Raw genomic sequence first — 64,025 nt, 5'->3', positions numbered from 1 at the left:
TACATACTTTACTGATACATTAATTATGCTATACCAGCCGAGGTTTTTACTTCTATATCATTTTATATCATCATCTTTTTTCTTAGAGCTTAGTTCACTTATTTATTCAGTCTTTCCACAATATAATTGCATGTCATATAATTTCATATTTATTTTCATTGGTGTTTATATATCTTTTCTGTAAAAATGGAGGCTTTCTAAATAGATCTTCATTAGTGTTGGAAGAACAAGGTTTTAAGTCTCGGTCTCAGCCAAAAGGTGTTTCCCGCATTACCAGGAGGGAAAGAAACACTTGCATTGTTGCATTAGATATTCTTACAGAGAAAGAGAACCATGTGTAATGGAAAATTGCGAACTTTGCCTCAGGGAGACCAGGTTGATTCACTGAGAAAGTTTGAATTGGTTTAGAAAGCATAGTTCTGAGTTTTCTAGAAGGACAAAAGTTAGAGTAGGGCATAAGAAGTAATGCCCATATCGAAAAATTAGAAATATCTCAAATTAACAACCTAATATCACAACTGAAAGAATTAGAGAAGCAAGAAGAACTCAACAACAAAGCTTATAGAAGACAAGAAATAACTAAAATCAGAGCTGAATAGAAAGAAATTGAGACAAGAAAAAAGGTTCAAAAGATCACTTAATCAAGGTTTTTTGAAAAAATTAATAAGATAGATAGGGCACTAGATAGACTAATAAAGAAGAAAAGAGAGAAGATTCAAATAAACAAAATTAGAAATGATGAAGGGAATGTTACCACTGACCTCAGAGAAATAAAAATAACAACCAGCAACTACTATGAGCATCTCTATACACACAAACTAGAAACCCTAGAAGAGATTAATAAATTCCTGGACACATATACTCTCTCAAGGCTGAACCAGGAAGAAATTCAGTCTCTGAGCAGACCAATTATGAGCTCCAAAAATTGAATCCGTAACAAATAGCCTATCAACTCCCCAAAAAAGCCCAGGACCTGATAGATTAACAAATTTTAACACATGTACAAAGAAGAGCCAGTACCAGTCCTACTGAAACTATTTCAAGAAATAGAGGAGGAGGGACTCTTCCCCAACTTATGCTATGAGGCCAGAAACATCCTGATACCAAAGCCTGGCAGTGACACAACAAAAAAAGAAAACTTAAGGCCAGTATCCTTGATGAACATCCATTCAATAATCCACAACAAAATACTTGCAAACTGAATCTAGCAACACATCAAAAGGCTAATTCACCATAGTGAAGTAAGCTTCTTCCCTGGAATGGAAGGTTGGTCCATCATGGGCAAATCAATAAAATGTGATTCATAACATAAATAAAACTAAAGATAAGAACCACGTGATTGTCTCAACAGATGCAGAAAAGGCTTTCAGTAAAATTCAACAAAGCTTCATGTTAAAAATTCTCAATTAAATGAGGTATCAAAGGAACATACCTCAAAATAATAAAGGCCACCTATGACAAACTCACAGCCAACATTATACTAAATGGGCAAAATCTGGAAGCATCCTCCTTGAAACCCACACAAGACAAGGATGCCCTCTCTCACTACTCCTATTCAACATAGTATTAGAAGTCCTTTCTGGAGCAAACAGACAAGAGAAAGAAATAAAGGGTATTTAAATAGAAAGAGAAGTCCAACTACCTCTGTTTGCAGACAACATAATTCTCTATCTAAACCCTATAGTTGTGACCCAAAACTCCTTAAGCTGATAAACAACTTCCACAAAGTTTCAGGACACAAAATCAATGTACAAAATTTGCTAGCATTCCTATTCACCAAGAAGAGCCAAACTACGAGCCAAATCAGAGAGGCAATTTTATTCACAATTTCCACAAAAAGAATAAAGTACATATGAATACAGCTAACCAGGGAGGTGAAAAATCTCTACAATGAACATTACAAAACACTGCTCAAAGAAGTCAGAGAAGACACAAATAAATGAAAAATCATTCCATGTTAATGGGAGAAAGAATTAATATCATTAAATGGTTGTACTGTCCAAAGCTATTCCTATTAAACTACCAATGACATGCTTCATGGAAGTAGAAAAAAGCTATTTAAAAATTCATATAGAACCAAGAAAGAACCTAAGTAGCCAAGGCAATCCTAAGCAAAAAGAACAAAGCTTGAGGCATCACATTACCCGACTTCAAACTATGCTACAGCACTATAATAACCAAAACAGCATGGTACTAGTACAAAAACAGACACATACACCAGTGGAACAGAATAGAGAGGTTAGAAGTAAGACCACATACCTACAACTATCTAATCTTTGACAAAGCTGGCAAAAACAAGCAATGGGGAAAAGATTCCCTATTCAATAAATGGTGCTGGGATAACTGGCTAGCCATATGCAGAAGATTGAAGGTGGACTTCTTCCTTATACCATACACAAAAATCAACTCAAGATGGATTAAATACTTAAATGTAAAACCCAAAAGTATAAAAGCTCTGGAAGACAACCTAGACAATACCATCCTGGACATAGAGGCAAAGATTTCATGATAAAGACACCAAAAACAACAAATAAAACTATTGACAAGTGGGATCTAATTAAACTTAAAAGCTTCTGCTCCGCAAAAGAAATTATCAATAGAGTGAACAAACAACCTGTAGAATGAGGAAAAAATATTTACAAACTATGTATCTGACAAAGATCTAATATTCAATATAAGGAACTTAAATTTACAAGAGAAAAACAAAAAAAAACCTATTAAAAAGTGGCCAAAGCCCTGACTTATGAATGGCACTTCTGGACCCAGCCAGGGACTGAGGGATCTCACTGCCCTAAAGGAAAGAACACAGGCCTGTCTGGCTTTGCCACCTGCTAATGGTAGAGACCAAAGGCCTTGAGTGAACATAGGCAGTCGTCAGAAAGTGCATGCAGCAGGACTTGAGCAAGACCCGTGCTGTGCTAGCTTCAGGTCTGATCCAGGACAGTCATAGTGGTGGTGGCCAGGGGTGCTTGTGTCTTTCTTATCCCAGCTTTAGGTGGCTTAGAACAGAGAGAAAGACTCTGTATCTTTGAGAGAAAATAATGGTAGGGAAAAAGAGTCTCTGGCTAGTAAACCAGAAAATTCTCCTGGATTTTGTTGAAGGCTGTCAAGGTGGTACTTCTCTGAGTCTGGAAGAGTTACAGCATTATTGGGTATAAGGTCCCCCATAAGGCAGATATGGCTTAGACCACAACACCCAACTCTTTTCAAATATGTGAAAAGCCTTCCCAAGAAAGACAGCTACAAATAAGCCCAGACAATGAAGACTACAATAAATACTCACCTTTTCTCTCTTTAAATTTTATTTCTTAAACCTCTCATATAGTGCTGCATGCCCAAGATTTTAATGTCCAGAGACTGAAGAACACCTACTAGCATCAACACCATCCAGGAAAACATGACTTCACCAAGTGAACTAAATAAGGCACTGGGGACAAATCCTGGAGAAAAAGAGATATGTGATGTTTCAGATGGAGAATTCAAAAGAGCTGTATTTAAAAAAAAAAAAACTGAAAGAAATTTAAGATAACAAAGTAAAGAAATTCCAAATTTTATCAGCTAAACTCAACAAAGAGATTGGAATAGTTACAGCAAATTAAGCAGAAATTCTGAGCTGAAAAATGCAATTGGCATGCTGAAGAATGCATTAGAGCCATGTAATAGCAGAATGGATCAAGCGAAGAAATAGTGAGCTTGAAGACAGGCTCTTTGAAAATACATATAAGAGACAAAAGAAAAAGAATAAAAACAACAAATCATGCCGACAGGATCTAGAAAATAGCCTCACAAAGACAGATCTAAGAGTTATTTGTTTTAAAGAAGATGTAGAGAAAGAGGCAGGGGAGGATCTAGAAAATAGCCTCAGAAAGACAGATCTAAGGGTTATTGGTTTTAAAGAAGATGTAGAGAAAGGGGCAGGGGTAGAAAAATTTATTCAAAGGGATAATAACAGAGAACTTTCCAAACCTAGAGAAAGATATCCATATCCAACTACAAAAATGTTATAGAACATTAAGCAGATTTAACCCAAAAAAGACTACTTCAAAGCATTCAACAACCGATCTTCCAATAATCAAACATAAAGAAAAGTTCTAAAGGAGGAAAGAGAAAAGAACAAATAACATACTGGGGAGCTCCAACACGTCTGGCAGCAGACTTTACAGTGGAAACTCTACTGGCCAGGAGAGAGAAGCAATAAATATTTAAAGTACTAAAGGAAAAATACTTTTACCTTAGAATAGAGTATACAGTGAAAATTTTCTTCAAATAAAAAGAATACTGACTTTTTCAGACAAACAAAAACTGAAGTACTTTATGAATACCATACCTGTCCTAAAGGAATGCTAAAGGGAGTACTTCAATCAGGAAGAAAAGGACATTAACGAGCAATAAATGATCACCTAAAAGTAAAAAAAAAATCCTCACTGCTAATAGGATACGAAACAAAACAGAATATTATAACACTATAGATGGGTGTTGTGTAAACTACTCTTATTCAAGGTAGGAATACTAAATAATATCCAATCAAAAGTAATAACTACGACAACATTTCAAGACATAGCACAATAAAATATAAATAGAAACAACAAAAAGTTAAAAAGTTAAGGGATGAGCACGACCCGTCCTGAGCCGGCAGATGTGGTGGAAGCTCCGGAGCTCGGGAGCTCACGGAAGGACTGGAACGTGGACGGAAAGGAGGCCGCCCCTACAGCCGGAAGTCTGGGAAGGGGACAAAGGCCTCCGGCGCCCCCCCAGCAACAGCAGGGCGGCGCCACATTGGTCCTGCGCCAGGCCTGGCCGCCGGTGACTGCGGGACTCTCTGGGAGGCCGGCGGTGCTCGGGTGTAGAGGGAGACAGCTGCCCGGGGGCACGGGCGAGCGCCTCTGGGGGTCCCGGATCGCAGACCCGCGGCCCCGGGGTGGCGGTAACGCATGGAGTCGTGCGGGCGTGGCTGGGCCGGGCTCTTGGGGCAGCCAGGCGCCGCTGCTGGCGTCTAGGCCACACCACCCTGAACGGGCCCTCTCGCCTCTGATCTGTTGAAGCTAAGCAGGGTCGAGCCTGGTTAGTACCTGGATGGGATTCCGCCGGGTAATAGCGGGTGCCGTAGGCTTTTGGCTCCCCGCTCCCTCCCTCTTTCCCCCTTTTGTCTCCGTGCTTCCCAGCTGCCCCCCGCCTCTGCTACCCCTTGACCACCCCCGCGCCCCAGCCGAAGCCCAGGACCTCGTCCTGAAGATCCGCCGCTGCAGCACCGCCAGGCAGCAGCATCCCACCTTTTCCGACTCGCCGCAGCCCCACCAGGAGCCCGGCTCCAACCCTGGCGCGACGGGACCGACCCCGAGGGCGAAGGCGCGGGTTCCCTGAGGTCCCGGGTGTCTTCACGCTCCCCGGACTCCCAGGCAATTCTATTCATTCTTCCAGCGACGCGGCAACCGTGCAAGCCGGGGGAAGGGGCGGGCAGGGACAGCGGGTCCCACAGACCCCAGCGAACACCTCCGCTCCAGAACCCGTGGGCTGCTTTCCCCAGGGGAAGGCCATTGTCTTCGCCAGCCACGAGGAAATCCGTCCCTGTGCACCCGCTTTCCCAATGCCACAGACTTCGTGTGAACTCCAGTCCTGAGGACAGGAGAGAGATCCAGGTCTCGCCCCGTGGACACGCTCGGTGCCACTGCTCCCAGCAGACAAACCAGCACACTCTACAAATCTCGGGGCCCACGGCACCAAGGAGACAGAAAGAAGCAAACAAAGGAAGGACCTTCTGAAACGCACCCCCAAAGCAACCAACCAATTCAAGAAAAAAAAAAACACACACGTCTCAGGGCTCCGTTGGTTTTCCTGGGTGGGGGTCCCTGACCCCCTGTTCTAGCCCGGCCCAAGCACCCTCCACCCCACCCCGGCCTGCTGAAAGGTGCCCTGTCTACCTGAGCAGAGCCTCCCTCTCCAAGGCTCTGTCGCTGTCGCTCTACAACTCCCTCACCCTCTCCTTTTCTCTACTTCCTCCTCCACTTCGCTCTTTACTGTGGGGCTCTCTCTTCCCCCTCTGTCTCGCCTCCCCCTTCTCTGTCTCTCTCTCTATCGCTGTCTCTCTGTCCCTCTGGTTCTATTTCTCCATCCCTCTCTCCCTTGCTCTCCTTCTGTAGCAGGAGGAGCTGCAGACAAAACCCCTCAGACACCGAGTTGTAGAAGGGAGGGCTTTATTCAGCTGGGAGCATCGGCAGACTCACGTCTCCAAAAACCTAGCTCTCTGAGTAAGCAATTCCTGTCCCACTTAAGGGCTTACAACTCTAAGGGGGTCCATGTGAGGGGGTCGTGATGGATTGAGGAAGCAGAGGGAAAGTGACTGGGGGCTGCATGCACAGGTAATTAGATCAGAACAAAACAGGACAGGGATTTTCACAGTGCTTTTCTATACAATGTCTGTAATCTATAGATAACATAATCGAGTAGGTCAGGGGTCGATCTTTAACTACCAGGCCCAGGGTGTGGCGCAGGGCTGTCTGCCTGTGGATTTCATTTCTGCCTTTTAGATTTTACTTCTCTCTTTGGAGGCAGAAATTGGGCATAAGACAATATGAGGGGTGGTCTCTCTTCAAGCTCTCTGTGTCTGTGTCTTTGTGTGTCCGTGTGTGTGTGCCCGGGTGTGGTGTGTGTGTCCGTGTGTGTGTGTCTGCGCGTGTGCACCCGTGTGTGTGTCAGGGTGGGTTTGCTCGTGGTAGTGGTGGGGTGTGTCTGGGTGTCCGTCAGCCCCTCTTTCCCGGGATGAGGCTGCCGGGGCTCTAGTGCTAGCACGGGGCAAAGCAGAGCCTTCCTGCCCCGTTGGCCACGGAGGGTCCTCGTCGGAACAAGCGACGATGGTGTGGGCGTTGTGAGAAAAAGGGCCCGCAGGGCTGGGCCGGCTGTTAGCCCCTGGGCAGCCCTGGCGGCTCTGGGTGTGTGGGGCAAGAGGGGGCCTTGCAGGAGGGGCGGCCAGGAATCCAAAATAATTTTTCGGCGGCAAGGCGGAGGACCGGAGGGTACCCCAGGACCCTGGGCCCTGGGCCCTGGGCCCTGACGCCTCGGAGCACACCCCGTCCTGAGCGGGCCCCAGGTGTTGGAAGCTCTGGAGCTCGAGAGCCTGGGGAAGGCCTGGAGTGTCAGCGAGAGGGTGGCCGCATGGAGAGTCCAGAGCCCTGGCAGGGGATGGAGGCCTCTGGCGCCGCGTCAGTCTCGCGCGTGGTCTGGCCACCAGCGACAGCGGACGCTCTGGGAGGTCGGCAGAAAGCGCAGCGCGGCGACTGGTGGTGCTTGGGCGTAGAGGGGGAGAGCAGCCCGGCCACGGGCAAGCGGCTCCGGGGTGCCTGATCCCAGCCTCGCGGCCCCGGGTTGCCAGCCAGGCGCCACTGCCATTGTCTACGGCCATACCACCCGGAAAATGAAAGAGACCCAAGCCGCGGCCCGTGGGCACGCTCAGCGCCACTGCTCCTGCCACAGTGACGGGTGCACTCTACAACTTTCAGGGCCCACAGCACCAAGAGGACAGGGAGGAGCCAACAAAGGAATGACGCTACGAAATGCACCCCCAAGGCCACCAACCAATCCAAGTAAAAACACGTATCAGGGCTCCGTTGATTTTCCCTCAGGGGCGACCCTGCCCCCCTCTTCCAGCCCGGCCCAGTCACCCTCCACACTACCCTGGCCAAAGGGGACCCTGTCTACCAGATAGAGCCTCCCTCTCCAAGGCTCTGTTGCTCTCCCTCTGTAGCTCCCTCACCCTTTCCCTTTCTCTACTTCCTTCTCCACCTTGCTCTCTCTCTCTCTCTCAATCTCCCCAGTTCCTCTCTGTCTCTCTCTCGATGGCTGTTTCTCTCTCTCCTTCCGTTTCTATCTCTCCATCCCTTGCTCTCCTTCAAGTTGTCTGTGTCTTTGTGTGTCTGTGTGTGTGCTTGTGTTCCCACGCGTGCGCCCCTGTGCGTCTGTGTGTTTGGGAGTAGGTTTGCCAGTGATTGTGGTGGGGAGTGTCTGGATGTCCATCAGTACCTTTGTCCCGGGATCAGGCTGCCAACTCTATTGCCAGCGCGTGGGTGTCACAGCTGCTGTGATAGTCTCACACACGCAGGTGTGTGGATCTTGTTCATTTTCACGTAGACAACGAGAGCAAAACCACAGAGAAAAGAAACATCCCGTACATCACAGCCTGACGATGCATTCTTGTTTCCTGCAAAATGGGGAGTCTCCAATATAGCCTGTTTGAAAACTGGAAAGCAGAGCACCGACATGATGCTGGTCTTCCACGCATTCCTGGAAGTTTCCGGGGCCCCACAGAGCTCGGGAAACAAACAGTCAACATGGTCACGCTTTCGGGGGGCAGAAACTTGAGCAACAGGCACCTTTGCAGAGGGCAAAGAACGTGGAATCCAGAATCACGCTTCAGTTGGCCTCAGTGTGACTCCCGTGTGGATGAGACTATCCGCCTCGAGCTCTGTGCAGGGCTCAATGTGGGGATATGTCATCTGTGAACCATGTGGATGAAAAGCAGACAACCACCTGAGTCTCAACTCATTGCTTTCTGGGGAATTCGCTCATTCCTTCGGAAATGGAATTGGTCTGAATTTCTCCGGGATGAAGTAACCCAGGCTGGCGATCCAGAGGGCCGCTGATCACCCCGCTGGCCAACGGGGCTGTGGGCCCAGCACTTAGCCCGCAATGGGAACCCAACATTTTCCCGGAGTGCTGGGTCCTGTTGGCTCTGGAGGCATAAGACCGTTTTTGTCTCTGCCTTCTGTTCTCTGCTTCTTGCTCCTTTTGTCCCTCGGTCCATCCTTCCCTCTGTTCTTCCCTCCCTCCCCCGGGTTTTTCCTCCCTTTCTCCCTCCCTCTTTCTCTCCCTTCCGGGGTCCCTCCTTCCACCCATCCTCTCCTAGCTCCATCCTTCCATCTCACTCTTTCTCCGTTCCTGTCCTCATCTCTGCCTGCCTTCCCTTTTGCCTGGAATGGGCAGCACCCCGGTTTGCACGGGGTCTCAGGTCTACATTTAGTTGCAAGGCCTTCCATGGTGCTGGCAAGGAGGTTGATGGGACACGGGTTGGCAAGTGATGGTGAGCGAAGAGGCAGAGGAGTGGAGCCGCAGAAAGGAGAACTGGCCTGGCTTCTGCCCCGGCCCAGTGTTTCGCGGACTGAGGTCTCCGCCAACCCGACTGAAGAACGCGGGGAAAAAGGGATGAGAGCTCCGCCTGGGCTAGTCAGAAAACCCAGGCTGCTGCCTGGAAACCCGCGTATGCGCAGTAGACAGCCCACCTCCCGGTACCTGGACCGGCCCTGGGATCCCCGGGATGCTCAGGAATTCTTTCTTGTCATTCTTGACAGCCCTCCTCTGTGTGGAGTCTCTCGCTGGACCTGGAACTCAGGGATCCTAGGCAGGTCAGCTGGAAGGGAAGACACGCCTCTCCATACCAAGCCTGAGGTTCACCGCGAAAGAGAGGCCGCCGCCCTGCCCCCACCCCGCCCCAACCCCGCTCCAACCTGCTCCTCCAGAAGAGCCCTGTGTTCTTCCTGGCTGAGGAGTAGTTCCAGCAAAGCGTGCTCTTCCACGTCCTTCAGCTCCCCTAGTGGCGCCGGATCTAGGAAAGATTGAGCCTTTTGCTGAAACTTTGGGGTTGACAGGAGCTCATCTAACAGGCTGGAGGTGAGTGCAGACGAGAGCCCCGGCTCCTGGAGCTGTTGGGAGGCGCCTGGATGGCTGGCATCTGTGCTTGACGCGGAGGCCTCCGGGGTCGCGAGCTCCGGAGGTGGAGGTGCCCCGTCTTCGGGTTCCCACGCCGCCCTGGCGACCTGGGGCTCCAGCCCCACCACGTACTCCGGTGGGACGTGGGTGGCGCAAGCACACCTTGCCCCTGTGACTCAGCTTGAGGGGGCCCAAGCTGTCCCACTGAGCACGCGCCCAGAAGGACGTCGCGCTGCGGGTTCTGGTCTTCCTGTCATTTGTTGGGGTGCGGAGACTACCAGGGAGTCTGAGGATGGGAAAGCCCCAGTTCCGGAGGAGCCAGGGCAGCGAACACAAAGCCCCGCATGCCCGGGCAGGTTGGGAGAGTCCTTCCGCCTGCGCAGCCTGGCTGGTTTGGAGCAGCGGGATGGCCCTTGCTGCCTGGCTCATGAAAGCCCCCTGTGGGAGAGCCCCAGGCGCGCAGGGCATGTGGGTTGCGGGAAGCACGGTTCCCCACGCCCCGGTGTGGGTGAACTTGATAGAGGAGGGAGGAGGGTGACACCCACCGGGGGTGCTAATTAGTAACCACTGTGGCTTCAAAGAACTCAAATGAAAGGAAGACTTGTACGTCTCTCACTTTAAGTCCAGAGCTAGAAATGATTAAGCTTAGTGAAGATGTAGAATTTTCATAGCTAGAGAGAAGTCAATGCTTGACTTCAAAACTTCTTTGAGGACCACTGCAGCTGGTGACTTTAAGTTACAGCCAGTGCTCATTGACCACTCTGAAAATCTCAGGACCCTTAAGAGTTATGCAAAATCTATTCTTTCTGTGCTCTAGAAATGGAACATCACTGTCTGGATGACAGCACATCTGTTAATAGCATGGTTTACTGAATATATTAATCACACTATTGACACCCACTGCTCAGAAAAAAAAAAAAAAGATTCCTTTAAAAAGACTGTTGCTTGGCCAGGCATAGTGGCTCACACCTGTAATCCCTGCACTTTGGGAGGCCGAGGATCACCTGAGGTCAGGAGTTCAAGACCAGCCTGGCCAAAATGATGAAACCCCATCTCTACTAAAAATACAAAAACATTAGCCAGGCATGGTGGTAGTACCTGTAATTTCAGCCACTCGGGAGGCTGAGGCAGAAGAATGGCTTGAACCCTGGGGGCGGAGGTTGCAGTGAGCCGAGACCGCACCACTGCACTCAAGCCTGGGCAACAAGAGCGAAACTACGTCAAACAAAAAAAAAAAAAAAAAAGAAGGAAAGAAAAAGAAAAAATAAAAGTAAAGAAAAAGAAAAAAGAAAAAAGATTGCTGCTTATTGACACTTCACCTAGCTATCCAGAAGCTTAGCTGGAGATGTACTTGGAAATTAATGTTATTTTCATGACTGCTAATACAATATTTACCTTCAGCCTGTGGATCAAGGAGTGGTTTTGACTTTCAAGTGTTTTTATTAATTAATAAATGCATTTTGTAAAGGTATAGCTGTCATAGATGGTGATTTCTTTGATGAATCTGGATAAACTGAATTGAAAACCTTTTGGAAAGGATTCACCATTAATCCTTTCATGATATTTGAACCTCCTCCCGTGAATCACAAATGTCCTTAATAGCAATCCTTAAGTGCCATTAAGGACATTTGTGATTGATGGGAGGAGGTTGAAATATTAACATTAACAGGAGTTTGGAAGAAGTTGATTCCAGCCCTCATGGATGACTTTGAGGGCTAAGGATGTCAGTGGAGGAAGTCCCTGCAGATGTGGTAGAAATTGCAAGACAGCTAGAATTAGAATTAGGGCCTTAAGGTGAGATGAAATTGCTGTAAACTCATGATGAAACTTGAACAAATAGGGAGTTGCTTCTTATGGACCAGCGAAGAAAATATTTTCTTGAGATGGAATATAATCCAGGTGGAGATGCTATACACATTGTTAAAATGACAACAAAGGATTTAGAATATTCCATAAACCTAGTTGATAAAGCAGCAGCAGGGTTTGAGAGGGTTTACTCCAATTTTGAAAGAAGTTCTACTGTTGATAAAACGGTGCCAAACAGCATCACATGCTACAGGGAAATCTTTTGTGAAAGGAACAAACTTCATTGTTTGAAGAAATTGACACAGGCATCCAACTTTCAGCAGCCCCCACACTGATTAGCCAGCAGTCATCAATATAGAGGCAAGACCCTCACCAGGAAAAAGATCATGACTTGGTAAGGCTCAGATATTCATTAGCATTTTTTAGCACTGACGTATTTTAACTTAAGGTTTGTACACAGTTTTTTAGACATGCTATTAATTACTAATTATTAATTATTAAATGCTCATTAGACTACAATATAGTTTTAAGCATAACTTTTATAAGCACTGGGAAACAAAATGTTTATGCAACTAACTTGATTGTAACATTTGCCTTATTGCAGTGGTCTGGAACCAAACCCACACTATCTCTGACATGTGCTTGTAGGTTTTTGGTTGTAACATTTGCCTTATTGTAGTGGTCTGGAACCAAACCCACACTATCTCTGAGGTGTGCTTGTAGGTTTTTGGTTGTAACATTTCCCTTGTTGCAGTTGTCTGGAACCAAACCCACAATATCTCTGAGTATGCTTGTAGGTTTTTGGTTGTTCTTTGTTTTGAGATGGGGTTTCGCTCTGTCGCCCAGGCCAGAGTGCAGTGGCATGATCACAGCTCACTGCAGCCTCCAACTGCTGGGTCAAGTAATTTTTCTACCACAGCCTGCTGAGTAGCTGGGACTACAGGCATGCAGCACTATGCCTGGCTATTTTTTTAAATACTTTTTTTGTGGAGACGGGATCTCACTATGTTGCCCAGCTCGTCTTGAACTCCGAGGCTCAAGCAATCCAGCCACTTCAGCCTCCCAAAGTGCAGCCATTACAGGCTTGAGACACTGTACCCAGCTTGTCTGCAGTTCTTAAAACAAAAACGGCCAGGTGCGGTGTCTGACGCCTATAATCCTAGCACTTTGGGAGGCCAAGGCAGGTGGATCACAATGTCAGGAGTTTGAGACCAGCCTGACCAAGATGGTGAACCCAGTCTCTACTAAAAATAGAAAAATTAGCCGGGCGCAGTGGCGGGCACCTGTAGTCCCAGCTACTCGGGAGGCTGAGGCAGGAGAATCGCTTGAACCCAGGAGGCGGAAGTTGAAGTAAGCCGAGATCGTGCCACTGCTCTCCCGCCTTGCGACAGAGCAAGACTCCATCAAAAAAAAAAAGTAATTTAAAAGATTAAAAGTTAAGATAGATTTTTACAAATGTATATGTCTACCATTACAGTATCATACAGAATGGTTTTACTGCCGTGAAGATTCTCTGTGCTCTGTGTATCCATCTCTTCCTTCCCCTTGGTCCATGGCAACCACTGATCTTTCTACTGTTGCCATAGTTTCACCGTTTCCAGAACGTCATATAATTGGAATCGAACAGTACGTAGACTTTTCGGATTGGCTTCTTCTTTTAGCAATATGCATTTAAGTTTCCTCCATGTATTTTTTTGTGGCTTGATAGTTCATCTCCTGTTAGCAGTGAATAATATCCCGTTGCCATTATGCTTTTGTCAAGACTCAGAACGCACAACGTGAAGAGTAAACGTGAATGTTCACTGTAAGCTTTGAGTGATAATGAAGGGTCAAGGTAGGTTCCTGGTTGTCACAGGTGTGCTCCTGTGAGGCAGGAAGCTGTAGTGGGGAGGCTGTGTGTGGGGAAAGGGACATAGGAGAAGTCTGTACTCTCTGCTCCATTTAGCTGTGAACCTGCACTTCTCTAAAAAATAAAATTAGTTAACATTAAAAGCAAAAAATTAGAAAAATTAAAACATTACAATGTGTCATATAGTTTTCAAATCACAAGACAGGAAAAGACATAATAAAAGAAACTATAGAAAACAACAAAGATAGGAACAAAACATCAGTGATAGAAGGCAGAAGACAGAAACGTGGAGCCAAACACATTAATTTATTTTAATCATTATTTATACTCATTTATACTAATTTATATTGATTTAACATATTAATTCTGACTAAATGGCATTAAGGGAGGTTTGAGGAATTTGCATGTCACATTCTGGATGAGAGGACTCAATAATATTAGCTCTTTAGTTTTCTGTAAAGCATTTAAAAATATGCTCAAATTCCAATAAAAATTCCAAGAAAAATATTTTTGAACAAGAACATGTGATTTTAAATCCATATATTGAACATACACACAATGAGAGCCAATATTATAAAATTTACTATATTTTAGATTATTGTCACTATTCAAAATTAAATTTGAAATGGCACAAAAATAAACACATTAATGAAAGGGAATTAAAAACACAGAAATTGAGTGTAATTTTATCTAGTAACAGGGTAACATTTTAAACCCACAAAACAGAGCGATTGTTCCAATTATGGTATTAAAATATTGGGTAATGATTTGAGAATATAAAATGAAAGAATTGAATCATTGTCCCACACCTTACATAAAAGTTAATTCCAGTATTAAATGTAAAAAAAGAGAGAGAAAAGAAAATTAGATGTGTGTGTGTTTTATGACCTTGAGAATGAATGTCTTCTAAAATCAAAATTTCAAACAGAAACCATATAAAAAGGAATAAACCTAATGTACCTAAAATGTAAATTCTTACATATTTCAACACCACGCAAATAGCACAAAACACACTGGGGACATTTTTACAACAATTATGTTACATGAAAGTTAAAATCCTTATGACATATACAATGTATAAAACAGTATTATTACCACTATTATTAATACCATTATGATTACCTGGTCTTCCCACGCACCAGTCCTCTTCTGGTTCCCTGTGGTGAAACAGAGCCCTCCCTCTCTGGCCACAGTGAGGGATCCAGCAGGAAAACTGCCTAAGCCCTCAGAGGGTGTGAGCCAAGCCAGGACATCACATTCCCTCCTGCAAAGGCTCAGATACCCACTCACAACAGAGATTTGGTCCCTCTCTGGAAAAGCTGTGTAAAAATTATTGCAGAAACTTGTTTCTTATGTTCCCAGACACATGGAGAAAGCTGGTCTGGAAGACTGATGTCCACATGCTAAGAGAAGCAATCACTCATAACATACACACTGCACACACCACACCATGTGCACACGCACACACCCCCCACACACAGACACCACACAAACAGCACACACACCATGTGCACACGTGAAGGGGTGGCCTGCCCCTCCACACTTGTGGGCGTTTCTCATCGGGTGGAACAAGACACTTGAGAAAAGAAAGAGACACAGAGACAAAGTATAGAGAAAGAAAAGTGGGCCCAGGGGAACGGCGCTCAGCATAAGGAGGACCCGCGCCGGCACCAGTCTCTGAGTTTCCTTAATATTTATTGATCATTATCGGGCATTTCTCTGAGAGGGGGATGTGGCAGGACAATAGGGTAATAGTGGAGAGAGGGTCAGCAGGAAAACATATGAACAAATGTCTCTGCATCATAAACAAGGTAAAGAAAAAAGTACTGTGTTTTTGATGTTCATATAAACATCTCAATGCCTTAAAGAGCAGTATTGTTGCCAGCATGTCCCACCTCCAGCCCTAAGGAGGTTTTCCCCTATCTCAGTAGATGGAATATACAATTGGGCTTTACACCCAGACATTCCATTGCCCAGGGAGGAGCAGGAGACAGATGCCTTCCTCTTATCTCAACTGTAAAGAGGCATTCCTCTTTTATTAATCCTCCCCAGAACAGACCATTTATCGGTGTCAGGCTGGGGGACAGTCAGGTCTTTCCCTTCCCACGAGGCCATATTTCAGACTATCACATGGGGAGAAACCTTGGACAATACCTGGCTTTCCTAGGCAGAGGTCCCTGTGGCCTTCCGCAGTGTTTTGTGTCTCTGGGTACTTGAGAGTAGGGAGTGGTGATGACTCTTAACAAGCATGCTGCCTTCAAGCATTCATGTAACAAAGCTCATCCTGCACAGCCCTTAATCCATTTAACCTTGACTCGACACAGCACATGTTTCTGTGAGCACAGGGTTAGGGGTAGGGTTACAGATTAACAGCCTCTCAAGGCAGAAGAATTTTTCTTAGTACAGAACAAAATGGAGTCTCTTATGTCTACTTCTTTCTACATAGACACAGTAACAGTCTGATTTCTTTCTTTTCCCCACACACACGCATACACATCCCACACACAGGCACACACACCCCAGACACCACACACACTGCACACACACCATGTGCACACGCACACACACACCCTGCACTGCACACACACCACACCCACTGCACAACCATGTGCACATGCACACACCAGACACCACGCACACTGCACACACACCCTGTGCACATGCACACCCCACTCACACCACACCCACTCCACACACACCATGTGCACATGCACACACCCCATACTGCACACACACCATGTGCACACATGCACACCAGACACCACACACACTGCACACACACCATGTGCGCACACACACACCACACACAGACACCACACACACTGCACATAAGCATCTGCACATGCACACACCCCAGACACCACACACACTGCACACACCACACCATGTGCACAGGCACACACCCCATACAGACACCACACACAATGCACATACACCACACAGACACCACACCCACTGCACACACCACACCCACTGCACACAGCACACCATGTGCACACACACACAACTCAGACACCATACACACTGCACATACACCATGAGCACATGAACACATATCACACAGACACCACACACTGCACACACACCATGTGCACAAACACACCACATATTGCACACACATGTGCACATGCACACACCACAGACACCACAAACTGCACACACACCATGGGCACACACACCACACACACACTGCACACACACCATGTGCACGCATACACACCCCACACAGACACCACACTGCACGCACACATCATGTGCACACGCACACACCCCACAGACCACACACCGCACACACCACGCCATGTGTACACACACCCCACACACAGACACCACACACTGCACACACCCCACCACACTGCAAATGCCACACCATGTGTACATGTGCACACCACATACACGCCACACACACCGTGTACACAAGCACACATGCCCCACACATACACTACAAGGCACCACACACACTGCACACAGCACACCATGCATGCACGCACACACACGCCCACACACCACACACACTGCACACACACCATGTACACACGCACACACACCACACACAGACATCACACACACTGCACACACACCATGTATACATGCACACACACCCACACCACACACACTGCACACACACCACGTGCACATGCACACACACCACAGACACCACACATTGCACACACACACCATGTGCACACGCACACACACCACAGACACCACACATTGCACACACACCATGTGCACACGCACACACCCACACACACACACCACACACACTGCACACAGACCAGGTGCACATACACACACCCCAGATACACCACACCATGTGCACACACACCCCAGACACCACACACACTGCACACACACCATGTGCACATGCACGCACATCCCACCACACACTGCACAATGTGCACACACGCATACCCCCCACACACTGCACAGACTACACCACACACACGAATCTACTACACACACAACATACACATACAGCACCACACACACCCCATACTCCCCACACACATCAAACACACACCCCACACATACTCCCCACACTGCACACGTATATATAGCACCACACACACAGAGCACACACATCACATACACACAACACACACACTGTGCACACACACACCACACATTCTACACTCATCACACATCAAACACTACAGTGCACACACACCCAGCACCATACATACACAATCACATACACCACACACTGCACACACACATATCACACGCACACCACACCACACATAGTATACACACACCACACACACATACACCACAAACACGGCACATATACACACCATGCACCACCCACAAACTACACACAGTATACACACATAACACCCACAATACACACCACACACATACATACCCCATGAACCTACTACACACACAGACCACATACACACACCATACATACACATCATACGCATACACCTGCGCACACCTCACAGCATACATACAATCCTCACTTTTAGAAATTAATTTGGCTTTTAAGGGGCCTGGATAGTAAAGTATTTTATTGGCGTTTGAATGAACCAAGAAAATGCATATAAATACACATGCGTAACTATAAGGGCAAAAGTAGTACTTTCGAAATCACAACATTAAACAATGTAAATTTTTAATTGTTTTTAAAAAATCAAGTCTTTCTCATCTTACTAGAAACTATTTACCAGAGTAAATAAGCTTCTTACTGAGGTCAAAAGACTTTCTGGAAAAACTTCTCCTTGATGAAATTACACTGAAAACATCACTTCCATCGTGAAGTATTTAAGATGTTCCTGGTCCTTTTCCTGTTATGTGGAATCATCAATTCAAATTTTAAAAGTGACTTTGAGATGTTTTTCATCTATTATTTTAAAAATGTTGAAGGCGTTTTTAATTCTGCCTTCAACAGAGATGGACACACTCTGATTATGATGTAAAACTGAACACGTTACTCTGACAGGCTTTCTTTTCTGCAGCTCAGCTACCATCATTATTAATAAGGATTGAATGCTTTTACTCCTTGCACAATCTGTATTCCCTGCTTTATAAAGAACAGAAATCTAATTCTCACTATGAAGGCAGATAAAAGTAATCCCTTCAACCTATAGATGAATCATTTACCAAAGCACTCAGACTTTAAATGGCATTTATCAAATGTGTCTACATTTCTACGCAGATTCATAGAAATAACATGTAGTTTAAATCATTGCACATTTTATGCTTTTAATGAGTTGTGATGGTCATTAGTATTTTTATCACATTTCCCCAAAGGTAGGCTAATTACTGTTATTATTTTCAGCTAGAAATATAAAATGTATTTTCTATTTTTGATGACTTTGAAACATAATCCTTGCAATATAATATCTGTGGAAAGCATGAAAGTAATATTCAAACAGTAGGCATTTTTTCCAGAATGAAAATTTCCTCTACAATGACATTCACCTTTTTTTCCCTGATGGGCAAATAAAAGTCAACATTTCTAACATTGCTGGATGTTATTTACATTAAACTTGCCTCAGCATCAGGTGTTGCAGAAACTGGACAAAAGGCCACAAGGTACACACTACACACACACACACACACACACACAAAACTTGTATTATTATACTTACCTAAGTGTCTAAAGAGGTGGATAAATATATTAGATTGCTCCAGAAGAAGGATTTTTATGGGGCCTATTGGAAAGTATGACTACAGTTTGAGTGAGATGTCTGTAAGAGATTCAATTTGGCCACTAATAGAGTATCCAATTTTAAAAATACCGACAGAAGGCTCATGAGATAGAAATTTTCACCTAGATCTATTGGAAATATGCTACTAGATTCTGTAATAAAAAGACTGGTGCGGTAATTCTAAAACACATCTGATATCTAAACCTTTGTTTGTTTTTTACCTGAAATCCTTATGAGGGTGATTGTGTATGTCAGTTTGAATCTTCCCATCAACAAGATAAATAAATACTTGAATAAATAGCCAGGCTGCCTGGATAAATTAGTTCACCTTTTCTATATTTTGAGGGCAGTGCTTCTCCTCCTTTGACAGACACAAGATTCACCCAGGGATCCCTTGCAATGAAAAACCATAGACCACACTTTGACTAGCTTGGATAAGGGGCCAGAGCATTGAAATGAGTGTGTAGGTGACTGTGCTAAGATTCTGCTGCTCATTGGGGCACTGGCTCACCATATAAACAAAGCTTAGGACCTCTAGTCCTTGCTGGAAAAGAAATACACATACATAGGATGTGACTGTGCATATGGAATATCTGTTGTGTTCTGGACATTGTGCTAGACAACAGAGATAAGAAGTCAAATAATCCCTTGTCTCTATCGGAAAAGAGCTTCCTAAACACTGGCTTTTGAGGTCTTTGAAACTAGATTCACTTTCAGATTTGATTATTATATTTATGATTTGATATATTCATTGAACCCCATGATATAAGTTTTCTAGAATCTGTTAGAATAATTGACTTTGTTCTCAGCATTATGAAGCCACTGGGGCACATAAGTAATTCATTTATGTTTCTATTTAACCAGACAGGAACAACTTGAGCTACTTTTCTAGCCACTTTCGTTTAGAGCTGTTTTTGTTTGTTATTTTTGTTTGTTTGTTTTTGAGACGGGTCTCACTCTGTCACCTAGGCTGGAATGCAGTGGCGTGATCAGAGCTCACTGCAGCCTCTACCTTCTGGACTCAAGCAATCCTCTCACCTCAGCCTCCTGAAAAGCTGGGACCACAGGCTCATACCACCATACTCAGCTCATTAGAAATATATATTTTTTTTGTTGAGACGGTTTTTCCATGTTTCCTGGACTTGTCTCCAACTCTTGAACTTAAGCAATCTGCCTGACTCAGCCTCCTAAAGTGTAGAGCTGTGTTTTCAGTCTTTTTTGAGCTGTTTTACAATCCAATTTTGAATTGGTAAGTTTGGATTCATTCTGACATTTACAGATTTAACATCCTACTTCACAAGATGCTCATAGCCTTAATCCATTACAGCCGATGACTCATCCATCTCTGCTCATAGCCTTGATCCATTATTGTAGCCACCTCGTCCATCTCTGCTCATAGCCTAAAGTAATAGAAGCCAGAGGGAAGAAATGGAAGCCAACGTGAGTCCAGAACACACATTTTATAAGAGTATAAGAAATATAAAAATAGCAAAGTATATCGTGAAGTTTGTAATAGATGTGCATGGCTAAAATTTATTCTTAATATATTCTATAAATTGGGAAAAAATATTAAACACATGAAAAGTAAGGAACTTGGGCTGGGTGTGGTGGCTCATGCCTGTAATCCCAGCACTTTGGGAGGCCGAGGCTTGCGGATCACAAGGTCAGGAGATCAAGACCATCCTGGCTAACATGGTGAAACCCCGTCTCCACTAAAAATACAAAAAAATTATCCAGGGGTGGTGGTGGGTGCCTGTAGTCCCAGCTACTCGGAAGGCTGAGGCAGGAGAATGGCATGAATCCGGGAGGCGGAGCTTGCAGGGAACCGAGATCACGCCACTGCACTCCAGCCTGGGGACAGAGCGATACTCCGTCACAAAAAAAAAAAGAAAGAAAAGTAAGGAACTTTCATCATTAATATATAACTAATATGACAAGAATGTGGTTTATGTTTTTATCTTTGCAAAATTTGGGAACATTTAGTGGAAGGAGGAAGAATTTATAATCATGAAGAGTGTGTATGATACTGGAGGGAGCCTTTTGACAAGGGGGAAATGGCATCACGAGATATGCTATGGTCATAGCTATGTGGGAGCGCAGCCAGCTATGATCTCCCCCGTCAAACCCACTGGTCAGTATTCAGTTACCAACATTGAGATAGAGCTCACCCACCCAGGACAGAAGAGAAAATATACACTGCAGTCAGAAGCCACTGTGTAGGAAGCTCCTTTCAGAAAGAGGCAAGGGATATTTGAATTTTTATCTCTAGTGTCTAGTACAATGTCGAGAACACAACAGATATTCCATATGCACAGTCACATCCTATATATCTGTATTTCTTTTCCAGCAGGAACTGGAGGTCCTAAGTTTTGTTCATATGGTGAGCCAGTGCCCACATGAACAGTAGGATCTTAGCACTGTCACCTGGACATCCATTTAAATGCTCTTGTCTTAGCTAGTCAAAGTGTGGTCTATGAGTTTGCATTTTAATAAGATTCCAGGGTGAATCTTGTGCATGTTACAGGGAAGCACTGTCCTACATCATATGTGACAGGCTGTCATAGTCACCATCATCACGGGAATCTTGTGCATGTTACAGGGAAGCACTGTCCTACGTCGTATCAGACAGGCTCTCATAGTCACCATCATCACGGGAATCTTGTACATGTTACAGGGAAGCACTGGCACACATCATATGTGATAGACTCTCATAGTCACCATCATCAGGGCAATCTTGTGCATGTTACAGGGAAACACTGTCCTACATCATATGTGAAAGGCTCAAATAGTCATCATCATCATGGAAATCTTGTGCATGTTACAGGGAAGCACTGTCCTACATAGTATCTGACAGGCTCTCATAGTCACCATCATCATGGGAATCTTGTGTATGTTACAGGAAAGCACTGTCCAACATCATATGTGACAGGCTTTCACAGTCACCATCATCACAGGAATCTTGGGCATGTTACAGGGAAGCACTGCCGAACATCATATGTGACAGGCTCTCATAGTCACCATCATCACGGAAATCTCGCGCATGTTACAGAGAAGCACTGTCCTACATCATATGTGACAGGCTCTCATCGTCACCATCATCACGGAAATCTCGCGCATGTTACAGAGAAGCACTGTCCTACATCATATGTGACAGGCTCTCATAGTCACCATTCCCATGACCACAGTCATGGGAATCTTGCTCATGTTACAGGGAAGCACTGTCCAACATCATATGTGACAGGCTCTCATCGTCACCATCATCATGGGAATCTTGTGCATGTTACAGGGAAGCATTGTCCTACATCGTATCTGACAGGCTCTCATAGTCACCATCATCAGGGGAATCTTGCGCATGTTACAGGGAAGCACTGTCCTACATCATATGTGACAGGCTCTCATAATCACTATCATCACGGGAATCTTGTGCATGTTACAGGAAAGAACTGTCCTGCATTGTATCTGACAGGCTCTCATAGTCACCATCATCACGGGAATCTTGCACACGTTACAGGGAAGCACTGTCCTACATCATATGTGACAGGCTCTCACAGTCACCATCATCACAGGAATCTTGCACACGTTACAGGGAAGCACTGTCCTACATCATGTGACAGGCTCTCATAGTCACCATCACCATGGGAAGCTGCATTTAGAGCATTTAACTATATGGGCTCTGAAATCAGATGACTTAGGTTTAGACTTACTTCTACTTCTTACTATGCAGAGAACTCTGGGTTGAAAACTTTACGAGACCCAGTTTTATCATGTCCAAATTGGAGGCATGGGGAAATTATAGCATTTTGCATAGAATATTGTTTTAAGTATAAAATGAAATAGTACATAGTAAGCTTCTGCCATACACTGACTGCACAATAAATATTAGTTAATAGTAACTCATTTAATCCTAAGGTCTATAAATTTGTACACAATAATTTTTTGGGACTACCTTAATTTTCATAATTAGTCTAGATTTAAAATCAAGGAATGTTCTTACGTGTAGTTGGCAATCAATATGACATGCCAAAATGATATGTAAGTATTTCATTGTTGGTGGGGATATAAGAAATTTACCATCAAAACAGAGATGATAATCTATGTTTGCAGACTCCAGAAAGCTATCTCTCACATAAGAATTTGCAATTTCTGGGGGAAAAGAAAAAGTTGATTGTGCAAAGAAAGATTACCATGGAGTCTTCTCTATGGCAACACCAAAAATGAAAGCTGATTCTCATCTTCCTAACAATCTGCAAAGATGAGAGAAACACAACCTACTGAGCATCAAGTTAAAGAAGGAGAGAATTTGAGTGGCACAGGAGGAAATCATGTCACCGCTAGCGAAATCAATATGACCAGTGCTCCTCTGCCCTCCTCCGAGGCTAAGGAGGGGTTAAATATCAGTGGCTTACCTCAGGTAATGGAATGAGCAAAAAAGCTATAAAAATGCATGCATTACGTAATTAAGAGGGTGGGAAGGGATTTTTTTAAAAACGCAATTCCCACTCGGGTTCCTTCCTGTTCACCCCATTGGTGAAGAAGCTAGTCTTGCCCTAGAATTCTGGGAATGGCTGCAGACAAAACAAACACTGAGCAGACGAAATTCCCAGTAATTTACTCGTCACACATACTCAGCCCAGTGGGGGATGACACTGCATTTATGCAGGTCTACCCAGGGTTGCTCTCTGGAACAGATGGTGTGGGAGGCAGGCTTGGTAGAAATCAGAGGGTGGGGTAACCCCTCGTCCCTTCAGGGATGTGCTTGACTAATTCAGAGTTTTGCAGTCTGGTGGGGGCATGAAAGCCATTAGGCTGAGGACATGGTGGGGTGCTGCATGAAATTTTAGGTGTCACAATACAATTGACCCCTGATGCTTTAACATCAGACATTTATTTTCGTGATGACTAATATTTTGAGAGGCTGAGCGAAAGCTGCTGAGACATTGTAATAAGTGTTTAGGGACATAAGAGATTAGGAAGGCCACAGTTATGAGTAATGTAATGTGGAAGCCGATGCAAAGCTACTGCCCCCATTTATTTAGCAGGAGGCAGGAAAAGTGATCTGGGGTCTCTGGCAGAATAAGCGTGTTTGTAAATATTTGGGTGATATCATGCATTCCCCATGCATTGGTTTAGAGATCTGGGGTCTCTGGCAGCACAAGAGTGTTCATAATTATTTGGGTGACGTCATGCATCCCCCATGCATTGGTTTTCATGTCTCCAGTGAGTTGTTGGGCAAGTCTGATATTACTGATCCACACGCAGCAGGCAGCTTCCTGTACTGAGCTAGCTCCACCCCTTGGACAGTCCAGGACTGAACGGTTGTCAAAAATGTGAACTCTTTGATGTCCAGAAAAGGCAACTGAGGGAACTGTGTAGCATTGGTGTAAAAAGTGCACTTTCCTAAGAAGCATGAACTTAGAGTAATCAAAGCCTGTGGCAACAGTGGAACCCAGCAGGGCATCCACTCGCTGCTTTGTAACTTAAATAGGAATTCTTTGAGGAGCTCAGTCTATCTCTCAACTAAAGCAGCTGCCTGCAGCCTATAGGGGCAGTGGAAGCCCTACTAGACACTTTCACAAGCCTAGCACTGTGTTTTCTGAGGAAATGTTGCCTTGGTCACCATCAGTAGTGTCAGGAACTCTGCAGGGGATAAGGAGTGTCCCTGTGAGATCCATACTGTGTCCTTCGTTATAAAAAAGGCATCTGTTACCTTGATTGTATTCTGAGTATCCATGAGGCAAGAAGTTTCTTTAATTCAATGGGGAGGGAAGGTGGATAATTCTTGGCAATTGCCAAAAATTTGTAAAAATGTACAAATGGGGCTAATTGTTGGCCCAGCATCAGTGCTGAGATGACCACCTCAAGTTTGGCCAGTTGTGCTGAGGCTTGGGTGTCATCCTTTATCAGGGACATCCTGGCTAAGGGAGGGAAGACCGCAGCAACAACTCACTGAGCTCCATCACGTCAGATGATGGCATCCATTCAGAAGGTGGATGAACTTCACTGCTGGTCACTCAGTCAATCCCAAGGGGCCTCGGAGATGGGTGACTTCCAGCAACACAGCCTGAGGATGAAGGAGGCCAGTGTTTCCTGCAGATGAGAATGGCAGGGGGTCCAGGTTTGACTCCATCCTGAGGCAAGGAGGTCTCTGCAGCTGTGCCAAGGCTGTGGGGTGCTGCTTCCCAAGGCCTGATGGCCAGATGGGCATGAAGGCTCGTGGACATGGATGCAGAGCCCTCTGTTTCCAGAGGGTCCAGTATGTGGTCAGCAATCACTGCCCTGATGCTGTACAGAACACAGTGAAAAGGGGAAGGTTTGTTTTTTACATCAGAAGCCCATGGACTACTTATGGCCACCATATGCAATCCAGATACTTCAGGAGGCATGGGAAGAGGTTGCTAAAGCATCCACAGTGTGTTCTCTGAGGGAATTCATAGGAGCACCTGTTAATTTAGATTCGGACAGATTCCAGACTTGTTGGAGGAGGCTTCATTCAAGGTGGGTCAGTTAGCCAATGACAGACAGCATCAGTGAGATTAAGTAAGATTTGTAAATAAGAAATATGTTGTCACCTGAACCCCAAGTAAAGAATTAAAGGGCTGGGAACAGTGGCTGACACCTGTAATCCCAGAACTTTGGGAGGCCGAGGTAAGAGGATCGCTTCAGCCCAGGAGTTTGAGACCAGTCTGGGTAACATAGCGAGACCTTTTCTCTACAAAAAAATAAACAAAATTAGCTGAGTATGGTGGCACACACCTGCAGTCCTAGCTACTTGGAAGGCCGAGATGGGAGAATTGCTAGAGCTCAGGAGGTCGAGGCTGCAGTGAGCTGAAATCGTGCCACTTCATACCAGCCTGGGTGACAGAGCAAGACTGTGCCTCCAAAAAACAAAACACAAATTAAAGAATGTTGGGCTTGTATTAACATTGTGGATGCTGAGAGGATCAATAACTATTTCTTGAAAGTGTCAGGAATAGAGCAGCCCCATGTTTACCAAGGAATTTTCAGGAATTGAAGCAAAGTGGCAGGGCCTTGCACTGCTGTGTTGGGGAAAGATCCATTCCCTTTGTGTAAGCCTCCTTGTATCTGTGTGTCCTTAGTGCGTAAAATGAATTTTCTCTGAGAATGATGTCATCAGTATAATGTCACACTTGTGCTCCTGTAGAAAGCTGGTTGCAGTGAGATCTTGTCTGTGAAGATTGCATGCAATAACAAGGCTGCCGAGGCACTCGGTGGGTCGCCTGGTCCCTTCAGAGATGAAGGCAGGCTATGACTGAGACTCTGTTAAAACAGGCACGAAAAGAACATGGCAGCCAAATCTGTAACAACAAAATATTTATCAGTTGCATGAATATATATAGGTTTATTGTAAGGAATTGGCTCATGTGGTTATGAAGGCTAAGAAGTCCCAGGACCTCCAGTCAGCAAGCTGGAGACCCAGGACTGCCAATGTTGGAGTTCCAGTCCAAGCCTAAAGTCCTGAGAACCAGGAAAGCTGATGGCGTAAGTTACAGTCCACGTCTGACTTCAAAGGCGAGAGAAGATCTACGTCTCAGCTCTGAAATCATCAGAGAGTGAATTCTCTCTTCCTCTACCCTTGTGTTTTATTTGGGTTTTAATGGATTGGATGAGGCCCACTCACACTGGGGAGGGCAAGCACTTTACTAAGTCTACATATTCAAATGTTCGTCTCATCAAGGAACACCCTCACAGACACATCCAGAGTGTTTAACCAAATATCTAGGCAACCCAACTTGGCACATAAAATTAACCATCATAGGGCGAAAGATATATACGATCTGAAGACAAATCAGGGATGCAGGATGGTTAAATATCTGCAAGTCAATAAATGTGATACACCATATAAACAGAATTAAAAACAAAAATCACATGATCATCTCAATACATGCAGAAAAAGGATTTGACAAAATCCAGCATCCCTTTATGCCTAAAACCCTCAGCAAAATTGACATAGAAAAAACATTTGACAAAATCCAGAATCCCTTTGTGATTAAAACCCTCAGCAAGAGCAACATCGAAGGGACATACCTTAAGGTAATAAAAGCCATATATGACAAACACAGCCAACATTATATGGAATGGGGAAAAGTTGAAGGCATTCCCCCTGAGAACTGGAACAAGACAATGATGCCAACTTTCACCACTTCTATTCAACACAGTACTAGAAGTCCTCGCCAGAACAATCAGATAAGAGAAATAAAGGGCATCCAAATCGGTAAAGAGAAAGTCGAACTGTCACTCTTTGCTGATGACATGATCGTATACCTAAAAAGCCCTAAAGACTCATCCCAAAAGCTACTAGGACTGGTAAATGAATTCAGCAAAGTTTCAGGATACAAAATTAATGTACACAAGTCAGTGGCTCTGCTATACAGTAATAGTGAACGAGCTGAGAATTATATAAAAAACTCGCCCCCTTTTACAATAGCTGCAATAAAAACCTTAGGAATATTATAATTCCTATAATTATAATAGTATATTCCTATAATTGTCAATTGCATGCAATCTTTGCAGACAAAATCTTAATTATATCCGGAATACTTAACCAAAGAGACAAAAGACCTCTACAAGGAAAACTATAAAACACTGCTGATAGAAATCATAGATACAAACAAATGGAAACATATCCCATGCTCACGGATGGGTAAAATCAATATTGTGAAAATACCATACTGCCAAAAGCAATCTACAAACTCAATGCAATCCCCATTAAAGTACCAACATCAGTCTTCACAGAACTACAAAAATTCACATGGAACTAAAAAAGATATAGAAGGGACATACCTTAAGGTAATAAAAGCCTAGAACCAAAAAAGAGTCTGTATAGCCAAAACAAGACTAAGCAAAAAGAACAAATCTAGAAGCCGACTTCAAACTATACTAGAAGGCCATAGTCACCAAAACAGCATGTTACTGGTATAAAAATAGCCATATAGATCAATGGAACATAATAGAGAACCCAGAAATAAAGCCAAATACTTACAGTCATCTAATCTTCAACAAAACAAACAAAAATATAAAGCAGAGAAAGAATACCCTATTCAACAAATAGTGCTGAGATAAATGGCAAGCCACACATAGAAGAATGAAAGTGGATGCTCATTTCTCACCCTATTCAAAAATCAACTCAAGATGGATCAAGGACTTAAATCTAATATCTGAAACCATAAAAATTCTAGAAGACAACATAGGAAAAAGCCTTCTAGACATTGGCTTAGGCAAAGACTTCATGACCAATAACCCAAAAAGCAAAAGCAACTAAAACAAAGATAAATAGATGAGACTTAATTAAACTCAAAGGCTTCTGCACAGTAAGAGAAATAATCAGCAGAGTAAACAGATAACCTACAGAGTGGGAGAAAGTCTTCGCAATCCGTACTTCTGATTAAAGGACTAATACCCAGAATCTGCAAGGAACTCAAACAAACCAGCAAGAAAAACATCCCATCAAAAAGTGGGCTAAGGACATGAACAGACAATTCTCAAAAGAAGATAAGCAACTGGCCAACAAACACATGAAAAAATGCTCAACATAACTAATTATCTGGGAAATGCAAATCAAAACCACAATACAATATGATACCCCGTCACTCCTGCAAGAATGGTCATAATCAAAATATCAAAAACTAATAGATGTTGGCATGGATGTGGTAAAAAGGGAACACTTTTACACTTTTTGGAGGGAATGTAAGCTAGTACAACAGCTATGGAAAACAGTGAGGAGATTTCCAAAGAACTAAAAGCAGATCTATCATTTGATCCAGTAATTCCACTCCTGGGTATCTACTCAGAGGAAAATAAGTCATTATATGAAAAAGATACTTGCACACGCATGTTTATAGCAGCACAATATGCAATTGGAAGAATTTGAAACCAGCCTAAATGCCCATCAATCAGTAAGTGGAGAAAGAAAATGTGGTATAAATATTTACCACATGGAATACTACTCAGCCATAAGATGGAATGAAATAATGCATTCATAACAACCTGGATGAAACTGGACACCATTATTCTAAGTGAAGCAACTTAGGAATGGAAAACCAAACATTGTGTGTTCTCATTCTTAAGTGAGAGCTAAGCCATGAGGATGCAAAGGCATAAGAATGATACAATGGTCTTCGGGGACTCAGGGAAAGGCTGGGAGTGGTGGGGTGGGTGCGGTGAGGGATAAAACACTACACAACGGGTACAGTGTACACTGCTTGGGTGATGCGTGCACCACAAATCTCAGAAATCGCCACTAAAGAACTTACTCCTGTAACCAAACACCACCTGTTTCCCAAAAACCTATTGAAATAAAAAAAACCCCATCATATTCCCCAAAAACCTATTGAAATAAAAAAAAAATTAACCACAATATTAGGCATTGGGTACGAGGGCCTTAATGGATGGGAGCACTGCAGTCACATTACAGCAATCCACTGTGAAACACCATTTATTATTTGCAGGTTTAAGAACAGGCCAAATTCTACTGCTAAACGTTGAATCAATGAGAATTATCACCCCTTCACTAATTAATTAGGTCTTATATAATAAGTTTTATTTATCTGAAGTCATGTTGTAATTTATGTTGGACCATATTTGCTAATTTATCAAGATGGGGAGGCTGGACACGATGGTCCACACCTGTAATCCCAGCACTTTGGTAGGCTGAGGCAGGAGGATTGCTTGAGGCCAGAAGTCATAGCAAGACTCCACTTCTATAATGTTTTTTAATTGGCTGTGTTGGTGCATGCCTGTAATCCCAGCTACTTGGAAGGCTAAAATGGGAGGATTGCTTGAGCCCAGGAGTTCAAGGCAGCAGTGAGCTATGATTGTGCCACCACACTTCATTCAGCCGGGGTAATGGAGAAAAACCTCATCTCTAAAAAACCGAAAAATTAAAAATAAATCAAATTTAAAAAAAAAACAGGAGAGGGAGTTCTGTAAGGTTACATTTGGTGAAGTCAATGTGTAAGTGCAAATGATTTAATATCAATTTGTTACTCATTAGGTCAGAGCATCCGGGTCCCCTATGGACAAAGGCTTCTACGACTACGGGAAATTTAGTCAAGGTAAAAAATGTGAGGCATAACTATGTGTCCTCTATTCTATATGCAGTTAGTCTGCTAGGATTAGGGGATGCAATGTTTAAATTTAGTGAAATCTCAGGTATAACAAAGTTTGAGCTCCAGTATTGATTAAGTTTGTGAAGGTATGCCAATTGGTAGATTTCAGCAGATGTTAAAATTGATTCAGAATATATGCTGGAGAGTTACAAATACCAATCAGCACACTTTTATCTTTGGACTGTATAAATTGTTTTAGAAAATAGTACATTTCCAATTAGGTCAGATGATAAACTTCCGTTTTAATTTAAATTTTGTTTTTCTGCATATCCAAGTTCCTTCCCTTCCTTCCTTCCTTCCTTCTTTGCATCTTTCCTTCCTTCCTTCCCTCTTTCCTTCCTTCCTTCCTGCCTTCCTTCTCCTTCCCTTTCCTTCCTTCCTTTCTTCCTTCCCTCCTTCCTTCCCTCTCCTTCCTTCCCTCTCTCCTTCCTTCCCTCCCTCCTTCCTTCCCTCTCTCCTTCCTTCCTTCCCTCCCTCCCTCCTTCCTTCCCTCTCTTCCTTCTTTCCTTCCTTCCTGCCCTCCTTTCCTCTCTCCTTCCTTCCTTCATTCCTTCCTTCCCTCTCTCCTTCCTTACTTCCTTCCATCCCTACCTCCCTCCCTACTTCCTTCCTTCCCTCTCTCCTTCCTTCCCTCCTTCCTTCCTTCCCTTTCCCTCATTTTTTTGCCGCTGGATATAGGGAAGGTTGTTCTCTTTCCCACTCATATTTATAATTTCTTTCTTTGAAACAGCCCCAAATCAGTGTCTTCAGAGTTAAGGTCCTCCTTGTGAGCAGATTGTGTGGTTTAAGAACCCTAGACTTAAGTCAGGTTTGGATTTATCCCTTCTCTGTGCCTCAGGGGTACCGCAGGTGTCTTTTCCTATAACCCTGGGAATTAGATCTTTGTTGCGGCAGAACCATAAGTCACAGAGCGATGCAGCACAACCAGCCCACAATTCAGGGGTCAGTGGATTGAAATCATCTGCTACGGCTCCATCTGGTTCTTCCAGGACTTCTCTCCCCTCCTTTTTTCCCTTTTAGGGTGTTGAAACTTTAGTGGTATATACATTGCCTCATAATCAGTCAAAACTCCCTTTATCCCACATCATGGATTAAAGAAAACATTGCCAGGAGCCCTTCACTCTTCTAGAAGGACTTAATTTGATAGTTCCTTTTTCCATGGTTTAGAATAAAAGAGGTAATAACTAAAAATATCTCCCTCATAATAGGCTCTACAGCAAATTCTACTTTAAAGGCTGTTGTTCGTGTGTTTAACTGTGGCTGCCCTTAATGTTTTTATCATCCACAGACAATTGTTGTCTCATTTTGGTCCTCTTTAAATGATGGTTTTATAATCAGCTATAAAATGTAATAGATGCCCTTAAATGCAGGATTCTGATTAATGACGCTGGAGATTGTGATATTAGAATAGAGGGAAAACTTTCAAATGGAAGAGTGAATGGTGTTTGGTCTACTTTGGACTGTATTTTTATAAATATGTTATTAGTATGTGTTCCAAAATTATTGGAAACTTCTATAGAAATGTAATCTCCAGTGTTGGAGATGGGGCCTGCTGGGAGGTGGCTGGTCCATGGGAGCAGTTTCTAATGGATAAGAATAATCCCCCTAGCGCTGCTCTTGTGATAGTGTTCCCATGAGATCTTGTTGTTTAAAGTGTGTAGGACCTTCCCCCTCTCTCTCTTCCTCCTGCTCTTGCTTTCCCTTCCACCATGATTGTTAAGTTTCCTGAGGCCTCCCCAGAAGCTGAGCAGATGTCAGCATCATGCTTGCTGTACAGGCTGTGGAACTGTGAGCCAATTTTCAGTACTCTTCTGTTTTCTTTTTTTTTAAATTTTATTTTAAGTTCCAGGATACATGTGCAGGAGATGCAGGTTTGTTACGTAGGTAAACGTGCACTATGATGATTTGCTGTACCTATCAACCCACCGCCTAGGTGCCTAGGTATTAAGCCCCACATGCGTTAGCTATTTATCCTGATGCTCTCCCTCCCCTTCCCCACTGACAGGCCCCAGTGTGTGTTCTTCCCCTCCCTGTGTCCAGGTGTTCTCATTATTCAGCTCCCACTTATGAGTGAGAACATGTGTTTGGTCTTCTGTTCCTGTATTAGTTTGCTGAAGATGATGGCTTCCAGATTCATTCATGACCCTGCAAAAGGCATGATCTCATTCCTTTTTATGGCTGCACAGTATTGCATGGCGTGTATGTACCACATTTTCTTTATCCAGTCTATCACTGATGGGTATTTGGATTGATTCCGTGTTTTTCCTAATGGGAATAGTGCCGCTATAAACATACGCGTGCATGCATCTTTATAATAGAATGATTTATAGTCCTTTGGCTATATACCCAGTAATGGGATTTCTGGGTCAAATGGTATTTCTGGTTCTAGATCCTTGCAGAATTGCCAAACTGTCTTCCACAATGATTGAACTAATTAACATTCCTACCAACAGTGTAAAAGTGTTTATTTCTCCACAGCCTTGCCAGCATCTATTGTTTCTTGACTTTTTATTTTTTTTATTATAGTTTAAGTTTTAGGGTACATGTGCAAAACGTGCAGCTTTATTACATATGTATACATGTGCCATGCTGGTGTCCTGCACCCATTAACTCGTCATTTAGCATTAGGTATATCTCCTAATGCTATCCCTCCCCCCTCACCCCACCCCACAACAGTCCCCAGAGAGTGATGTTCCCCTTCCTTTGTCTATGTGTTGTCGTTGTTCAATTCCCACCTATGAGTGACAAAATGCGGTGTTTGGTTTTTTGTCCTTGTGATGGTTTGCTGAGAATGATGGTTTCCAGCTTCATCCATGTCCCTACAAAGGACAGGAACTCATCATTTTTTATGGCTGCATAGTATTCCATGGTGTATATGTGCCACATTTTCTTAATCCAGTCTATCATTGTTGGACATTTGTGTTGGTTCCAAGTCTTTGCTATTGTGAATAGTGCACAATAAACATACATGTGCATGTGTCTTTGTAGCAGCATGATTTATAGTCCTTTGGGTATATACCCAGTAATGGGATGGCTGGGTCAAACGGTATTTCTAGTTCTAGATCCCTGACGAATCACCACACTGACTTCCACAATGGTTGAACTCGTTTACAGTCCCACCAACAGTGTAAAAGTGTTCGTATTTCTCCACATCCTCTCCAGCACCTGTTGTTTCCTGACTTTTTAATGATCGCTATTTTAACCGGTGTGAGATGATATCTCATTGTGGTTTTGATTTGCATTTCTCTGATGGCCAGTGATGATGAGCATTTTTTCATGTGTTTTTTGGCTGCATAAATGTCTTCTTTTGAGAAGTGTCTGTTCATATCCTTTGCCCACTTTTTGATTTTTTTTTGTTTTGCATTGTTTTTTTGTCAATTTGTTTGAGTTCATTGTAGATTCTGGATATTAGCCCTTTGTCAGATGAGTAGGTTGCAAAAATTTTCTCCCATTCTGCAGGTTGCCTGTTCACTCTGATGGTAGTTTCTTTTGCTGTGCAGAAGCTCTTTAGTTTAATTAGATCCCATTTGTCAATTTTGGCTTTTGTTGCCATTGCTTTTGGTGTTTTAGACATGAAGTCCTTGCCCATGCCTATGTCTTGAATGGTATTGCCTAGGTTTTTTTCTAGGGTTTTTATGGTTTTAGGTCTAACATGTAAGTCTTTAATCCATCTTGAATTAATTTTTGTATAAGGTGGAAGGAAGGGATCCAGGTTCAGCTTTCTACATATGGCTAGCCAGTTTTCCCAGGACCATTTATTAAATAGGGAATCCTTTCCCCATTGCTTGTTTTTGTCATGTTTGTCAAAGATCAGATGGTTGTAGGTAAGTGGCATTATTTCTGAGGGCTCTGTTCTGTTCCACTGATCTATGTCTCTGTTTTGGTACCAGTACCATGCTGTTTTGATTACTGTAGCCTTGTAGTATAGTTTGAAGTCAGGCAGTGTGATGCCTCCGGCTTTGTTCTTTTGGCTTAGGATTGACTTGGTGATGCGGGATCTTTTTTGGTTCCACATGACCTTTAAACTAGTTTTTTCCAATTCTGTGAAGAAAGTCATTGGTATCTTGATGGGGATGGCATTGAATCTATAAATTACCTTGGGCAGTATGGCCATTTTCATGATATTGATTCTTCCTACCCATGAGCAAGGAATGTTCTTCCATTTGTTTGTATCCTCTTTTATTTCATTGAGCAATGGTTTGTAGTTCTCCTTGAAGAGTTCCTTCACATCCCTTGTGAGTTGGATTCCTAGGTATTTTATTCTCTTTGAAGCAATTGTGAATGGGAGTTCCCTCATAATTTGGCTCTCTGTTTGTCTGTTATTGGTGTATAAGAATGCTTGTGATTTTTGTACACTGATTTTGTATCCTGAGACTTTGCTGAAGTTGCTTATCAGCTTAAGGAGATTTTGGGCTGAGACAATGGGGCTTTCTAGATATACAATCATGTCATCTGCAAACAGGGACAATTTGACTTCCTCTTTTCCCAATTGAATACCTTTTATTCCCTTCTCCTTCCTGATTGCCCTGGCCAGAACTTCCAACACTATGTTGAATAGGAGTGGTGAGAGAGGGAATCCCTGTCTTGTACCAGTTTTCAAAGGGAATGCTTCCAGTTTTTGTCTATTCAGTATGATACTGGCTGTGGGTTTGTCATAGATAGCTCTTATTATTATGAGATATGTCCTATCAATACCTAATTTATTGAGAGTTTTTAGCATGAAGTGTTGTTGAATTTTGTCAAAGGCCTTTTCTGCATCTGTTGAGATAATCATGTGGTTTTTGTCTTTGGTTCTGTTTATATGCTGGATTACATTTATTGATTTGTGTACGTTGAACCAGCCTTGCATCTCAGGGATGAAGCCCACTTGATCATGGTGGATAAACTTTTTGATGTGCTGCTGGATTTGGTTTGCCAGTATTTTATTGAGGATTTTTGCATCAATGTTCATCAAGGATATTGGTCTAAAATCCTCTTTTTTAGTTGTGTCTCTGCCAGGCTTTGTTATCAGGATAATGCTGGCCTCATAAAATGAGTTAGGGAGGATTCCCTCTTTTTCTATTGAATGGAATAGTTTCAGAAGGAATGGTACCATCTCTTCCTTGTACCTCTGGTAGAATTCGGCTGTGAATCCATCTGGTCCTGGACTTTTTTTGGATGGTAAGCTATTGATTATTGCCACAATTTCAGCTCCTGTTATTGGTCTATTCAGAGATTCAACTTCTTCCTGGTTTAGTCTTGGGAGAGTGTATGTGTCGAGGAATTTATCCATTTCTTCTAGATTATCTAGTTTATTTGCCTAGAGGTGTTTGTAGTATTCTCTGATGGTAGTTTGTATTTCTGTGGGATCGGTGGTGATATCCCCTTTATCATTTTTTATTGCACCTATTTGATTCTTCTCTCTTTTCTTCTTTATTAGTCTTGCTAGCGGTCTATCAATTTTGTTGATCTTTTCAAAAAACCAGCTCCTGGATTCATTAATTTTTTGAAGGGTTTTTTGTATCTCTATTTCCTTCAGTTCTTCTCTGATATTAGTTATTTCTTGCCTTCTGCTAGCTTTTGAATAGGTTTGCTCTTGCTTTTCTAGTTCTTTTAATTGTGATGTTAGGTTGTCAATTTTGGATCTTTCTTGCTTTCTCTTGTGGGCATTTAGTGCTATAAATTTCCCTCTACACACTGTTTTGAATGTGTCCCAGAGATTGTTATGTTGTGTATTTATTTTTTTTAAGGCAGAGTCTTGCTCTGTCGCCCAGGCTGGAGTACAGTTGCTCGATCTCAGTTCACTGCACCCTCCACCTCCCAGGTTCAAGCGATTCTCCTGCCTCAGCCTCCTGATTAGCTGGGATTACAGGCGCCTGCCACCACACCCAGATAATTTTTGTATTTTTAGTAGAGATGAGGTTTCACCATGTGGGCCAGGCTTGTCTCAAACTCCTGACCTCATGTGATCCACCCGCCTCAGCCTCCCAAAGTGCTGGGATTACAGGTGTGAGCCACCGTGCCCTGCCTGTTTCTTGTATTTGATGATGAAAGTCTGTTATTGACAGTAAGAGGATGGGGGCTCAGGTTAACAACAGGATGTTAGAAAAGCAGCAGTAAAATTTTGGTTCTCAAAACATTTGATGTCTTATTCCTTTTTTTGAACATGGGTTTTGCTAAAAAAAAAAAAGGCCAGGCATTTTGAAACTTGATTTTATTGTCATGTTCTCATTTTGAAATTCATCTTATTGTTTGTACAAATTGGCAGCCGTATGTGGGAAATTTCAGTTTTGCATATTTTCAGATTATTTTCATTTTTACATCAGAGATTTTGAACAGATGCTATACAAAAGTATTCATGTATTTATTCAACAAAATTTAGTGCTGGTTATGTTGCAAGCTCTTAGTGAACTTCATGGTGTACGTGCCTCAGATACTTTTGTGAATGTAATGGCAACATCAAAAACTTTGCCCTTATGCACCTTATAAACCTTTAATTTCAAGGCATGTTGATGAGTGAGCATCTGCTGTAACATACTTTCATTGTCATTTAATTAACCATTATTTGGGTATACCTTATATTAAAACTGATTATTAAAAACTGGAAAATATTTAACACATCTTCATCTTGCCTTTTTCCTTAACATATGTAGATCAAGGGAGTCACTGAGAATCAATTTTAGGGATAGTTATAAAAATCTTAACTTTGCAATATAACTTTGTCCTCAATGTAATAAGTGGAAAAAATAATTTACGTTTCAAAGGCTTTAATCTTTGTGTTTTTTTGAAAAGGAGCCTTCACCGAGATTCTTTAAAAATTCTTGCTCTGTCCTACAGTAGAGACTGATAGACTCATGGATATGGTCCTCTAATGGATCTGTACCACCTCAGTTCTCTGATCGTCGCCCTCCTGTGGTGAAAATTAAAGCTTATTTTCATTTCATGTTTAGGATGTAGTATGTTCTTTTTGGAAAAAATGATGTTTCTTGAGAAATAAGTGCCTTCATTATCACTGTGTGTCACTTAATAAATATGACCAGTATCTACTTTTACCAATTGCTGCAATTTGATCCTTAAAGAGCCATCTTTAAATTATACTTTTTCTTTGGTTAAAGAAATTATAATAGACATTAGTTATTTTTACATAATTTTCTTATGTGGACAGCCATTCTTAGAACTAAAACTTTCAGATGTTTATATTACAAGTACAATTATTATTTATTATTATTAATGTCAGTAGCCAAATGTAATCAACTGTCTTCCTTTTACTTCCTTTTTTGAATCAAAATGTTACACTTATACAAGCAAGAGCAACAGCTCTATATCTGCATCACTGCACTGCCTAGAAGATACAACAGCACAATTTACAAATCCAAATTTCCAGGAAGTCTCTGCACATACCTCTAGTACAAAAGATGCTTCAGAGACTAGAGGGTCAGAGGGCAGAGAGGAAATATTCAACTCCCAGTTCAGGTCAAAAGGGAAGAAAGACTGGTGTTGAAAGAAATCCAAGAATGACTGTATCTGCAACTCGCTCCTTTCTGTAAAGTATTCCTGGTGTTTTACTTAAAATATTTGCTCTTATGATGGTCAATAATATTAATATTTATGTTTTGTAAAAGAATTTATTCTTTACTTATAATTAATGGATCATTCTAAGTTATTATATGTTTAGTAGCTATAGGAAGATGACGTGAAAGATTTGTTGCCTGTTAAATGTTTCTGGGATCTTTGCTTTATTTTTATATTATGATATGTGCTTCCAAAGTTGAGCTGTAATTTTATTGTTTATACGAACGTAGAATAAAGCTTAAGTATGGGGAGAAAAATAAAAGCTAGAGTTTTCCTTTCAGCTATAGAACAGTCATTTATTTCTATAAATGTTCTTTATGTAGCTTTCCTAGTTCCACATTTAAAAAGATAAATATGGGGATCTACACAGGTCTCAGTAAATAATAGTTCTTGATTAATAATGCATTTATTATAAAGCTTCAAGTTTAAAGTAGAATTTTGCTCAGCCTACATATCTTTTATGGTCAGGCTGCTCTAATTATGTAATACCCAGTTAAATTTCAATTTCAGATAAATAAGGAATAATATTTTAGTATAAGCATGTCCCAAATATTGTATGGGATATACTTACACTGAAAAAAGTATTTGTTTATCTGAAATTTCAAATTAACTGGGCATGCTATATTTTCTGTGGCAACCTGTTTTATAGAGAACAGAGTAAGTCAGCTGAATTTTAGAATACTTAACCCTAACCTGGTGTTCTAGGTCTTTCCTTTTTGTAATTATTATTATTATTTGGAGTCAGGGTCGTGCTCCATCACCCAGGCTGGAGTGCAGTGGCAGAATCACAGTGCCCTGCAGCCTTGAACTTCTGGGCTCAAGTGATTCTGGCACCTCTGCCTTTGCCTCCCAAGTAGCTAGTACCACAGGTACGTGGGCCCAGCTAATTTTTTTTTTCTCATAGAGACAGGGTCTCTGGCTGGTCTGGAACTCCTGGGTTCAAGCAATCCTCCCACCTCTGCCTTTACTTCCCAAATAGCTGAGACCACAGGCACACGCCACCACCATACCCAGCTTATTTTTTATCAGGTTGGTGCAAGAGTAATTGCGGGTTTTGCCATTGAAAGTAATGGCAAAACCAGCAATTACTTTTTGCACCACCCTAATAATTTTTTGTGGAGACAGGGTCTTGCCCTGTTGTCTAGGCTGGTTTCCAGCTCCTGGGCTCAAGTGACCCTCCTGCCTTGGCCTCTAAAATTTCTGAGATTACAGATGGAAGCCACTGCACCAAGTTACTTTGTATAATTTTTAACATAAACATAAATATTTTGAGAAATAGAAATGTTAAAACCATTGGAGGAAAATATATTGTAAAGTATACAATAGAAAAAAAATCAAACAAAATACAACAAATACAACAAAAATTATCAAAATATTCAGAGGAACAAAACAAAATCTAGTTTTACAATCTTCAGAATTCAATCCCATTATATCAAACATATAAAGAAACATATTCAAAGAAAAAGGCAATCAATAGAGACTAACCTCGAGATGACCCAGATGTTGGAATTAGTGTGGATTTTTAAAGTAGTTAGTTATTGTAATTCTTACTAAAATCAAAACCCCAAAAACCCTTAAAATAAATGGATAGGAAATCACAGCAGAGAAGAAGAAACTACAATAATAACAGGTTCAAGTGGAAATTCTAGAAGTGAGAAAGTTTTCAAAATTAAAAAATAGTAATCAGTTGTGTTCAGGAGCAGCTTGGAGGTGGAAAAGAGTCAATGAACCTTAAAATACAATTGAAATGATTCAATCTGAAAAATGTGGGCAGTCATAGGTTGGGGTGAGGGAGCTTTTCCTTTGATTAATGCTTTTAGGTAATCTTGGTTTTGATAAGATTACTAGACTGATCCGTCAGGGGCATGCTAAGCCAGAGTTTATCTTGGTTTCAGTAGTGCTTTAAACAAACTCATATCCTTGTGTACAAGATGGAAGAAGAGTGGACCAGATGACAATATTTAGATGCAGTCATTCTTAACCTCCGTTGCTCTCCCAGTGGTCTAGCTGGGGTTTGTATAAAGTGGAATGGGAGGAATAGGGAAGCCCACACCTACCCTCTCCCCTTGTCCACTTGTCCTGCTTCACTAGTGGATAAAGTCCACGGAAACAGGCAAGTTATTTTAAATCTGTATCTTCTGTTGTCAAGATCTGTAATCAGTTCTGCTCCCTGGACTGGGGACAGGAACCAAGGGAACATGAGGGTGAATGGGTTGACATGGAGTCCAGGAACACACTGTGCCTACATGCAGAATGTTTGTGCCAGGAAAGCCAGTCAGCAGGCAGATTGTCTCAGATACCAAGCTAGTGTTGTGAAGCAATATTCAGTCTCTTGAAGGCGTGTTCCTCATTCTGTGGTTTGTATCACTTGCTCAGAATGACCTGGAGTACTTGTTAAAATGCAAATTTTGAGCCCAATCCTAGACCTCCTAAGCCTGCATCTCTACGGATGGGTCTCAGTAGTCGATATTGGAAATGTGCAGGTTCCTAGGAGATGCTTATGCATATAGATTTGAACTGTTGTGTTTAAGGGTTAGGGAGCTGGCAAAAGCAAGGAATAGACCAAGCCCTTGGGTGGGAAGGCTCCACAACCTTGACACTGTTAGCATTCTGGGCGGAACAGGATTCTGCCGCATGCTTTGCAGCATCCCTAGCCTCTACTCTCTAACACCGTATTCCAGTTGTGAAAACCAAAAATGTCCCCTCGGAGGCAAAATAGTCACCAGTTGGGAACCGGAACCACTGCTTTGTGGGATCAGAGTGGTTACTTTGTTCCCAATCCAAGGATCAGAACACACGATGAGAGAAAGTCCAGCTATTGGAACTGAAGTGCCAAGTTGAAGCTAGACCTACAACAAAAGCTCCAAAAGCTCCTTTATAGGGCTGATCCCATGCCTCAGCTACCTAGCTTGTACAGATGCCATGTAACTCTAGATTTGGTGACAGAAGGAATTTAAGGCTAGAACTAGATAGGGTCTTTCAAGTTAGGCCAGCACACAACGTGGACTTTTGACATCATCCAGATGCTTGAACCAACCTCAGTCCTGAGGCAGAATTTCCCGTAGCATCTGATACACAGCCTGGATTTGGAGCACTCACTGGGATTAGATGCCACGGGAATATTGTGTTTAGGAACTCTGAAAGAGACAGGCTTCAACAAAGCAGACCTAAGCAACACGTAGCGTCTGAACTTCTTTATCAGCTTCCATTCCAGCCCACGAAGACAAAAGCATCACATACATACCCACTGTGGCAAACCTGTCCTCAGTAGGGAGTTTCCCCAGTACTACTCTCCCCTCTGTTCTGAGCCTACTTGCTCCTTTGTAATGTTTCCACTTTCTGTCCCACTCCCTAATAGATGATTTGTCCTCTCTGTCCAGCCCCCTAGTTCTGATATTTGGATTGTCTGTGATCTGGGTAGTACTTAGGAGGTAGAATCAAAGCCTTGTTGATTGGATTGGGAGTTTCTAACTTCCTATGAAAGGCACTGATTAAGCATCTATTGTTTAAAGTAAAGTAAGATTATGATCCATTAAGAAAGATTCCACAAGTAGTGCAGGAAGAATTGGTTTCTAGTACACTTCATGCTTCAGGACACGAAATCCAGAAAAAAATTCTGTGGTACGTTAAATATGTACTGTAAGTTTCATTTCCATGTGAAAAACTGTAGTTAGCTAAAAAGTACATCCATGAAGAATCCTGATTAAACTTGTTTAATCCTTGTTATACTAGCTACTAGCTAAACAATAATTTCACAACTACTCAAGAACTCTGTAAAAGCATTTCCTCTGAATATTTTATTCAGAAAAAAGACACAAAAAGATAAGACAGAAACAAAAATCCCAGTCATCTGCAGTATCTGTCGGCTTTCAATTTGGTCCTCGTTTAAATAAAGAAAAATAGTAAAATTAATCTATGTAAAACATGCCATATATATTCAACTGCTACTAAATATAAAAAGCTTTAAAACTGTGTGTTCAGTTTTGGTTATTGTATTACCACAACACTTATATTAAAACATGTATACTTTTAAATTTGGTTTCTATAAAAAATGGATTCTAATCTTATAAAAGTTATTTCCTAATATTCAATAAATGTTGCCTAAGGGCTTTTCAATCCAAATAGCAATTTTAATTATTCTGGAATTTAAGGGTGCTCTAAATTTCCATTTAACAGGGTGAGAATGCTGTATTATTACAAGTGAAAAAAGTTACAGGACATAGAGCTTATTCCGTTTTAGAGTCCATATCCTGATTATATTTTATATCCTCTTCTTGATTTCTTACAACTAGATACATATTCATTTGCTCAGCTGGAAAAAATTCTTAACATTATTTACTGACTTTAGGTATGAACTCTACCAGCTAGTTAACAGGAAATATGTAATTAAACATTGCCTTTATCAAGTAATGTAAAAAAAGGGTAAGAGTAACTTTGCAACATAGGACTTGAATGAGCGGCTGGTGATTATCAAAATCTGGCACTTAATTGATGTATACTTGTACACTCACAGCTAAACGTCTTTACCTGTTTTTCTATGTTGTAAATCTAGGACATCACTTATCTACATAGGAAGAGTAATAAATATTAATAATGTGCTATGATAAACATCCTGCACTCTTCCAAATCTTACAATAAAACTGCTTCAATTTCACTTATTTAGCTTTTATACTTAGTTTTTTAGTTGATCTATGCTTATTTTAAGGAACCTGAACTACTGTAACAGAACCCACATAATTTTTGTATTAGTCAAACTGCTTCTAACTCTGGCTCTAATAGTTATAAAAAGATAATGATAAATTTATGAAGTAGATACAGTCAAACCTGAATTTCTTAAAGTATATACTTAGAATCGGTTATAATTTTTAGATATTCTTTCTTGACAGTCTTTTCCCAAACTCATGATGTCCTCTCTAGGTAATATTGCCACACTCATAAATTATAAATAAAGACAAAAATGTGAAAACTACAGTAATTTAAGAGAATATAGGTTTTCTACATGCCATTTGTATTGGCTACTGAAAATAGTGAAAATAAGTAAATAGCTACCTGTCCAGAAGCGTTTCATGCAAAAATCCATCTTTCTGAGCCTTTTTAAGAATTTTACTGTATTCTTTACTTATTTTAAGTTTGTGGTCTTGGAAGCTCTGAAATTTCTTTCTGCAAAGAAAATGTCTTCATTGAAAAATACCTCAAACTCTGATTATACATATTTACTATTAAATTTATAAATACTGTTAATTTCTTTTTCACTTATTAAAAAAGTCTAATTGCAGGCCAGGCGCAGTGGCTCACGCCTGCAATCCCAGCACTTTGTGAGGCCAAGGCAGGCAGATCATTCGAGGTCAGGAGTTCGAGAACAGCCTGGCCAACATGGTGAAACCCCGTCTCTACTAAAAATACAAAAATTGGCCGAGGGCAGTGGCTTGCGCCTGTAGTCCCAGCTACTTGGGAGGCTGAGGCAGGAGAATCACATGAACCTGGGAGGCGGAGGTTGCGATGAGCCAAGATCATGGCACTGCACTCCAGTCTGGGGGACAGAGCGAGACTCCGTCTTGGGGGAGAAAAAAAAGTCTAATTGTATTTTTTTAATAAGCTGGAGCTTTTGAACAACAAGATGAACTTTGTGACCTCTCAAGAGGAGGGCCACTCATTGACTGGGTAGCACAAGACCCCACTTCTATTAGGGCATGCTGGCTGGAGTCCCCTGTGTCCTGGCCAGAGAACAGCCTTTGACTGGCATCACGCCCATTCTATGAATGAATAGAGAGGTTGACTAACCCGACTGAGTAGCTTTGGGAGCTGGTAGGATGATTAGGAAAACTGAACCCTCAAGAAAAGAAAAGAATTTAGCTCAGTGCTCTGTCCTAGAGGCTACATCGTGTTGCCTCTTCTTGTCCATCAGTTTTTATTTTTTCAGACGGGATCTTGCTCTGTCACCCAGGCTGGAATGCAGTGGCGATCAGAGCTCACTGCAGCCTTGAACTCCTGGGCTCAAACAATCCTCCTGTCTCAGCCTCCCAAGTAGCTGGGCCTATAGGCATGCACCACCATCCCCAGCTAATTAGGTAATTTATTTTGAAAGCACTTTGAGAAGCACTTCACTGTCAAATCTGTAGGTCTAAAAGGAAAAGCATACACACACATAATTGATTTCACATTGTTTTATATTTCCTTTGTCTTCTTCTGGAATGTCATCTTTTTTCTTGGTTTCTCTTTCAGCACAGGATCTAATCTAGATATTGGAAAAGAGAATCCAATGGGTTATATGTTTATCTTCCACCTTCCCCACTTTACGTATCACATAAGAATATTCGAGATGATTTCTTATGCAGAAGAAAAAATTAACTGAGCAACTATATTCAGAAAAAGACAGGTTCTGGCTATGCGTTTTTAATTCATATATATAATTTATATGAGTAAGTGCTATCACATGCTTCCTCCGCAGCCCTTGTGTCAGAAACACTACAGACAAAATTATTTCAGAAACATTTTACACATCAGATCCTGCTAGGCAATAAAGAAATCATTCATTTAATTTTGTCCTCCAAGTGAATACACTAGGATCAAATTATCCCTAGTAGACAAGTGTTCATTTGATCAGACTGAAAGCTTAATAGCTATTTTACATTGCACAGACTATTATCAAAGTATTAAAACTTTTAACATTACACAACTTGTTTTTAATTAATTGGAACCCACCTCTTTTACTGGCTTCTTATATTCTCCTAAGTTTGGACAGATGTTTACTATCACATGTCATAAGTTAATTGATCTGCATTCAACAATTAGGATCGCCCACAGAACAGGCAATTGGCAATGGTAAGGACTCATGTCTCCTAAATGATCTCTGTGGCCAGAGTCCAGTTCCAGGGCTGCTTAGAAAGTGATGACAAATAACGTGTTTGTGCCAATGACATCTTTGTGACAGTTTTGATTAGAGGGGTCCCAGACCTGAAAACATTCCCTGCTAGGGCCTGTAACACAATGCTACCTTTAGTAAGAGGGATCTGTGTTCTGGTAGATAAGGCAAGGTCATAAAGGTGAAGGGTTGACAGAGATTAGGAGAGCCTGCAATTAAATGGTATGAAAAGAGTCCTAAATAATCACTGTTCAGAGCTTCCAAGTACTTGACTAACCAAAGAGACCCAGAAAACTTTGTATTTCATCTGAAAATTGCTTTAAATTGTGAAAAACGCAATCTTTGTGTAAGTATCTTTGTATCTTTGTATAAGTGCAAAGCACTGCGCATATACTTGTAATTGTTGCCTTCAATAACACTTTTGTGATGATATCCAGATGAAAAACAATTTACACATGATACAATAAAATATAAATAAATAAAATTAAATGTAATCACAAACCCATCTGCATTTCCTCAATGACCTGTTTCCTGAGAAGCAATGTGCTATGAAATACTGAGAGTGGCCTCTGGAGTCAGCTGGGCCTGGGCACACGTCCTGTCTTACCACACCTTGAAATCACTGTGATTTCCATGAACTGACTGACAAAAACCACGAGGATGTAAGGAGGGTCAGAGGCTGTCTTCCTGTCTGTAAGGCTGAGCTCACATCCACCTCACAGGAGCATTATGGAAATTCAAGACTACAGCGCATGTGCCGGATGCATGCAACGAAAAAATATAACATTTCACTTCTCTAACTGTAAGAAAAAGCTACATTTTAGATTGAAATTGTTTGAGCTTTAGATTTGAAATTATCTGAAATCAAGACTATTCTAAAAAGAAAATCAAACATATGACCGGAAATCTAACATGAAGCATGTACAGAGAATTGATAGATGCTTTTAAATTACACTGGTAGTAGAGAAAAATGTTAACATTAATTTTTATGCTCTAATTATAAGAACGAAGGGCATTTTAGAAAAGGCATTTGCCCCCTCTCTTAGAGCCTTCCACTCTGGCCCCCACAATGCCTTACAGAGCAAACCTGGGTCAGACTGGATGCAACCTGTGATTCCCAACAGAGACAAACAAAGCAAGGTTCAGGATGCTCAGTACTGCGATGGAATGCCAAGACACAGAAAAGCCATGTGTCAAGAAGGGGAGAGTTATTCTTTAGACACATCCTGGTATATGTTTATCATTAAAGATCAGTGGCTTTCGTAAGTCTAAAAAATTAAGCCTTAAATGTTTTCATCACATTCCAGTTAACTACCTGATTAATCTAGGTTATATTAACAGTATTATTTAGAATTTCACCTTGAAATGAAGATGTCTGTATAACTTTTACAATGATGTAAAACAAAGAGTAGGATTAGGGAGGCCACAGTCTACTGGTGCAATAGCTAATGCGTCTGACTATGGATGAGGGAATTTAGCCTGGAATAAGGAACTTTTATTTCCAGCTTAGTGATGCACACAAATTTTAAAAATAAAATAAAATCATGTTTTATGTGATTCATGTTTCTCCTAATGCAAAGAAGATGGGTACTATTAATAAAAATATTTTTAAAATGTAAGGGCTAAGGCCCCAGAAGTTCTGCTATGATTTTTTATGTTTCATAGAGTGATTATCATCACAGAAGCTCAAGCATTACATAAATACAAACGTGTATACCCCGACCTGGTAATTCTGCTTCTGGAAATTTATCTTCAAGTCCACCCGCACATCTACAAATTGATGCATATTCAATATTATGTACTGCAGCACTGTTTATAAGAGCAAAAGACTGGAAACAGCCTAAATTTCCATCTACAACAGACTAAATAAAGGTACATCCCTAAAATGGAATATTATGTGGCTGTTAAAAAAGAGAGAGAGAGAAAGAGAAGAAAAGCAAGAAAAAGAGAAAACTTTCTACATTCAAACTAATAGTAGAAAACTCTCCAAGATACAATTTTAAGGAAAAAAAATCAAAGTCGAGAAGACTATAGAGGAGGCTGCCTTTAGTGTAAAACAGTTGAAAATTATAAATATATTCATATGTCTATAAAGAAATTTTAGGAGGCTATAAAAAAAACAAAGGGAAAGAGGAAAAGGAGGTGGGAAACAGGTGAGTAAGATGCATGGCAGGCATATGTCTTCATCTTCATATGCTTTTATTGAAAAATGTTGGACTACGTGTACACATTATCTATTTTAAAAATTAGATTTTAAAGTACAAGCAAGAAAACAAGAAAATGAAAGCTTAAAAAGAGCATGTGGAACTACCAGAAAAAGATACTAATCCATGGAGATAATGGCAAGGTAGCTCCTAGATGCACTGATTTCTCTACCACATTGTATAAACAAGCCATCAACTATGGGATTTATAATTAAAAATGACTCTATTTGAAACACCACATTATAAAAAGCCATTAACAAATCTTTAAAGTGACTGTAAATGATGACTTAACATTTTAAAGAGATACAGTCACATCGCATGTGTGAATGCAGTCATCTGTATAAAATGTCATCATTACCTTGATCATTTCTTCTTCTCCTGCTGTTTTACTTTTTGCTTCTATGTCCCCTGCTTCACTGCATCTAATAAAGCAGCTATTTGAGGCCAACAAAGCCATTTTCCCCTAAGTGAAACAAAATAACAAAATAGCCATGAGGATTCTTCTTGTAGAAGAAACATTAAGTGTTTACACTGAATTAATTTTTCCTCCCTGATTTAAAAATCACAGAAAAGAACTTAGAGAAAAACCTGAAAAATATAATACAAGAACATATAGAAAAGGAAACCAAAATCACCTTTCATTTTACTATTCAGAGATTACCACAATAAACATTTGTAGCGTATCTTCCTAGTAGGACTATTCTAATTAGATGAGGTAGGATTGCTTCCTTTCTAAAAGACCTACTGAAGATAAAACTGATTTAGTTCTGTTTGAAAAATTAACTTTAAAGAGGAGAACATAATTATGAATGCATACTTTATTCAAATATTAGCATTTTAAGTAAAATTTATTTTCTTCACAATTAGAAAACATGAAAAGGTATATACAATGCCTTTGGTGTTTTTAATTTAAGAATCAATGTCTGAGGGACTTTCGTGTGTGAAAATAAATATTCATATACATTTTTAGTTGTTTAATGTTTGATGTATTACACTGCTTTCTATTAAACAAAACTTTAAAAACTGATTTTCTTGTGTATCTAAATCTGGGTTATAAATATGGTTAGCTTAACTCCCATAACAAACACAACGTTTATTTATAACTTGTATTTGGTTGATTCTTTTGGAAAACTTGGAATACCATAACATTTAGACAAAATATTTATAAATACAACGATTACAAAATATGTTAACCTTATATCACATCCAGTTAAAAACGTGCTGATAACATCGATTTAATTTCTTAGTCAAGTCACAAGGGCTGGGTGGTCTCTCATCTGGATGGCTCCAGGTGAGCCCTGGAACATGGTGGTGGGGTCCAAGGCGATTTAAACCTGTGTCACAGATTATTCAGCTGAGTCCTTTTTGCAAGAGAATTTTAAGACCCTCTTTCATTTAAATTTAAATTTTTGAAACTTAGTGTCCTTCCTAAAAATAAAATGAAATGAACTTTCCTAAAGTGTTGTATTATTAGTACTATCTAAGTCATCATCCTGGCCTTATGAAATATTGGCATTTTCTACTGGTGTAACTTTTATTAGAAGCATCTCATCGTAACTAGTAGGATCATCTCAAAGGGGTTGCAACACATTAGCAGATAATGAAATCAATGTAATGTTTCCTGAATGGTATTGGGTGGGTGGGGGGGAAAAGGAAAACACACAGACACACAGAGGAAGGGTAAAAGAGAATAAGAAATGTCAAAGTGCATAACACATGGATAAGTAAGTATTGTTAAGTACAACTCTTGCTTCAGTTATACATATGTGTGTGCTGGGCTGCAATGTAAAAATCCATTTCTCAATGGATTGGGTCAAAATACTTTTCAAGTCACTGACTTAAGATTTTATCCTAGGGGATGAGGAAATTAGTCTAAGTGATTACCTCTTTCTGGTGGGATGTTTGTTTAATCTGTCATCTTAGAAAACACTGCTGAGTTCCTATTTTCAGTTCATTATTGTATACTACCAAAGCTGCTACTCAAAGGCTGAGCTTATCTTCTATTTGCTTGTTCTGCGTGGTGCCCACTGGTCCTTACTGTTTTTGATATAGTTATCTACTTTTTAAAGACAGTTTAGCACTCACATATTTTTGTTCAATCTTTACTTCTCACACAGAAAAAGGAAATTATGTATTCTGTATCAACAAAGATTTAACAAAACATCCATATACTACAACTACTTACTAAAATTAAGAATTAGTGTACTATCTTTTTTCTTATATTACATCTTTTCATACACTATTTTAAGCTTATGAACTGAAAGTCTTTTAGAGATAATTTACTTCAATGAACTATTATTATTTATATTTTATATGCAAATTGTCACAACTTGGTCTTAGCTAGCTCCACTGTTCGCTTACAGTCTGTAATGTTTCTGAAAGCATCCATGATTTCTGCTACAAAGAAGATAGGAACTATTCTGTTTTCCTACTCTGTGACCTAAAATTGACTGGTTTTTCAATGGAAATGAGATCCATATCTAGGCACTAAGGGTATACAGAAATAATTGTGGGCAAAAGTACTAATGCTATTTTTGTTGCACTATATTTTGAGACCTCTTTAAGGCTCTATGTTCTTACCGATTTATTCCTATTTAATGTATTATACTATTGCATCCTACTTTTTCTTTTTAAATATGTTATGATTGACTGTTACAGACTTTCTGTTAAATTGACAGGGAGTTTTTATAAACAATAACAGCACTTACATTTTTAAAGACTGGTTCCCATTGTTCTCTTGGTCCAATTGCATCTGAATGCCCAACAACAAGTTCATCTGAATTTATACCAAGATATTTTCCATAGCCAGATTTCAGGGTGATTCTGTACATTAATAAGATAGATAAAAGTTAAAAACTGAGAGAAAATTAATTATAGGGCATCAAAACAGGACATGTGTATGTGTGTGGGTGTGTACATATCTAAAATTTCAGACTGGACATATTCCAAGTGTTCAAAAGATGCATGTGGCTGAGTGGTGACTCATTCCTGTAATCTCTGTGCTTTGGGAAGGCAATGGGAGAATTGCTTGAGGCAAGAAGTTCAAGATCACAACATAGTGAGACCCCATCTCTACAAAAAATTTAAAAAGTTAGCTGGGCATGGTGGTGTGCACATGTAATACCAGCTACTTGGGAGGCTGATGCAGGAGGAGTGCTTGAGCTCAGAAATTTGAGGTTATAGTGAGCTATGATCACACCACTGCCCTCCAGCCTGGGTGACACAGTGAGACTATGTGCCTTCAAAAAAAAAAAAAAAAGCTACATGTGACTGGTTGTTGCCATATTGGACACTGCAGATTTAAATTTAGTTTTATATTTTGCTTTTTTAATATAAACATTGTACCTTACATATTACATAACAAATATTTTCAAAATTCATCATTCTTCAATTATACCTCTTTAGTTATAAACTTCAATAATAAATTACTAAAATTATGTCATCAAACTGTTTTCCAGAAAATGCTGCTTCCATTTACATTCTTACCTCAAATTAACAGAGTATGTTTTGTATCATGGATTTTTTTTAAAACATTATGACTCTAAAAAAATACTCGAAAACCTGATATGAAAAAAACGGTATCCTATTAATTTGCATTTTAGTAGTTAACTAGAATAACAATTGTTTTTCTTTTCCTTTCTTTTTTACTGTTTAGATTATCTGGTAATGTCCCTTGTCCATTTTTCTATTCAGATCTGATTGTTCACAGTTTTTCTACTGGGGTCTTCAGTGCTATGAATTCTATACAAGATACATTTGAACAGTAAGAACTCACTGCCTATTAAGATTGTTGCAAATATTTTCCTCATTTGTCAGTTGATTTTCTTTATAATCCTTTTCTGTTTATAATTGTAAAGCAGTTTAAAACTATTGAATTTTTTCTTCCTTTGCTTTTATTCTTTGTCTTTCACCCTACTTATCAGTCTTTCAAAGAAAGAATAGAAATAATCATCTTAACGTGATTTTTTAAAATTATGATTTCTTTTACCTTACCAAGAATCTCCTCGGATGCCAGAATTGACTTTTACTCCTTTATACATTAATGATTGTATAACAGAAATCATTATCATGTTGATGTAACCAATTACTAAAATATGTAAATTCACTTTCAGTATCTTTTACCCAAAGAATCATTCTATACTTCTGCACAAGGTGAGAATAAAAAAGGTTAATTTATAAAATGACTGTAACAATAGTGAGTAAAAATATTCTTTTGGTCATTATGATACTGTAACATTCTCTGCTGGTTTCAACAATATTCCTTTTTTTAGTCTTCCTGTTTGTCTTTAGACTTCCAAACAGTGAGTTTAAATATCATACCAACAGTGAACCAGGTTTTGTACTATTTGATATATTTTTTAATCTATCTTATTTGGTGTGTGAAATTATTAATCTTCATTTTTTAACTTACATATCTTTTTTCCAGCCTAGCATTATATATTGATAGGAAATCCACTAAAAGTAGATCACAAAATCTACTTCTCAAAAAAGCTATTTCATTTTTTATATCAAAATTACCGTGGGCTTAAGACAGATACTAAAATTTTTAATGAATACATTAAATTTTTAAAATCACTGGTTACTAATTATATTACAACATAAGCTCACCTGGAATCAGATAATTTGACAGCCGTAAACTGCTCTGGAGGACTAGGGCCCTCATCAACTATTGGAGAAAAAACATTTGAAAATAAATTTGACATTTGCTATAAATATAAAGACATTATTTTGCTTTAAAAATGTGGCTATTTTCTTCTGCAATTAAATGTAAGAATATTCAGATATACTGATGTCACTGTAATACTGTATCTTTGGAATCAAGATCTATTTTACCTTCTTTTAACTACAATGCTAATTTTATACACTGAGTAAGACAGGGTGATATAATGTTTATTTAATAACTTTCGAGACAGCTTCTCTTTATGTTTTAAAATACAGTCATAAATAAGCACTTATTTAAAAAAGCTAAATGCTTTCATTTATTCAATGGATGGCCTTGCTGACCAAATGATACTGCTTTTTATCTTCTAATTACTTCGTATCTCATTAGTGCTTCCTCTAATGGGCTAAAGAAAATGAGGAAACTTCAAATTGTTAAATGCACCCAGGTTAGTTTTGGTAATAGGTCTGAATAAAAAAGTAATTCAAACATGTTTGACTCATATAGGTTTCCTTTTTTCCTTCCACTTACTATTTTAATTATTCATATTCTTTTGATTTCCAAAGATACTCTTCTGGAACTACACGGAATGTTTTCAAATGCTTATATTAGAAAGAGGGACTTGCCAATGGCTGGTAAATACTAAGGAATTAAAAAAAAAATGGAAGAGTCAAATGCAATGGTTCCATTCCTTTGGAAAATGTTTGAGACTAGTTAGAGTTTGGCCTAAGTGAATGAATGTCCTAAAATCTACACTTGTGGCAGGATCTTCCCTTCCAGACACAAACCTTCTTTGTGTGGAGCTCCCAGGGTAAAAAGTCCATTGTCGAGTGCATGTATATAGGTTCCCTCATCCATTTCAATGGCTATGGTTCCTGAAATTTCACCAAAGTTTGTTACTGTCCACCAGATTCCTAAAAAATAAAATTGACATTTCTACTTTATATTTTAGTTTTGACACAGAGTTCTTTTTTATTATAACTTAGTTTTAAAAACTTTTTATTTTGCAGTCGTAAGAAATAATATGAAGATCTCACATATCGTTTACTCTCTTTGTCTCAATGATGACATCTTGCATAAGTATCATACATTGTTAGAATCAGGAAACTGACACTGATATAATCCATGAAGCTTATTCAGATTTCACCAGTTTTACATGTACTTGTTTGCATGTATGTGCACAGATTCATGCGACTACCAGCACAGTCAGGATTAGGTTTTTAACATACAAAATAGCAACATACAGCCAGGCATGGGGGTGCATGCCTGTAAACCCAGCTACTCGGGGAGCTGGGAAAGAGGATCACTTGAGCCCAGGAGTTCAAGGTTATAGTGAGCTATGATCACGCCACTGCACTCTAGCCTGAGTGACAGAGCAAGGTCCTGTCTCAAAAAAAGACCAAAACAAAACAAAAGGCAACATGTGAAGGTACAAAGTGATATATGGAGAACGGTCTCTCTCATGATAGACCCCAGCCATCTATTCATGCCTGCTTTCCAGAGGCAATGCCTATCATAATGCTTCTTAAAAATGCCTCTACAGGAAGACTTTCTAGCATAGTAATCTTTTTTTTTTTTTTTTTTTTGAGACGGAGTCTCGCTCTGTCACCCAGGCTGGAGTGCAGTGACACGATCTTGGCTCACTGCGACCTCCGCCTCCTGGGTTCAAACAATTCTCTGCCTGAGCTTCCCGAGTAGCTGGGGTTACAAGAGCTTGCCACCATGCCCGAATAATTGTTTTTTGTATTTTTAGTAGAGACGGGGTTTCACCACATTGGCCAGGCTGGTCTTGAACTCCTGACCTCGTGATCCACCCGCCTCTGCCTCCCAAAGTGCTAGGATTACAGGTGTGAGCCACTGTGCCTGGCCAGTAATCTTAACTACGATTTTAGATTGAAAGTAAAATGAGCAGAATCTATGTCTATGTATACTAATTTCCAATTTGCCAATAGAAATGTTAGACTCTAGCAACAATTATTTTAGCAGTTGTCATAAAAGTTTATACCTTAACGTTAAAAAATATCCTCAAACCTTCTCCTAAATTGTACTTTAACTAGAGTAGAAATGAGTCAATCATTAACTGGATATGACATATTAAGGAATTCTTGTTAATTTTACAAGGTCTGATAATGACATAGTATAACATATAAAACTAAAGAACAAAACAGGTGATGAGAAAAAGACATACCACGTTAAGAAATGTACATTTATGTGCTTATGGGTAAAATGATGTAATATCTGTGATTTTACTTAAAATTTTCTAGGAAAAATTGTGTGTGGGAGTGTTTATGAAATGAAACGAGATTGGCAAAATATTGATAATTAATGCTGGGGCCTGGGCACATGGGGGACTCATTATATTCTTCTGTGTATGGATTAGTTTGCATATTTCCATAATAAAAAGGTTTTAAAGATTCAGTTAATTCCACTGCACAAAATTTTCTATTCAACTAAACATTTCATGCTTTTCATAATCAATTTTAAAATATATAAAATTTTAGCTAAAATGAAGTTGGACCCTTATCTAACACCAAATACAAAAAGTAACTTAACATAGACCAAAGACCTAAATGTAAGAGCTAAAGTTAGAAAACTTTTAGAAGAAAATGGGAAAAGCTTCACGACAATGAATTTGGCAATGATTTCTTATATAGAACATCAAAGGCACAGGCAACAAAAGAAAACACAGACAAACTGGACTTCATCAGAATTAAAAACTTTTGTGCATCAAGAACCACTGTCAACAGAGTAAAAGGTAACCCAGAGAATGGAGACAATATTTGTAAACTACATACATTATAAGGAATTAATATCCAGACTATATAGAAAATTCCAAAAAGACAAATACCACAATTCAAAACTGGGCAAAGGATATACACGGACATTCCTCCAAAGATGAGATACAAATGGTCAATAAGCACTCGCAAAGACGCTCAACATCACTAGTCACTAGGCAAATATAAATCAAAACCATAATGCAATGCCACTTCACACCCATTAGAATGCTATTATCAAAACAAACAAAAAACAGAAACCAAGAAAACCAGAAAAACAAATGTTGGGCAGGATGTGGAGAAACTGAAACCCTCTGCAATGCTGGTGGGAAGGTAAAATGGTGCATGTATTTAAATGCCACTGAAGTGTACACGTAAAAATAGAAAAATTGGCAAATTCTGTATTCTGTATATTTTACCTCCACTCACACACAAAACCAATGGAGAAAAAGAAAATTAATCAAAATTAAAATTTCAGCTAAAGACGATTAGAAAGCAATAAAACTAATGACAATTTAGGTGATTGAGTTATAGCTACAATTGTTTTCAGTAAAGGAAATAATGCTTTATTCAGAATCATTATGAACAGTGTTATGATTAGCAAGTCTTTCTTATAAACGTAATAGTTAATAATTTTAAATTAGTTTTATTTTGTATGTTCTATGCCACGTTCACCAAGTACACTTAATATTAAATAAAGTCATTTAAATATAATATCTCATTAATGTTTTGCAAATGAAGGAGAAATTTCTGGCAGAGAAGCTCCTCAAAATTTTCACCCTCTATCCAAGTAGGAAAATGATACAATAACATTACTTATAATATTGTCAACTGAAAAAGAAATTACTTTGAGCAGATGCCAGTATTTCTTCTCAATGAGATTTCAAAGAATAAGAAAGCTAAACACAGTATCATCAAGAATTAAATGTGAGCATTCTGCCTACTTTCTGCAAGTGGCCTACATTCAACCTTTGGAGGTATGCTTATATGTTTAACGACTAAAGTAACATAACATAATACTTAACGGTGCCACTCGGGGGTTTTAGCTGTGAAAAAGCAGTGGATCCTAAGAACAGTGGGCACTGAAGTTGCCTGTCTCTACGTCAGGTTACAGCTCAAGCTGTGTATATGCTGCAGACGCCCAAGCTGAATTTAAGAGAATCCGCTCTAAAACATTACTTGCTATTTAGACACATGCTTAAAGTTGTTTCCTTTTAAACCTTAGGCAGATGGTGAAATATTCCCGCTGTGTTGTCTCACAATGCATAACAAAGCTTTTCACATATTTTCACATAGTTGAGAATGTTTCCATATGTCTGGCATGCCTGTAATCCAGCACTTTGAGAGGTGGAAGCAGAAGAATCACTTAAGCCCAGGAGTTCAAAATCAGCCTAGGCAACAAAAGGAGACCCCCATCTCTACAAAAAAATTAAGAAATTAGCTGGGTATGGTGGTACAAGCCTGTGGTCCCAGCTACTCGGGAGTCTGAGGTGAGAGGATTGCTTGAGCCTACAAGGTCTAGGGTGCACTGAGCCATGATCATGTCACTGCACTCCAGCCTGAGCAACAAAGCAAGAGCCTGTCTCAAAAAAAAAAAAAAATGGCCCGATGCACCAGTGTCATGGCTGATAAGATACTCCCAGGGCACCCTCATTCTAGCATCAAGGCTGTGAGACAGCTCACCTCACCTTCTGACTAACCCAGTGCTTCTGTGCTAAGGGCCCCCTTAAATCTCTACCTTCATTATGTGCTTGGCACAAAGGAATGATATATCTTAGATTTGGAAATGGAATTTTATTCCCAAATCTTACTGTAGTCTAAGTACCCTTCACAGACCTTCTATTAACCCATAGCTTACTTAGCTTTAGTTCCTGGGTAAATCAAATCTGTGTTTTGCAAACTACGATGTTGTAAGTCAGTTGCTTCTGAATCTAGCAGAGCTCAGTGAAACTATTTGCTTACAGACATGCTCATTTTTATTAATGTCACACATGGTATTCTCCATGTGAAAGACAGAATTTCTTTCATCCTATTTACCAATCCCTTCAGATCCTTGTGAGGAACCAACAGAACAGCTCTAAAAAATTAAAAGGTTTTTTTCTTTCCCTTCACAAATAGGCACATGCTTATTTTTACGGCGAGTTTAGAAAATCCACAATGCAAAAGAAGGTGGAAGGACAAAGAGAAAAAGACGCAGAAGGACTTCCTCTTCCAGCCAAGATGGACTTGCCCTCCCATCATGACTAGTGAGAAAACTGAAACTGGATAGAATATTTGAGAGAACTGTTTTTGGGGATTGGAACACAGGCAGAACAGGACTGTGATATTTGAGAACAGGAAAACACAGGAGGCAAATCTAACACACACTTCTGTTTTCTGCCCAATGGCAGTTTCCTGACCACGCAGAGAGAGGTAGAGACCTCCAAAAATGAGGCAATGTCACTGTCACTAAGCTGAGAGTCTTGCAGTGCTAACATGTTTGGAGTTTATAGAATAAGGTACTGGAGAAGAGGGAACAACATACAGGTGAGGCCTCAAAAGAGTATGCAAAAGTTCTCTTCAGGTCTGGGGCCAAGGGCTGGGGGGAGTGCATACAGTAGGCAGGCTCCACAAGGCCCATGCAGAGTGGCTGGCACTTCTGAGGGCTGACTGGAGATGCCAGAGATCACACAAATTTGGGACATAGCAGAGTGGAGAGAACTCACCAAATATACCTAGAACATGTGGCTGAGGCCCATGAGGATGAAACTTTCCTAGAGTAAGAGTCACTGTCTAAGTCTACAGGCAAAAACCTAATAAATAAGCACAAAGTAACAAAGGCCCAGGCTTGACAGGAGCAAAAGGGTGGTCAAATAATTTAACTAGGCATCAAGACATTTAACAGAAATAAAGGTTAAAATGTTATGAAAATGAAAGACTGAATTTATAAGGAAGACTTAACAATCCTAAATGTGTACACACGACAGCTTCAAAATACTTTAAGCAAAAACTGCTCAAGTAGACAGATCTAGAATTACAGCTGGAGATTTTAACATAACTCTCAATACATTGTAGGATAAGTGAAAAATCAGTAAGGACCCAGAAGAGTGCACAGTCACAAGCTCCACCAGTTGATATAACTGACATCTAAAAAACACTGAACTACCGGGCGCCACAGCTCATGCCTGTAATCCCAGCACTTTGGGAGGCCGAGGCGGGCGAATCCCCTGAGGTCAGGAGTTTGAGACCAGCTTGGCCAACATGGTGAAATCCTGCCTCTATTAAAAATATAAAAAAAAATTAGCCAGGCATGGTGGCAGGTGCCTGTAATTCCAGTTCCTCCAGAGGCTGAGCCAGGAGAATCACTTGAACCTGGGAGGCGGAGGCTGCAGTGAGCCAAGATCACGCCACTGCACTCCAGCCTGCTGGGCAACAGAGCGAGACTTCATCTCAAAAACAAACAAACAAACAAAAAAACCCTGAACCAACATCTGCAGAATACACATCCTTTTCTAGTGTACATGGGAATTCACTAAGAAAGTATGTTCTCCAACTATACTATAAGTGAATTAGAAATCAGCAACAATATCATACCTATAATATCTCTATGTAGTAGAAATTAAAAACAGTACACTTTTAAATAACTCAAGTGTCCATGAAAAGAAAAATCACAAGGAAAACTAGATGATATTTTGAATGGAATGAAAATGAAAACAAAATGTGTTGACTATAACTAAAACTAACATGGAATGAGGAGATCTAACTCCCTTCTTAAGAAGCAATAAAACAAGAGCAAAGTAAACTGAAAATAAGTTAAAGGGAGGGAAAAAAAAAGACTGAAAATAAATCAAATAAAACATGAAAAAAAGAGAAAATAAGTAATGTTGAAACAAGCTTGTCCAACCTGAGGGCTGCATGTGGCCCAAGCCAGCTTTGAATGCAGCCCAACACAAATTCGTAAACTTTCTTGACACATTATGAGACTTTTTGCTTTTTTTTTTTTTTTTGGCTCATCAGCTTATCATTAGTGTATTCTATTTGTGGCCCAAGACAATTCTCCTTCCATTGTGGCCCAAGGAAGCTAAAAGATTGAATACCCCCGTACTAAAAGATCATTAATGATCTAAAATAAATGATCTGATAAAGAATTGATAAACCTCCAGCTAGACTGACTGATCCAGGAAAAAATGGAAAAAACAAAAATTACCAATATGAAGAGACTGCAATACAGATTAGATTCTACAGACATTAAAAGGATATTAAAGGAATATTCTGAACAATTTTATGCCAATAAATCCAACAACTTGGATGAAATGAAATTTTCCTAAAAGACACAAATTACCAAAACTGACAACAGAAAAATCTGAAAATATCTCTTAAAAAATCTTAATTTTCCCACAAAAAACTAAAACCAAACCAAACAAAACCCTCTAGGTTCAGATGACTTCACTGGTAAATCCTATCAAACATGTAAAGAAAAAAACATACCGATCTTACACAGCTATTTCCAAAAACAGGGAAGGAGACAGCACTTCCCATCTAATTTTATGACACCCAATATCACCTTGACACCAAAATCAAATAAAGCCATTACAAGAAAAGGATACAAAAGTCCAGTATCTCCCATCAACATCAATATAGAAATCTTATAAAGAAGAAAAACGAATACCTAGAAGTCAAATCTAGCAATATCCCAAAAGACAACGCACCACAACCAAGTGGGGTTTATCTCAGGGATGTAAAGTTAGTTTAAAAGTTGAAAATGAAACCAATGTTATTCAATGGCAGAATGAAGAAAGTTGTATAATCATCTCAACAGACACAGAAAGAGGCACTGGACAGCATTAAACATCGTTATGATAAAAACTCCCAAGAAACAAAGTTTAAAAGGAATGTTCTCATTTTGATAAAGGTTTTCTCTGCAGATCCTACATACATCATACCATATGGTGGACTACTAAAAGTTTTCTGCCTAAGCTTGGAAACAATGCAATTATGCCCATTCTCGTGACTTCTGTTCAACACTATGGAAGTCCTGAACAGTATAATAAACCAATAAAAAGCAAGACAAGACATAAGGACTAGGAAGAAAGAAGTAAAACGATAGTCACAGGAAATATAATTGCAAATTTCTTAGTTTTCTGTATAAACAAATCATTAGAAGTAAGAAGTGAAACAGACTTATCAGACTACAAAGTCACTATACAAAAATCAATTGTATATCTATATACTGACAGCAAACAACTGGAAAATCAAATTCAAAAGTTCTACTGACAGTAGTGTAAAATTATAAAATACTTAAGAATAAATTTTTAAACAGGCATGCAAGACTGCTACATTGAAAATTATGAAATATTGAGGCCCAATATTAAGATGTTGATTCTCCCCTAAATTATCCGGACTCAATACTATTCTCCGAGAAAATCCAACAGGCTTCACTGTAGAAATTAATAAACTAATAGTTAGTAAGTACAAAGTTGGTGGACACACACTACCTTATCTCAAGACTTCATGAAATTATAGCAATCAAGAGAAATATACCAAAAGAAAAACAGACAATCGATAGAACAGAGTCCAGAAATAGACCAATACATAAAAAGTTAATTGATTTTTTATGAATATACGAAACTGGATTAATGGAAAAAGGAAACACCAGTGGTGCTGGCACAAATGGCTATCAAGATATTAAAAAAAAAAAAAGTAAATCTTGAAACCAAACTCACACCATGCCAAAAATTAATTTGAGATTAATGACAGATTTAATGTGAAAACTAAAACTATGATGCCTCTAAAAGACAATGTAGAATATTTTCCTGACTTTGGGGTAAGCAAAGATCTCTTAGATCAAAGAGATAAGGCAGTAACCGTAAAAGAAAAAAATAAACTAAGATTTATAAACATTAAAAGCTTCTGACCATCCTGGCTAACATGGTGAAACCCTGTCACTACTAAAAACACAAAAAATTAGCTGGGCGTTGTGGCAGGTGCCTGTAGTCCCAGCCACTTGGGAGGCTGAGGCAGGAGAATGGCGTGAACCTGGGAGGTGGAGCTTGCAGTGAACCGAGATCGCACCACTGCCCTCCAGCCTGGGCGACAGAGCGAGACTCCATCTCAAAAAAAAAAAAAAAAAAAGGTGTCCATCCGAAAACCACCATTAAGAAACTCAGACTGGGAAAAACTCAGACTGGGAGAAAAGACTGATAACACCATCAACTCTTGGCAAGGATGTAACTGGAGAACTAATTCATTCTTGGTGGGAGGGTAAAATATCACAACCACTTTAGAAAATTTTTGGCAGTTTCTTATATAGTTAAACATTCACCTATCCTTTGACACAGCAATTCCACATCTACATATCTACCCTAGATATTTATCCTAATTTTAGAATTGTTGATTTGCCATTTCAAAAACAATGATTCTTCCAGAATATTAGCTTTATACCATTCCATATTTTACATATTTTTTAAGCTACCATAATTTATGAAGTTTCAAAATGCAACTTAAAAAGTTTTAAAAGAGAAAAAAAAAGTATGGAAACAGCCAAACAGAAAACAGGCTGGTTAAGTGTGTTTGGGTCAATTTATTTCCAGTATCATTTACAGGCTACCCTGATATTGTACTTAAAATTTTCATTCGTTTCAGAGTTCACAAAATAATGATTTTTCCTGTGAAGATACTTCGTTTAAGAGACAACTGACTTCTACAACTAAAATGTATACATGTTCAAAGAAAATAACTTGTAAAATATATTTGATTGAATAACATTTACATTAAGCCTTTAAAGTTATGTATCAGAATCTCCGGCTATTAAGCAGTCTAATGATGCCTACTAAGTCAGAGAGTTCTAATTCTTCTCTCCTGTGCTGTGTTCTGATAATGAAGTAAAGGCATCAGTAGCATCTACTGTGCTAAAGAATAAATGGAATTTACAACTGTAGGTAATATTTAAGCACTTTAAGACAAATATGAATACATCATAAATTTCTAACTAGGAAAATATTTTCAATGAGATCTCAAGAAATGTTAACTTTTTTCAGAATAAAGCACTGAAAACTGACTCACCAACATATCAAGCTGGGTTTCTTCATCTTCTTCTCTTTTTCTCTTCTTATCTTTGCTCTTTTTCTTCTTACTACAGGACATAATTTATATAGATGAGTTTAGGTATATTGATTTGTGTGATAAATAAATATCATAAGATTGAAACTTGGAAGTCTTTTAAGCTGTTTCATTTATAAATTATTGATTTAGGAAGACTTACATTGCTATGCTCTCTTAAATACAGTGCTGAGAATTTGCTTCAGGCTTTGTACATATTATGTTAAAGTTCAAAGCAGATTGTAGAGCCACACTTCCAGATTTTAAATCCTGATTCTGTCACTTCTTAGCTCTGCAATTTTTGGAAAAGGTACTGAATCTCTCTGTGAGTCAGTTTCCCCACTTAAAAAGTTAGGATAATAACTTAACTCTTAAGGCTATTGTGAGGATTAAGAGGTAATATGTATCTTCACACATTGCTGGTGGAAATGTAAAATGGTGCAGCATCTACAGGAAACAGTTTGGCGTTCCTCAAAAAGTTAAAGAGTTACCATATGACCCAGCAATTTTACTCCTAAGTATGTATACCCAAGGGAAATGAAAACATACACCCACAAAAATACTTACATAAGACTATTCACACTAGCATTAGTCACAATAGTCAAAAAGGGGAAACAACCTAAATGTTCATCAACTGATGAATGGATGAACAAAATGTTACATCCATACAATGGACTACTACGCAGCCATAAAAAGGAAAAAGTGCTACAACAATGATGGACCTCAAGAATGTTATAAGTGAAAGAAGCCAGACACAAAAGGCCACATGTTGCATGATTTCTTAGGAAATATTCAGAATAGGCAATTTCACATAGATAGCAGACTAGGGGTTGCCAAGGACTAGGAGAGGGGGAGGATGGGATGTGACTGCTTTAATGGGTAGGAAGAGATTTCCTTCTGAGATGACGAAAACACTGAGAAACTAGACAGTGGTGAACCTCTTGAACATATACTAAAAACCACTGTACAAAAGGGTGAATTTTATAATTATGAATTACATCGTAATAAAAAAAAAAAAACCAAGAGCGATTTGAAAAAAGTTAATGTGCAAAGTGCCTACAACTATTTCTTGGCACACTGAAAGTGCTATACAAGCATTAATTATGATTATTACGATAATCTTAAGACACTCTTGTCTGCATTATCATCATAAAGTTTTCAGAAGATAACTCACCACTTCTCATAGGAAATTCACAGAGTAAAAATCTCACATTCATTCAGGATATACCTGCCACTTATTCTGGCATCTTCATGAGCCCAGACTCCTCGAGAGGGTTCTCAAGGGCAGTGGCTTCAGCTCACTCCTTGATACTTTCTTTCCATCTTGCCTAAAAATATCAAAACCTCTGTTTATCACGGAGACCAGGAGGAAATGCTCAATATTTGTATGTACAGTCAACCTCGGGCAAATCTGCCAGTTAAAAAAGAAGCGGGGATATGAGTGCACAGGTATTTTTCTCCTAAAGAGCTAATAAATTACCACTATGACCTCCTCCTCACATTTGGTTCAATTTATTTACTGCATATATGTTCTCTCATTTAATCCTCACAGTCTTCTAAAGGTATAAGAAATGATCTGAAAGTATAAATGTGTAAACGGAGGTTCAAACATATTTGATCTCTTAATGAGCAAATGGAAGTTCAGACATATTAACCAATTTGCCACAAATTACAAAATTAGTAAATGACAGAGTGCAGGTTCCAGCCCATATCACTATCAAAGCCCATATACACCTCAACCACTGTGTGATTCATCCTGGTTTCACTCTACATATTAGCTTAGAAAAAATTAATCAATAACTTTTCCAGGAAGAGACGATGGAGAAAAGAATAATCCCTAATAAAGGAAGTTATCATCATGAACTACAAGATCAGGCTAACGCAGACCCACCAGGCAGAGGCCTGGAGAGATGCCTCAGGGGACCCAAACTCGTGGATACGGGGCCACGGGTCACCCGCCCGTCTATCCTGTTTCCAGGGTCGTCCGCGCGGGAGGCTGCCCCTCTCTGCACAGGCGCCAGGAACCGCGGTCCAGCCTCCATCCAGCCCGGACAGGGGCCAGGGCGAAGCCTGGGATGCCACAAAGCCAGCTCTCCGCGCCACGACTTCCACCGGATTCGCGGGGGTGGAGTGCGTCCGAAAAGAACTGAGGAGGCTCCCGCCACAGCTGCAGGACCCACCTCTTCGCCTTGGTTCCCTTGAACACGAGCTTGGTAGACTTCACATAAGAGTACTCGACTCGCAGAAGTCGGCTCCGGGAGACTTCTGCGCGGAGAGGCTGAAGCTGGCTCAGGACGAGTATGTGACCCGGAGCAGCACCAGGGCGGGGAGGAACAGAAGTGGAGGCAAAGTAAACAATCCCTGACAGCGTACGTCTGTCCAGAACCCGCCTTCGTCTTGACCCAAACGCTGAATGGCTGAGATTTCCACTTCCGAGTTTCTGCTGGGGAGCTACGGCGGCCGCAGAGGGCCGAAAGGTGCCGCACGCAGCTGCTCCCTGGCTCCCTCTCGAGGAGCCCCTGAGGATTCGCACCTCCCCGAGGGGAGTAAAGCCCGCCCGAGGCGCCGGTGCTGGCGGTGGCGGGGCTGCCGGGCGCGCTGTGAAACGGCCTCCCGCTAGAGCTGCGGGCTGGCGACGGTCCCCGCGGGGGCGGGAAGCGGCTTAGGCTGCCCTCGTTGGCCTGCGGCGGCGCGGCTGGAAGCGCGGGCCACTCTTGCGCGGGTCACTCGGGGCTGTGCCTCGTGCGACTCTGTGTGTAG

At 40.5% G+C, this 64,025-nt stretch overlaps 1 protein-coding gene across 8 annotated transcripts; it reads right to left on the bottom strand.

Moving 5' to 3' along the window:
* Window positions 1-17,839: 17,839 nt before the first annotated feature.
* LOC129526395 (protein FRG1-like) lies at window positions 17,840-63,722 on the bottom strand. 8 transcript variants are annotated; one of them, XM_063697122.1, is made up of 11 exons: window positions 63,446-63,683; window positions 62,440-62,593; window positions 61,429-61,557; window positions 61,230-61,299; window positions 52,203-52,328; window positions 51,363-51,420; window positions 49,463-49,577; window positions 47,113-47,217; window positions 43,832-43,923; window positions 42,738-42,848; window positions 41,459-41,568 (listed from the first exon to the last, which is right to left on the bottom strand). In XM_063697122.1, the coding sequence occupies exons 5-11, from the start codon at window positions 52,270-52,272 to the stop codon at window positions 41,535-41,537; spliced, it is 585 nt and encodes a 194-aa protein (XP_063553192.1). In that variant the 5' UTR covers window positions 52,273-52,328; window positions 61,230-61,299; window positions 61,429-61,557; window positions 62,440-62,593; window positions 63,446-63,683; the 3' UTR covers window positions 41,459-41,534. The 8 variants fall into 8 exon arrangements, 7 of the variants coding, with proteins under 7 accessions (XP_063553195.1, XP_063553194.1, XP_063553192.1 ...); XM_063697125.1 differs by lacking the exons at window positions 41,459-41,568; window positions 61,429-61,557 and adding an exon at window positions 17,840-20,411 and having other exon boundaries at window positions 62,494-62,593; window positions 63,446-63,722; XM_063697124.1 differs by lacking the exons at window positions 41,459-41,568; window positions 61,429-61,557 and adding an exon at window positions 17,840-20,411.
* Window positions 63,723-64,025: the final 303 nt, after the last annotated feature.

Source organism: Gorilla gorilla, chromosome 14 (genome assembly GCF_029281585.2).
Source record: "Gorilla gorilla gorilla isolate KB3781 chromosome 14, NHGRI_mGorGor1-v2.1_pri, whole genome shotgun sequence".
In the NCBI taxonomy this organism is placed as follows: domain Eukaryota; kingdom Metazoa; phylum Chordata; class Mammalia; order Primates; family Hominidae; genus Gorilla; species Gorilla gorilla.
Note: the sequence above shows the minus strand (reverse complement) of the source record. Positions and strands in the feature narration are given on the sequence as shown.

What these genes read in the sequence shown, in the direction of transcription:
- LOC129526395 (XM_063697121.1), bottom strand. Translation starts at nt 52,272, where the DNA reads ATGGATGAGGGAACCTATATACATGCACTCGACAATGGACTTTTTACC. An exon ending in GGGAACCAGTCTTTAAAAAT is followed by an intron (nt 47,218 to 49,462) that starts GTAAGTGCTGTT and finishes TGTTTCACTTAG; the next exon opens with GGGAAAATGGCTTTGTTGGC. An exon ending in CAATGTGAAATCAATTATGT is followed by an intron (nt 42,849 to 43,831) that starts GTGTGTATGCTT and finishes TTTTCTTTGCAG; the next exon opens with AAAGAAATTTCAGAGCTTCC.